Source organism: Athene cunicularia (genome assembly GCF_003259725.1).
Source record: "Athene cunicularia isolate RWA chromosome 1 unlocalized genomic scaffold, athCun1 chr1_part2, whole genome shotgun sequence".
NCBI classification, from domain to species: domain Eukaryota; kingdom Metazoa; phylum Chordata; class Aves; order Strigiformes; family Strigidae; genus Athene; species Athene cunicularia.
Window position 1 is genome coordinate 77,656,670 of NW_020799092.1, and position 54,881 is coordinate 77,711,550.

A 54,881-nucleotide genomic window follows, 5' to 3' on the forward strand; every position below is an offset into this window, starting at 1 on the left:
GAGACAGGGGGTGGGACTGAGCAAGAGGCTGTGTGGTGCTGAGCTGCTGGCTGTGGCTAAACCATGGAAATGATTGACTGGTCTTGGAGTCCGGGATTTGTGAAATGTCCTTCTAAGACTTCTCGACAAAGTCATTATGTGTGCCTCAGGCAGGCAAGATTACGATGGGAAAATATCATAAAAGAACAAGTAACGTTCAGATAGAGATTAAAAAAAAACCTTATTTGGTAAAACAGACAATTTTACCGGGTGGTGTTAGGGAAGAATCTTTCTCGATGAGAAGGTTATGCTGCAAACACTCCCTTGTTAGACTAAAATTTCTTTATACTTGCACTTGGCTGTCAACAGGATGCTGTTCTATCTTTTCATTACAGGACAGATGACACATTTCTGTGATATGTACAGAACGGACATTTGAGGAGTGTCAAAAGCCTACTTCAGGTAAGAGCTGGGGAATTTTAAAAAATTGACTCTATTTGCCTAAATCTCCCCAGCTGTAACATCAGAAGAACATGTCCTGGAGTGCCTCTACTAACAGCAAACTCTTTCCAGACTGGCAGCAAAAATCCACCTAATCAGAGAAAAGTACCAGATCAAACAATAAATGGCTAAATTAAATGGGGAAAAAAAAAAAAAAAAAAAAAAAAGTGAGCCATTTTACTATCTTAGAGATCCAAATTGCCTAGTGTGATGGTTATGATCAGTAGTTAAAAGAGAAACAAAACAAGAAATGGCTAAATTAAATGGGGAAAAAAAAAAAGAAAAAAAAAAAGGTTAAAAAAAAATCATTTATGAAGCAGACAGATAATTTCAAAAAGCTTTCATACCAGGAATAGGGCACCATTACAATGAGAAAACCTTTAATTATGTTGTAAAGGTCTGATATTCCACTGAAATGTCATTTCAAAATAAACTTCTAACAGTTAATTATCAGTGATATTTAACTTGTGGGAAAATTAAATATCACCACATACTCCTGTGATCATTTTATTGCTTTTGTAGACATTTTAATATTTTAATGGTTTCCAAGTAACAATGAAAAAGGCATGCCACCAAGTATGTTTTCTTGGCTTTCTGTGGATAACCATGTAACCTTTTCTTGTCTTCTTCATACAAAACAGACCTCTGAGTCACTGAGGGACAGGACTGAGAGGAAACCTTCTGGGAATAAATATGGGAATAAACACTGTTCTGATTCACTTGGCCAACATGATTCCTGGGAAAGAAGTTTTATTAGCTGTTATAACTAGAAATACAGTGCTGAATGAAAAAATACTGAAGCCCTACTAGCATCCAGCTAACAAATCTGATGCATGTGCAGTGTTCCAGTTAGTGACCTATGTATTATCCAAAGCTTATAAAAAGTGCAGTGCGATCGGACCGGAGGATGTATGCAGTGACCCTTATCATTCACAGACTGGAACAGGAAACTTCCTGTGCTCTTGTTGTGTAAATCAATACTATACAAGCTAAAGGACTGAGATTGCCAAGAAAGGTATGAATTTTAACTCCAGAAGAGACTATAATATGAATGCCTATTCAACCAGGTATTCCAATTGAATTTGCTCTAGAAATTGATAGGTCCAAGTAGCCACAACGGACTGGGTGTTATACCTCCTTCTCTAGGGTGAGCCAATGAAGACATGAAATCATTAAAGGGATTTGTCTTAAGAATGTTGATTTGTCCCTCACTTCAATGTTTAATTGCCTGCTTCTAGCAGTTGCTTTCAGTTCCCAACACTGTGCCACAAAAAGTTTCAAAATAATTAATACTATTATCTTAAAATATTCAAATCAGCATGAGATGAGCATTATAAAAAAGGATAGGAAACGGGTAGAAGGGTAACTGTAAGATCCACACAGGTCTTACTCCTGTGTTTAGCATTAGGTGAAATACTCAAACTCTGATCTCCAGGGGATTTACCTAAAGATAACATAATTTGTGAAATATGGTAAAAACCCTGGAAACTGAAGGTATTGGAAATTTTGGCAGAGTCAACAATCTCTTGCATGAAATCATGAAACTGATATTTTGTTTAGTCTTGTAAATTAACTTACGTGTTGGTTGATCTTCATAGATGCCGTCAGTCTGAATCTCTTCATTGTAGCAGGAAATCCATCCAACATTTCATCAGCATGAGAAGAAAGCAAAAATGCCTCTAAGTTAGAACTCACAGGACTGTGGTTGACTTTTTTAACGCGTAACATTCATCAAGTTTTGCAGTCTTTTATCACCGTATTGTTTACATGTTTAATTGTCCCCAAAATTTTGTGCCTTAGTGCCTACTGTGTAAGCTGACAAATGCCCCACAGGAGCACTGTTACTATAATGACAGGGAAAAAAAAAAAAAAAAATCATGATGCTATTAGACACAAAGTAGGTGGGGTTTGCTAGCCAGTTTGTTGGAAATAATGCTATCAATGGGATTTGTACATCTGCACCCATAAAATAAAGTTTTACAGAATACAAGAAAAATTGCTTTACTAAGTTAGTTTGTTTATTTATTTATTTATTTATTTATTTATTTATTTGTTTGTTTTCGTTGGTGCTTCCTGGTAGTAAATCTTCTTTATGTTCACATATTCATAGGTCTGTGTAAAATCTGCTCCCATCAAAGCAGTTGGAGGCACGTCAGGTAATTTCACTTGCAAGCAGGTAGCATCAGAAGTAGTGTCACTGGTATTTGAAAGGACCATTTGAGAATCCAGCTATTAAAATAAAGAGCTAACTCTGAAGGTCCAGGAGAAAGAAATTGCTGGAGCACTTTTTCTTCGGTAAAGAGCTCATGGTAAAGTCTGGAGGTCTGTTAGGATAATCACAGCATTTTCTCTTGCAGATACAGGTCCGCAGTGAGAGATTAAGGATCTGACAGCCTTAGGAGTTTGTTGGTCTGGACAATTTCCAGTGCCAACTCTGTCGTCCTTCCCTCCCCGGAGGCAGTCAGTAACATCTCTTTTCCTCAAAAAAAATCCTTTTTGTCCTTAATTCTAAATGGCAGGTCTTAGCACTAAGCCAGATATTGAGGTAGTGTAGACTGGAGTCAATTGATCTGTGTGGATTTATCTCTGCTAAAGATTTGTTTTACAGTTATTTAGCAAGCACAGTCACAGTACTTTGGTAGGGGGACACACACACAGTCTACCGTGGAGGTGAAGAACGTATTACTACCTAAACTGTCTCATCTTTGACACTGCACCGTGTTATTACTTCATCAGAAAATTGTATTTTACATCCACCTTTTCAAAGATATATGTGAATGTGCAAATTACTGATTGCAGAGAATTTTAAATTTCTTTCTGCAACCTCTTTTTTTTTTTTTTTTTTTTTTTTTTTTCCTCTTTTACCTCTGAAAAACGTTGTAGTCTATTATCAGTCCAAATTATTACAAATTCACATCTCACGCTTTTAGTTCTTCAGGTCCCCAGATAAAATTCTGTTGCAAATCTAATGAGCAGCACAATTAGATATGAAAGACTGGGGAGAACCAGGCACTTACTAATGCATGGAGATGTTTCTGAGCGTTCTGAACTAACTTGTTCCATCAAGGTCAACCAGCTTAAATTTACAGAGAATGTGGATTTCCAAAGCAAATCAACAACTACTTTCAATTCATTTTTAAATACTTTCTTCCCAATTCTTAAAATCCACAAAGAAATGTTTCTTGTTAATTTTAAAAATAATTAAACAAAGTTCAAACTAAAATAAATGATTGTCTGTTTCCTAAAGGTAATAATAAATTGTTGTATGAAGAAAATTTTTCTGGTATTTGTCAAATCCAAATATTTATTTATTTAGAAGTGGAAATAATATTGCTTGTGAATTGGTCACACAAACACTAACGCCAGAATATTGGATATGGTATGTTCACTAAAACTCTGACTCTGGAGGTAGTGAAAAAAGAAATAAAAATAAACCCAGCTTAAATTAAAATCATCTTCCCTGACCTTCTTGGAGTTTGAGCAAGTGGTAGTGAATGAGTCAAAGCATAATATCTGGTAATTGATGAGCAGTTATTATACTGGGAGTGATTCTCAGCTGGCTGAAGTGTTTGAAAGGCCCACTGTGTCACTGAGAACACTAATTCAGAGCAACAAGAAGCTTTATGTACACAATTACCAGCTCTTCTACAACTGTTGCCATCCCTCGAGTGAAGTTTGCAGGAAGTAGTGGAAAGAAAACATACACGGTGGCTCAGAACAGACATTATTAGGTGAAAAATTTTGGCATCAGTTAAGCAGAACAGACACAATGATCAAAATGATCCATTCTGTATTTAAAATCTTGGGCCTAAATCAAGATTTTATTATAGTTCCTTTATGTTCGCTGTATGAACATTTGTCTTCAAGCTTATACTTTTTTTTTCACATTTAATATGATACTGATGAGCACAATGGAAGTTATTCAGAGATTAATAGTGGTCAGCCAATTTATTCCACATCAGTAGAAGGAAGAATATTCAAATGTTTGGGTATAACAAACCTGGTCCCTCTTTTCCTTAATATCTCTTATCACGCCTTAGTTCCTTAAATTATTTGGAAATCCTGAAATAACAGGTGTAGTCAGAACAGCTGCTTGTAGACAATGTTTTAGAAACTCAAAATGAAGGAGAGAAATGGCTGCCACCACTGAAAAATCTGTGAGTAGTCCTTTTCTTACTAAAATTTACATGACATATCACTGGAGACAATAAACACACATGCACACATATATGCATGCCTGTGCATACACACACACACACTCACACACAGAACTGAGGTCAAAGGACCTTCCTCCATGTATATCATTTGTGGATCTCCTTATTTTATCAGAATAGAATAATTTTGCCTTAGTGCACCCTCATTAATTCTGCCAGTAACATAGAGCATGATTTTAACTTGAGATGTAACTCCCATTGATACCGAAAGAAATACTGAAAAGAATTCAGAACAAAATAGATTGATTGGATGCACTTTTTTTTTTTTTTTTTTTTTTTTTTTTTTTAAATGAAAGGCTGAAGTAAAAGAAGCAGTTGATTGCTCAACAAACTTGGGCAGCACTTTGGCCAGGCATGAATTATACTGAAGAAAAAAAAAAACAAAACTAGTTAACAGTGGAAAGAGCTAACACAAACAATATTGGAAAAGGGCTAGCAAGTGTTCAGAAGTAGAAAACATTGTGAGGTATAACTGCAAGACTCAAAGGACATGAAAGAACTGGTTTGACTTTCTGTCCTCCATCTGCCAGTATGAATTCATACATGCAATATAGGTTGCCATTTCCAGCACAGGTTTTGTGGTTCTAACCTTCTGGCAAACATATAAAAAATCCATTAAAGTGAGAGCCAAACTCCTGTCAACAGCCCAAGGAGAAGGATATAACTCTGGCTTCTATAATTTTGCATACAACCCAGATGGAAGTACAAGCACTTCTATGTTGAAGTGCCAAATAACTCTCCCAAGGCTTATATTATCTTTTCTTCGTCTTGCCTCAGAACAACTTCCATGCTTCTGGGGACTCCACAGCTGTGTGCACTCTAGCGAAAGACTATGCATGGCAATCCAAATCCTGTGTATTTGCTTTCCAGCTTCTGTAACGAGGCTTCCCCTCCCTCCCAGTCCCATCAGGGACTGTTCAACCAGGAAATGCAGCTGCAGAATCTTCACAGTTTCTTTAAAACAATTTTTAAAGGTAAAGTCCCTCATTTTCTTGAAGCAAGCTACATTACAAACAAAAGTACACCAAAGCAGTGGTGCAATAACTGCTGAGGAGAAAGGTGAAGAAAATAATATGGGGAGGTTGCAAGAGGGAAATTGGAATTTAGCAGAGTTGATAGCTTTTAAGCATAAATCTGTGCTTTAATTATGCTGGTTTAACCTTGCCATCGGCATCCTTTGTTCTGAAAAACATTCAGTTTGAGCTTCAAATACCCATAAATCAGAGGGCTGAGACACAGAAGTGGAATATAGAATGGTTACTACACCAAAATCATTAACATCAAATACAGTCATGCCTACAAATAGTGTTTCATTAAATAACCTTTAAGTAATATTGGCTAATATTATCCCTCACTTCTTCATAAAGCCAAATGTTGATTTGAGAAAAGAAGTGACCTCCAAGTAAGGTCTATATCAACTTAATCCATCTTACTCTAGTGCCAGGGTATGCCTTTTCCTCCTTCTGAATAAGAATATATGTATTCCTCCTAATTTGACAGCATGATGACTGAGCTACCATTATTCAAGGGACAGATAAAAGCAAGGAGGTAATACAGAGGCACAGTTTGACCAGGTAGGTAAAAGAGTAGTGATGTTTGTAGCTGAATATATAATAGGAATGAATTTTCTGCTGTATTAATTAATTCTGTGTATTAGACTGCATGGACGTTTCCCTTCCTGCATTCAAAATAAAATTCTGCAAATCTCGGTTTCCTTCAAATGGATGACTTGTGGATAAAAATTCCTTTACCTTCAAATATCACAGAATTGGATGTTGGGGGAGGAAAGGCTAATCAACGAGCTCTGTGGACTCTGTGGTATTGTACATGCTATAGGGAACTCTTCACACCTAGCGTGAATGAGCCTGGGATCTTTAGATATCTCTTTGTGTTATCATGTCAGAGAGAGACAATAACTTGGGTTCTTCCTTGCAGAGAAGACTGTAGTGCTTCCTAAAAGGCCTCTGACATCTTTTGTTCCACTGGGATTTATAGTCAGCCCTCAGCTCAGTCTGCACTTAAATTTTTGAAAAGAAGATGCTCTAGGTTACAGCTCAGGCTGTGGAGACTATTTGACTTCAGAGAACAGCTGGGATCATTTTCCCGTGTAACACTGTAGTTGTAGCAGTAGTGACCCTAAGCATAAAATCAATAACCTATCCTACCATGAATTTCATCCATTCCCCTACACAAGTTGCATAGTGTGTCTATATCTAGTGGAACATCTTAAGCTAGGAATATAAGAATACATCCTTTTTCTCTCAGAGAGTTAGTAGATGTGATGATCTAGGTTATTATCAAAACGGGCAACTATCTGTGCTTGTGTGGAGGAAAGGGCAGCTTGTTTTGATAATTCTTGATTGCATCGAATTGCATTGATGCACTCTTAGGCACATGAGGGATATAATTTTATATCATTCAAGGTAGGTTGAAATACCCTGAAGAGCAGCTAATTTGAAATGTGATACATAAATTTAAATAATGTTTTCTTAATGACATATGTAGTTTTTATAGTTAAATTGTTTAGTTAACAGGGGGAAAAAAAAAAATCAAGAATGACAGGAAAGTTTCTGCTTCATTCTAACCTGGCTGCAATATGCAAGAGTGTTATTCATACCTATCTCTAGCAGCTGTAGCATAATTTTCAAAGTCACTGGATGTGAGCAGTGGGGATGTTAGTTTAGCATCATTGTGCCTGTTCCTTCCCATTTCATGCATTGTTTTTTGAAAAGTAAACATTTTTTTTTTAAGAATTTAGTTTTAGCTTAGAATTTAGAATGACATCCTTACAGATTTCTGTGTGCAGCTATTTTTTCCTTACACATGGATTTTAGTATTTTAATCTTAATTCATATTTGGAGGTTTCTTATTCGACTCATACACCTGGTGATTACTCAGAGAGGTGTCTTCAATACAGCCCATCATTTAGGAAGAGCTGTCCTGAGAAACCTCTACTTATTCATTCTGTGCAAGCTAGCTGGCTACCATGACTTATTGCTTACTGAATACAGGGTTCATGACTAGCTGCTCTGGTGACCTGAAGGAATATATCTCAAACTTCCAAAAGAAATACAGTCTTTTACTATCTGACTGATGGATGACAATAATCACACACAGTCATGCAGTGCTATTATTTCAGCTTGTTAAGGTCACTAAGTATGTTAGATTGGACTGAAATTTCTGGCAGGAATCAAAAAATTGTTTTTATAGATAATGTCTAGGATAAGAAAGAAATCCAAAAGATAAAAGACATCATACAATATGAGTAACCAATATACACCATGTTTCAGATCCTAGTGACCATTAAATCATTGGATTCTTTTGGATAAATTTCAAAGAATATCTATGGGAATGATCAGAAAGCTAAAACCCCACAATCTACAATGAAAGACAGATTAAACTGGGTCTAAAAGAAGAGCAGAAGGAGGTGAGTACTTGATAATATTAAAAAAGATGTTACAAAGTTAAAGTGAAAAATTTGTTCTTCTTGACCATAGCAGTCAGGGCAATCGCAATGGACATTTAATTGAAACAACAAATATTAAAATTTAATGTCAATAGAAGCTTTCTGACAATGAGGTGAATGAAGCACAAGAGATGTTTTCTCATTTGCTTACAGATCTTCACCCTCCTCTGTAAGAGGTTTTTACATGCAGGTTACGAAAGCAACTGTCAGACATGATGTAAATATGGTTCCTTTTACCTCAGGAAAGTGAATTTTCTAAGTCTCTTGAGATCCTTCCAAGACTGAAGAATCCATGGTTGCATATGGAACAAAACCAGAACTCATGCCACACTACGTAACAGCACTAATTGCCGCAACAACCATGATTCCTCTGACAGTTTATCAGCTGAACTTCGCTAACCCAACATCTGTACTGCTCACATTGTTGGATCTTCTCCAGCTCCTCCCACCAAATGGTTTGGAAGACAAAAGCAAGGGACCTAAAGGAGACTAAGAAATAAAAATTAAATAATTTTCCTCTTTGTTATAGTGGTCTGGACGCAACATTGACAATCAAACGATATTAGAAAACTTATAGAAAGAATTAATCTAATTAGTCTATGTTGCAAAAGCTGAAGCTGTAAAAAAGGAGACAAAGATGTGGTCATGCAAGGATAGGAAGTAATACAAGCAAGGCACACATACTTTTTTCCAGTAAAACATTCGGTTTAGGTAAAAACATTTTTTCATGCAATAAAACTTTTCTCTTTGTTTACAAATATTTAAATCACATAGACATTGTAAAAAAAATTTGTATTGATATTTTTTAGGAGGTCACTGATTCACTTATGTTAAGCCTGTCTTAGCTGAGATGTTTGACTCCAGCATTAAGATGTAAGCCTAATCAACTTATACTTCTGTAAAATATTAATGATACACATTACACAAAAATGAATGAGGGTGGTCAAGCACTGGAGTAGGTTGCCCAGGGAGGTTGTGGGATCTCCACCCCTGAAGATATTAAAAATCCTACTGAGCACAAACTTGAGCAGGCTGCTGTAGGTTAACCAGCTTTGAACATGGGTGTTGGAGGAGACAGTCTCCAAAGGCGCCTCCTACCTTCAGCCATGTTGTGATTCTGTGATTAACAGAAAAATACAGGCAATCTCAGAGGAAGTCTGAGTTCTGTGCTGGTTTTTCACCATTAACTATCAAAGAAACTGAGGTAACTAGATTCCCAGAGTTGCTGTTTCAGTGAAGTATCCAAATTTAGTTTGTTAGTCCAAGGAATAAAACAACTTTAACATATGAGCTAATAATCTCGTTTCACAGCAACTGTCCATGTTTTATGTCCATAATCTTATCCCAGGGGCTTTTAAGACAAATGCCATGAGGAAAACTGTGTTCCTTTAAGCATTCAGGTGCCATTTCCAGTATCTGACATTTGCCACCCTTAGCACAGCCTCTGTCGAAAGCCAAGCAAGAAGCCAAGTAATGTGTTCAGTCTTTCACCTACTGTGATTTACCTAAGCCAGCACCAAGGTATCTCAGCAGCCAAAAAAGATGAGCCATTTGAAGGAAAACAGCTAGTAATATGAACAAGAGGGAGGCGGGATTCACGGAGACTACGGTTCACAAAGTTGTTAGACTCGTTATCTGTGACTGAATGTTCACAAAGCCCATAATCAGTCAGCACAGACTAAAATCTGGAACAATCCCTTTGTTTCACATTAGTCCCAATACAAACTAATTTTAAAGATAAGTGCTGTCTTCTCAAAGACCGTACATAATCACAGTTTTCCCAGTTTCTACTACGGCTTGTTTCGTGCATCAAAGCCACCTTTGTTATACTTTCTAACTACCAAGACTTGGTGCAAGAAGTGTCACGGGCTCAGCATGCAAATCAGAAACTAAGACTTGTTCCAAACACTTGATTGTGCATTGACTTGCCCTTCTCCAGGACAATCAACAAGTTCACTGGAATCTGACTGCCTGAGCAATAACAATTCAGTGTTCCTAACCACACCGAATACCTCCTGGTTCTCTCTCCCACACTGGTCACAAGCTGCCCAGTGCCTTTTTCCCATTTCTTTTCTCTTCATTTCCTTCATATCTGCCATGAACTCTGTTGGAAGCTTTGAATCACTCCCAGATGCTGCTCAGTATTGAAAGAGTAGATGAATGCTTTTTGTAAAGCACCATAAGAGACTCGTGGATATTTTGTGGCAATATACTGCGCTCTCAGAGGTGATAACTTCTTAAAGGAAAATAAATATCTGAATTCTCAGCATTGGTACAGATGACCAGCATAAACTTGTTTGTCTATCAAATGTCTTTAATATTCTTTTAATTTCAAAATTCGAGTAAAATTTCTAACCTAGAAAGGTTATGAATTTTTTGGAAATATGCACAACTCTTATCTAATCTTATATATTTGAACATGAGAGAAAGAGATGAGCAAAGGGAACAGATATCATGATGGAACGAGTTGTATTTTGTCTGGTTTAGATAAACCAGGCTTGGGAATGGATCCCTGTCTGCATAGAACCCACCAACTTCAGTGAAGCAAATCCTGATTTAGAACTGTGGCCAGCAGCTCTGTCACTAACTGAGCCAGGAGGAGGAAAGGGGTTACTGGGTATACTGGACTCTGTGGATTTTATGTCCTTGCACATGATGCCCACAGAAGTGTAAGGTTTTGTTCATGGAAGACTACAGGGGTGGCTTTTGTGAGAAGCTTCCCCCATGTCCAGTGCCAGCCAGCTCCAAAACAGACCCACTGCTGGACAAGGCTGAGCCCGTCAGCAATAGTGGTAACGGCTCTAGGATAACATATTTAAGAAGGGGGGAAAGTTACTGTACAACAGTAATTGCAGCCGGAGAGAGGAGTGAGAACATGTGAGCGAAACAACGCTGCAGCCCCTGGGTGAGTGAAGCAGGAGGGCAGGAGGTGCTCCAGGCCCGGAGCAGAGGTTCCCCCCAGCCCGTGGGCAGCCCGTGGGGAGGCAGCTGTGCCCTGCGCCCAGGGAGGGGAACGGAGGAGCAGATCTCCACCTGCAGCCCAGGGAGGGCCCCACGCTGGGGCAGGGGGTGCCCCAAGGAGGCTGTGGCTGTGGGAAGCCCACGCTGGAGCAGGCTCCTGGCAGCACCTGTGGCCCCGTGGGGAGAGCAGCCCACGCCGGAGCAGGTTTCTGGCAGGACTTGTGACCCCGCGGGGGACCCACGCTGGAGCAGGCTGTGCCCGAAGGGCTGCACCCCTGGGAGGGACCCACGCTGGGGCAGGAGAAGAGTGTGAGGAGTCCTCCTGCTGCGGGGGAGAGAGCATCAGAGACAACGTGTGATGAACTGACTGCAACCCCCTTTCCCTGTGCCACCGGGTGGGAGTGATAGAGTGGCTTTGGTGGGCACTTGGCATTCAGCCAGGCTCAACCCACCACAATAACAAGGCTTTAGTCTTTTCTGCAAAAGCACCCTGCAAAAAAATGCTCAGCATCATGTCTCCACACAGGAGATCAATTCTCAAATCAAGGTGGTGCTTGGTTTATGTTCTAAAGCAAGAAAACGGGAAGGTTTTGTAATCTCTGCCTAACCAACATAACACAACTATAAAATTGCTATTCTCGTCATACTTATCTAACCCCCTTTTGAAATCTTACTAAATGGTTCCTCAATTATTTCCTGCTGCAGTCGGCTCCTTCCTGGAGAGTTAATCATGCACGGTATAAATACATATACTCATTTAAAGTTTGTTGCTTTTAATTTCAACTATGGCGGAGGTGGAGGCAGTTGAGTTTCCCAAGACAGCTCATCAGTTATGAAGGTTTATTTTTTAAAAATAAATGGAAGCTTTATTTTTTTTCAAACCCTTTTCACTGTCGTAACTACAAAGAGAACTTGTTAGCAAAGCCTGTTGTGTGATTGCCTTCTGAAGGCGGACAGACTCCATCTACAGCAAATAAAATGTTGAATTTTGCATTTTCTCTTCTCAGGGTGGCTCTGTATCAACACTAGTACAATTATCTGAGTTCAAAACCTATAGCAGCAAAACCTGACATATACAACATTCGTTTTTGGAGGTGGGAGTATGACTGGCAAGGAAATAGCTGATATTGCTGACCTCTAGGTTTTCATCCTTAGCCATGAGAACATATGAGCCATTAAAAAAGAATAAAGCTGCAGTGCTGTCAGTGTTCAACAGTTTGTGTATCTACTTGCTCTAAAAAAAGTCCTGCCTTTGACACTAAAATCCACTTTCTCATCCTACACCGACACCAGATTTTCTTACTGAGAGATGCAGTACCAGTCTTCCACCCACTGACCACACTGACTTTTCACTTTTTTGACATTGTTGAGACCAGATTAATTTAGCTGATGGAGTTTTTTCCATACAGAGGGTTCAATCGAGAGTTTATGAACTTAATGAGCATCCTATTTATTTTACCAGTTGTTGTATCAGGTTAGCAAAGAACAAATGTTCCTACTTTAAGTTCAAGTTATTCCTCATTAAAAGAAAAAAAAAAAAAAAAACACAACAAAAAAAACCAACAACCAACCAATCAGTGAAAACAAATTGACAGTCTCTAAAAGAGAGGACAGTTGTTAGAGTACTCGTTTGATATGATTACATCATTTTTGTCTTAAAAAAATGGCATTCGGGCACACAAGTAGCAGTCTCTGACAGGTGTGGAAGCCACCTTTGGGAGCCAGACCCAGTACTTCGCAGCAGGGTTGAAAATATTGAATTTGATCATCTCAAGTCTCAGGACAGAGCTAGTCCACAAGAAGTGGAGAAGGAAGTGGTACAACTAAAGCAAGAATCTAAGGAAAAAAAAAAAAAAAAAAGGATATAGGTCTTTCTACCCCTCCTGTCACCAGAGCACGAGAAGGGTGGAAACAGCAACATTTCTTGGTGCACGTTCAACCCACTCAAGCCAAAAGCAATTATCGTCCTATGCTGATGAACCTACTCCTCCAGTACCATTGGTAGAAGCATCTAACCTGATTTTTCTTCAGTCTTGTAAAGAGAAGGAAAGAGATGAGTGAAGGAAGATTCACCACTTCCTCAGCAAGTCTGTTACACTGGACAACTTTTTTTGCTTATCCCTGGAGATGCCCCTGGTACCTGCCATATAAAATTACAGCAGTTTTAAGCCTGTGTAATACCAACTGGGTTTGGGTACCACTAGGAAGCTGGTTTAGTGCTAACATACAGAGGTCACGTAGGTGTCTCTAAAAATGCATATAAACTCTAGGGAATGTCACCCGAAACAAGACAGGATTTTGAGATAACTCATCGAGAACATAAATCTGGTATGCAGAAAACCACAGTGTTTTCTAAAAAAAATTGCTCAGTTTTTAATATTAAGAACATGTCTTAGCTTTTAAAATGGAATAAGGAAAAGCTTATTCATTTATTTGAAAGAAAGTTCTCAGGGAAAGATGTGGCTTGTGTGTCAAAATGACTGACTTTTACAGATCATCATCATTTTTCTTTTAACATTCAAATGTGTATGTCTCAGAAAATATCCTGGTACAAATTTGTATGCCAAAATACAACCCTCATCTCTGCCTACACCCACTGGCATTTCAGATTTCTGAAATGGCATAAGAATAAAAGCACTTAGAGAAGCTTCAGATTGATCTTCTTACCATGATTATACTTTTTATATTACTAACATCTTTACTATTGCCAACCTGTTTCCTATTACCTTTCTATCCAAACTTAATAAGCTGTGTTCTGCTAATTCTTTTTCACAGAAGCCCTTCTCCTTACCATCCAGGCTTCTTATCTTTTTTGTTGCAATTCTCAGGACCTTTTTAATTTCTTTCACTTACTGCTTTGGACAAAGTGATCAAATCTGAATTTCACTAAGTGTCCTTGCAGCTTTTCTTTTCTCTAAGACACTAGGTTTATACAGGGCTTGTCATGTTTCAGCAAAGTGTGGTTTTGTCAGAACTCCCTGATTCATTAAAAATATTTAGGGAAAACACGTCAGTTTTGACAAGAGTTAAACACAAATAGAACAAAGAGTGCCCTCCTTGTCAGGTCTGGAATGACCAAAAGTTTTACTGAGGAGAATTTTTGGCCATAGTAAATTGAGGAAAAAACCTAGCTGCCTAAAATCAGATTAGGGACTTGCATCACTGACATTAAGCTATTATCAGCCCTCAGTCACCAAACTGTCTGGCTGCTTGTCTATCTGTTCTGATAAAGAAAGCTTCCTAAATTGTTAATTAAGTTCAATGCAGACTGTAAAAGTATTAGTCTTTAAGATTTTCATGGAACAAGAAAACTATAATCTATTTCAGACCTAGCTTTAATAAAACTTTGCCACGGTTTCTGTGGAACTGCATCTCCATGAAATCCTTCCAAAGAAATGTAAGGACAAATTATAACAAAGCTATATTATAATTTATTTTCAGTATATTTTTGTATGTGGGTTAAACAGATATAATAGCACCAATCCTATCTGATTTCATGTAAATCTCATCTCCAGTAAACTGTATTTTCATATGTAGTTACATGTGAATAAAACATTCTCTATTTACAAGGAAAAGAAACAAAACAAAGTAAAAAATACTTTTACATTTCTTTCAGAGCTACAGGAACTCTCGAGAATCTTCTGTTTTCTGAAATACACAGTTTTCTTTCAACCTCCTAAAAGTATTGTACTTGGACATAAAGTGTTTGTGAATTTTTTTGAGCCTGTTAAGCCCACGTAAGAACACTGTGCCTGGCATACCTGACCTTCCATGAAGCAGACAATTTAGTAGACAACTTTTTCCTCTAACAGAAAAAGTGACTATGTAACATTTATCAACAGCCTTTCAATTTTTCTTTTCTTTTTTTTTTTTTTTTTTTTTTTTTTTTATGTTAAGCTTTATTCCAACAGAAGTGGATGATGCTCTTCATTTGGCTTTTTCTTGGAACTAATTTTGGAGAGGAAATTATAGTGAACAAAGATTTAGATTCCACAGCCCTCTGCTAGAGATGGCCTGTATTTATGTCTTTGGACAACACAATGTCTCACTTCCACCTACTTCATGGAGTTCCCACTGGAACAGGAATCCTCTCACTTATGCCTCCTTTATGGTTCACATGTATGTTCATCCTTGCCCTCAGTGGACATGAGACGGAAGAATAAGCTTAAAGACCATCCCTATATTCTGTCTTTCCATTAATTTCCAATGTAATGTAATGCTTTCCATTTTTCAAAAGTAAAATCCAATATTAAGTGGTGTACTGCTGTACTTCCAGCAGTTTGTTGGCTATTCGGAATAGCAGTGTCTTTGAAGACCCTGATAAGCTCTTCTTCATCCGATTATCCAATTACTTTTTTTTTTTTTTTTTTTTTTTTAGCTGAAATTAACAAATGAACCCACAAAAAAATAAGGAGATGTATAAGCAGTTAGGTTCCTGTATTGTTTTATCAAATTAGTCCCTTTGTCCACTGGAAGCTAAGATGAAAAAATGGGGGACATATTATTGTAAGTCTGCGTGGCTTCATTGACTTACATGTGCTGAGGAGAGCTAAGTACACAAACTCCTCCAATAAAAATCTATGCACCGTTTGTAAATTCAGGTAGTACTCTTTGCCTGTAGTCAGGGAAGGGAATATTGGCTCATGAAGCACAGCATATTAGCAAATAATAATGAATTGAAATATTGTCATTCACCTGGTTAAGTACAGGACAGAACAAAGTTAGGTGCTTTATGAAGTTTTTGGGGTTCAGATGCTCAACCAGAATAAATCAATTCCGCTCTAATTAGTCATTTTCAAGTTCATAATCTTAAAATCAGGTTCAGTGTTGGGATTTTTTGCCCCCCTATATCAAAACAAATTGCTCTTTACTCTGATCTAGTCCTGACTATTGAAGACAGAATAATTGTGAAATTTTTAAGTTTGATAAAAAAGTAAGTTCAAAGGTAGCACCTAGGTCCTTCACAGTTTGGAGAACTGATTGGTCGTACTTGTATGGCTCCTGAATTCGTCTCCATTTCATCCTGGTTCCCCTTAGAGGGATAACTTATTCTGCTTTATGTATACATAAATGTCCTTTAGGGCTCTGTTTACTTATTTCTCTAACCATATAGAAAATAATGAGGTCCCCAAAGAAAGCCTTAAGGGTCTCCTAAATAAGCTGGGAGGAACAACTGGCTGTCTTATGAGCCCTTGCGAAAATAGCTATTTGTTCATTAATCATGGAAGTAGAACTTCATCACTGGAGAATTAAGCTAATGTTACTTCATTGATAACAACAAAATCACCTTCCACATGAGCGAAATATTCATCAGATTTCATAGACAGACACATCTCTGATTATTCCAAACCCTTTTGTGTAGTTCGGAAAATCTGTTTTTTCACGAGAAGTAGAGCTCTCTCTTTGCCAATACTTGCCATCCATCCCTGGGAACAATGCGTGGCTGGTAAATCAACACAATTATTATTCTATTCCAGAGGACATACAGTGATTTACATTTATATGCCAACATTTTCTTCCTTGTTGCCCCACCAAGAGCTGGGAAATTATTTATAAGGATGCTAAGCCTGTAAATTCCATATAATAGCAGAGCATTAACCCTTTCCCTTTATATTTTGCAAAGTTCTTGCTTTGATGCAGTAATTACAACTAATCTCATAGCTTCCTTCCAAGCCCACAAAAAAGAGGTAAAGTAGCACCAAATGAATTTAATGACACTGCAAAATGTTTTTAATACATTCCTACTAATGTATATGGTGTATGTCTTTTTAAAGGGATTTTGAGCATTAAAGTTTCCTCTCGTTATTAGTAGCAGCTGAAATGATTCTGCAACGTTGAAGGTTCTGTAAAATATAATGATTTGTGAGACTGAGCCAAAACCTGGTATTTATTTAAGATACAGGTTTTTGGAACTTCAGCCCTAGTTAGAAAAAAAAAAGTCATTAATGGCCTCAGTTATCAGATGCTTATCCCCAGTCCCCAGCTAAACACTGGCCTTTTGCAGGATTCAGTTATTGCTAGGTTTGTTCCTTTAACAAGCTCACCAGCTGGTTACATGGACCCATATAGGAAGGAGGGTGAGTAGTTGACATTCAATTTACTTGGATTTAGGTTGCTGTAGGGTCATGACCTTAAAATAAATCATACAAGTCTGTGTAATATGTGACATATTCTTACATCACCAAGCTGGAAATTACCGTTTAATGTTTATGCTCTAGCATTTAAATACTACCCTCAGCATAACTATCTTGGATCTCATTACGATGGATAAAGATGAATCATGGGGCTAGATCTTGGAGTTTGCTCCAAGACTATTACTACTGTGATAGCTTTTATTTCATAGGAGAAAACAGAGACGTTCACAATAACATAGACTCTGTCTCCACATGCATGTATTATGTATAGTTTGAAAAAAAAAAAAAGCAAAACACGCTGTGAAGAAAAAAATATTTTAAAACCAACAGTATATATTGGTCCTTCTTTATCTTAAGGAGACATAAAGGGAGAACATGGATGGGATGGAGTCAAGCTTTTCACAAATGTGCACCACATAATCCAAAAAGAACGTCACAAGCTGTGAGAATGAAAATTCTCGCTGGATAAAGAAAAATGATTTTGCAAGGAGAGCAAGCTAGAACATGGCTCCTAAGAGGCTGTGGGATTTCTCTGAACAGTTTCTAAACTGCACTGGGCACTAAGCAACCTGTTTGAGATTTGAAGTTTGCCCATGTTCAAGTAGGAGATTCATTTAAAGACTTTCAGAAGTCCTGTCTAACCTGAATTACTCTATGATTCTATAACTCTGTTATTAAAAAAAAAAAAAAATAATAAAATCTGGATAAAATCTCCTGCTTCAATGAAAAAATGAGGGTAGCATGTCGAGCAATATTAAGAAAAGTAATATTTAGCAAATGGGAGAAAGTATAAATAATAATAAACAAGTAGTTATGTCTCAAGAAATATTTATAGAAGCTACAGATATTGTGGAAAAAAAGATTCAAGACACAATGAGAAAGAACATTAGGAATAAAAAAATAAGACAGTAATCTCATATAAGACTATTGGTAGATAAGAAAGCAAAGCAGAGACCATGATGCTGCAGAAAAAGGCAAAAATTTCCATTAAAAATTCTACAGTTTTTTTTATGATATCACACCATTTGTGACAAAGTAATTTCTGACCCAGTACAAACCAAGAAAATAAAATCAGCAAATGAGAACGTTTTAAATCCATGAGTTCTTTGAGACTTTCAGTCTCCCCATGGAGGCTGCTCAATGAATTTAGAAAATACTCAGGGAAGTCTAGAAGACTTCAAAAATACTTACACTACACTAATATGACTAAAGGTGTTCAGGGAAATTATAAGCATGCTACCATGACATCAGCACTCAAAAAAGACTTAAAAAGAGTACATGTCAATGAGGGTAGCAGTAGAAGAAATTGTACTCCACAGAAAACTGGTCAGCAATAAATGTTACCTTGTGCAAAGGCGAATCAGAGTACATCTGCCAAACAAGCTCGAGGAAAAAAGGTGGAAAAAAGGTGGGAAAAATGCAGTTTTGCTGCTAGTAGCAATATTTCTATACTCCCACTTTGAGCATCATAAATAAACATGCAGAGCCTTGTTTTTTTCCTTTCTATGAATACACAATTCAGATAGAAATGGATTTTTAAACAGGGAAATAGCAGCTCACTGGTCACGATGAGACATGTAGAGTGACTGTATTGATTGAGGCACTCTGTCCTGGAAAGCAGTAACTGTGAAAGGTCCTAGGGGTAGTGATTGCCCTGAACTCCCATGGAGATACTTTGGTAACGGGGCTAATACAACCTTTGAGTACAAATCCAGACCTACGAAGAAGTAAAAAGGAGATGAGCTTACCTCAGCATAGAACAGGGGAAGTTTATTCTGCAATATTGTTCCTAATTTAATGTTTACAGTTCAAAAAAACATGTTGAAAGCCTGGGGTGGGTGCAGAAAAGGAGTCACAGAAAGGATTTGAATGTTAGGGAAAATGTGCTACAGCTAGAGACTTCAGCAGCTCAAGAGGACGTGTTGAATTGATTTTGACCATAAATACCTCCTCAAAGAGAAAATACGGGATATGTAAATCTCCTGCATGTAGACATGGGACCAGGTAATGACCAGTTAACCTTTGGACTATACTGAAAAGAGAAATAGAGGGATTATGATGACTGAGAGAGGTGAAATCAGGACTGGATGACTTTTAAGGTTCTGGAAGGTGTCTTCCATCAAGCATAGCTCACGGAGCTTATTGTTCATTGAATGGAATTTAACTGTCTGCGGTGGTAAAGAAGTTAGAAAAGATGGTTTCCTGCCCTTTTATATTTGGTCTTAAATGCTCTGTTTATGCTCAAAGATACAAATATGTGAGTGAAATGATAAAACTGGTCTTACAGCTTTATGCTTACCCACTCAGCCTAACCATCAGTTGTTACATTTGTCCTTGTGTTAAGTTTTGAGAATCCTTTTGAACGGGCCTTGGAATTAAACATTTCATGTCCTTTCAGAACGTGTTATATCCATTTAGGGTCATGAAGAGCAGCACTGAATGTGACACTAGTGCAAAGGATGAAGAAGTCATACTCCTGGCGTACACATGCAACAACACACAGAGAGTAAATTGGCAAGCTTATCTGTATATGGGGACCATGACTCTTCTGGGACACTAATACATTCAGAGTGTAGGCTGAAGTATGCTAATGTGCATTTCTATTTTATTACCTCAACTGGAAAAAAATAAAGAATCTGAAGCAAGTCTTGCTCATGGTGAACATCCACATGGTGAAATATCTGTAAAGTGATACGTCCCTTACAATGCTACTAATAGTTTTAAAGGACAGACTGCACAAAGGTTGGCTAACTACATTCCCTTCTTACCCTGGTATGAATTATGTGAGTATACTGATAGTTTGGAGGAAAAGGAGATGTTAATATGCTACATAGACTCTGCCTTCTTTTGTACGCTCAGCCTTTCATGTTCCCTTCAGGTCCTTTTTTTTTTTTTTTTTTCCCCTTCTCTTCCATTCCTGGTGAAATGCTGAATAATGAGGCTTTGTGCTGGAAAAATGACACATATATCCCTGAAATTTTCATCTTGAATTATCTTCAGGGAACATAAGAAAGCAACTCTGAATAGTTGTTTTTAATTTGTAATCTCAGTTGCAATGGAAAGTTTTAGGGATGTTGCTGAATCCACTTATGAATAACAAATTCAACTCACAGTCAATTGTTCCCTTCCTCATGTGCTGAGAAAAAACAAGCAAACAAACCAACCAACCAAACATGTATACAGATTTTTTTATTTAATATATGGAAGTTTTATGCTACTGCAAGTTATATGCATTTTTCTAAACAAAAATACATCCAGGACATTGATTTAAATCAGTGTGTATAGAAGTAATCATTAACAACTAACCCCCTTTTTTTATTAGTGCTACACATAAAAATATTGTGGGTTTTTTTTTTCTTGATATGTTCAAATAAAGATGGTGTTGATTCTTTTAAATGATACTAGAAGAAGAAATTAAAAGAAAAAACAACAACAACAACAAAATTTTCCTCCATTGGTTAGTTGTTATACACAGAGACAACCCTGACCCAAAAGAGTTTATTTTCTCCATGAGTAACACTCAGAAAGGGATATGCTATATGAAATATTTAAACTGTTAATCAAAGTACAGACATTTTTAATGGAGTCACTCACAGAAAAAGATTGTCAGGTCTCGTTATGCAGTATCTCTTACATACACTGTCGCTTCTTCCAGAAAGAGTGAAACTTTTTCTAGCTCCTGATTGACATAATACAACACTTCCATAAAGTTCAGTGGAACTTGTGGGTTGTACGTAGATAATATTCCCAAAACACTACAAAATTCATATACCATTAAACTCTAAAGGAGCTTTAATTAAAAATTAACACCAGCAAATTTATTCCTTTGGCAAAGTGAAGTACCGAAAATGTACATGTTTCTGATACAGGGATAGAAACAAAAATCTGCAGGAAATACTGGCATTATAAAACTTGATTGATTTCCAGATCTAAACTAATCATCGCATTTCAATGATCTGTAGATTTATTTAAAAACAAACAAACAAACAAAAAAAAAACCAAAAAACCCAACAACTAAACATCCCTCCTCCCCCCCCCAACAAAAACAAAAACAAAAACAAAAACAAACCACAACAAGAATAATTTAAAGCTGTTTACTCCTGTTCTGGATTTTCATTTTGCACATTGAATTTATAATTTCAGAATAATAACTGAAAAAGTCAGCTGAAAATCACATACATAAAAATTCCAACAGATCTCTATCTAATCTGAAAAATATTTCACTTTCAACAAAGGCGGTTTCTACAAATTTTATTTATAAAAGGAAAATGTTTTCTTATCGGATGAAAACAGGATGTGAGAGACCAGAAAACACTGAGTTCATCCATCCGTCTGCCCTTTGATGGGATCATCTATACCATGTCACCGTAACTCCTGTTTTCCTCATAGAAGTCTTTCAGGACAGGTTAAATAAACTATTCTTGTAGTTCATCACCTGACAGAAATTTTTTACTATTGTCTGAACTAGATGTTTTTTTCCTGGCGAAGTTTAATTTTTATTTGTAAGTTGCATCCATCGTGAACATGGAAGACTGGTTTCTCCCCATCCTCTGCATAATTATTCTCCTTATATTTGAAATCAAGTATTTCCAGCTCTCATCTTAGTTTGTTCAGCTTAAAGAGCTGCAGTTTCTTTCATTCTTCCTACAGAGTTCATATTATCAAACAACACATTATTATTTATTATTATATATTTATTATTATTAAATAAATTCTTATTTAAAAACTTTACACCATTTCTATTATCATGTTTTTAACCCCTTCAAATATACTTGTAAAATACAGATAAATCAGAATTACCATCACCTAATTTATAGGATTTTTTTTTCCTGATTTGTTTTGAACACAAGAATGATGTTTCTTTTTAGGAAAATCCTTGAATTTTAGTCGCATGGAACATAATTTCTTCACTGCTGTGTCCTCCAGTGTGAGAATAGTTACTATCCTCAAACGGCTCTTTTTATGAAATATGAATTTGTATTTAAAATCAAAATATCAATTTAAAACCAGGCCTTAGTCCTAATTAAGTTGGTGCTAGAAACTCCACGAAAATTTGGTAGAAGGGGAAACAAGCCCTTACTGTGCATCAAATCCTGTTGACTACAATGGGTTCCAGGTAAAATCTGTAGGCAAAGAGTTAAAGAAGGTTTTGGAATATGTTAGGACACACTGTAATGTTAAATAATAATTAAAAAAAAAAAAAAAAAAAAAAAAGATAGGAAAATATAAATTAATTTCATAGGAAAATAAAAATTTCTGTCCCACACAAGATAAGAGTAGGAAGTTTGTTTCCTTGCTAAAAACACATATAAGGTGCATGCTACAAACACTTCATAGAGAGTCTTTTCCTACAGGTTATTCCAATCTCTTTTGGTTACAATTCATTGTTATATGCCTGTCCTCTTCCTGACTCCAATCCTTAGCTATCCAAGCTTAGTAGCAGGTGCTTTCTCTCATGAATTACAGTGAATCTTGCAGAGAATCTTACAGGGAAAACCTGCTGTTTTACTCGCAGCCCTGACTGCAAAAGACAAGCAATCTCAGATTTGATATGCAGATATATAATACAGGAAAACTACTTGAAAGATCTGTCTCAGATGATCCCTAAAGTCTTAAAAGGAAAGTAAAAATAATGGCTTAGATCATGGTTATAAAGTAATTATGTAAGATATTGCAGCTTCTGGGGAAGAGTGTGTGTGTGTTTGGTTGTTTGGGTTGTTTTTTTTTTTTTAATTAACATTTTGAATTTGCAGTATTGAATGATGCATGATGTGAGAAAAGGATTGCTTATATTCCTAGTTCCTATAAAGACCTAAATGAAGTCCTGGCCTAGTGAAAGAGATTACAACCTTGCCGTTGATTTATACAAGAGCTAGTTTTCACTCTGGTATGTTCTACTGTGAGCAGTTAGTCTGAAGTATTATTACACCCGTAACCTCAATTTTTGCATTTTCTGAGGTTTGATGGATTTATTGCAGTATATTATACAACAGGAAAGTGAAATATTCAGCAAGATACGTAGAATGAGACAATAAAGGAAAAGCAGACTTTTGTTCCTCTGTACAAAGAACTCATTTCTTACTTACTTGTGCATTTCTTCTAAGTGACAAACAGGAAAGACTGTCGGATTCAAATTAGAGGTTAAGCAAAGGGTAGCCAAGAAGATCAAGAACCAACTATCTTTGTTTAAAAATAGAATTAGAATGAAGCTAGCAACCCGAGGGAATTGGCATGAAGCAGGTTATAAGGAAAGTGGGAAGGTTCACTTATTACAGTTAAAACACAGAATAAATGAAAAAAAAAAAAAAACTATCTGCTTTATAAGGTTCCAGTTCTGCCTTCAGCCAAGGACTAAAGCTAGTGGTATCAAACCAATTAATATTAAGATGAAACTTGAAGGCAGAGATCTTCCATTCCATGATATCCTTTTTGTGTGCATCTTATTGCAAATGTACAAAGCTTCATGGGATTTATTTCTTCCTTACAAGATGGCCAATTAAAAGGTTAATGTGCACTAAAATTTTAGAATTAAAGCAAAACTAAGTAGCCTTTCATTACAATTAAACTCAAGGGTTTGATTATTATTCAAATTAGACTTTCTGATTTTTTTTTTTCATTTGCAAACTACTTTTGATTGACTGGTGACATCAGAGGAGGAGAATGTATTTCAAGGGTAGATACTGCAGTAGGAGACAGGGAAATGTCACGGAGCACCGTATGCAGTTACAAGATGCTAAGGTCTGTTGGACTTGTTCACTTTACGGCTTGCATGTACTCATCAGTTCTGCTTTTAGTAAAGACTGCTCGCATTCCAGTGAGGACTACTGTTGATTGTAAATAATCATATTCGTTGTGATTCAGTTTAGCAAATTATCTTCTGAATTTGGTAATTCTATATACAGTCAAACAAAAGAATTCTTTCCTGTGGAAAATTGCTTTTTTGATTAAAATCCTGAAGCTTTTGTTATCTGAAAAAAAAAATAAAATGGAAAGTTTGAGGAGATCAGACACTGCAGGCATATGTTTAAAGAAAACACATTTTTCTGTCCAAAAAAGTTCACAGAAAATATTTGGCAGACCCTAATAATTTCTTTCTAGCTTTATACCTAGCTTTTCCTTCCTGTGACTCATTATTGAGAAAGTTGTAAACGGAATCTGGAGTATTCAGGTGCCCTTTGTCTGTCGTGATGCAGTTCAGGATGAGGTATAGAACACAGCTTTCGGTAGTTCACAGCTTCTGAAAATATATAACAGCCCCAAATAATTTATTTCTTCTCTTAAAGAAGTATGGGGCCTCCTTTAACACTGATGACTTTTGGGGACATGAGAGACATAATAGGTCTGAAATGGTTTCCCATGTTCTGAAATGTTAAATGATGACATGTGTTCCTCATGTGGTACATGTGGGTTTGGTAAAGATCTCCTGCAGCATTACTTGCTACGGATGGGCAGGTCAGCAGGTAAAGGGGTTTGAGCTGTCAGTCATCAGTGCACTAATGACACAAAGCAACTCATTTTCCCTGTGCGTGGCCGCAATTGATATATAAAAATCAGATGGTTGAAAATGTCATTAGAAAAAGCAGTCTGATCCGTGTGCTTGATTCCTACTATTAAAAGCTTTGTTACTCATCAGTTTGAAAGTATTTGTTCTTGATCTGCTCCAAGTCCAGAAACTGCTGTTTCTCACTTACCTATAACCATTTGTTCTTGAGCTGGACCTTGGAATTTTATTTATCATGACCTTTGGTATGGAAGACCTTCATGCATTAGGTCTTGAAAATCACTCAAAGATATCAGAGCTCTGTGCCCTGACTGAAACAATGATTTATTTCTTATCTGCTGACTTTTTGTTTTCCCCCTGTTTTCTTCTACATGTAGATCAGGGCACTATTATTGACCAATTAAAAAAAAAAAAAAAAAAATCACATTATGTTTAAGGGTACTGCCATTTTTCATATAAACCCTTAGTTACTTTAGCAGGTAGCAAGCATGATCTCAAAGCCAACCATACAAGCAATAGACAAGATGATCTGTTGACAGCATATCACGGGGACACATTAGCCACAGTTAGAAACAAGGTGGAAGCTTGGTTAATGGCTACATATGTTATTTACGTCAATCTGAATGAATTTAATTTTAAAAGAATCCAGTGCATTCCCCTCAATGGCCTTCTGCAGCAGTAGATCCCATAGTTTTCCTGGTGACTTCAGAAAAAACAACTCCTTGTACTCTAAATTTAAGCTAAATATAGAGGCAAAATACTTTTTTAGGAGCTGAGGTCAAGATGACCTTTACTGGAAGGACTCAGGATGCAGTTATATGCCTTATCTCTCTTCTCCTAATCTAAAAACAAAGTCAGAGATGTTATCCATCAAATGAACCAAAATCCACTCTTTCACGCTAGGACACTACTTGCAGTGATATCGATGTGAAGTATATGATCATACCTAACAAGAAGATAAGGAATGTTTTATCCTTGTACACAACGGGCCCATTCTGCCAGAGGAACCAAGATAGAACCTGAAGGCAAAGATGAACACACTAAAATATATGAAAACCCTTCATATCCACCTTCACTATATTAAAAGTCTATGAAAGTGGTTGAGGTTAGTTTCTGACAAGGGGTGCTGCATCAACATTTGGTTTTCTCTTAAGAAAGAGACTAACTTTTACTCAATAATGCTATTAATTTTAGGACGATCATCCAAACATTCCTTGTAGTTCTTTCTTTATATACCATTACTCAATGCAAGTAATTATATGGTACACTAAAAGTCAGAATGCCCTATGTATGGTAGTAGAGTCTAAGTGACAATAACTCTGTATGTAAAATAAGTGTAAATCTGATAATGTATGGAGTAGATAAAGTCCAGTATAAGTCTCCCAGCAGCCATTTCTTTCTTCTACAGTGGAATCTCAACACTAAATCAATTCCTAATGTATGAAATGCACCATAGTTTAGTTTCCCTGACTGCTGTTTTAATTGCTGACATTCTTGGGGGAAAGAAAGAACAAAACAAACAAACAAACAATCAAACAAATGACAAAACAACAAAAAACCAACAAACAAAACAAAACCTAAATAACCAACAAAAATCAGTATTAAAGAAAGAATAGACAGACAGAACTCACGTCTTAACTATAGATGCTGCTAAAGCCCAAAACCTGACTTGAATTGTACACCTAAAATCAAGGGCTAGCACTTTTCTACGCTCCTACTTCACATATAGAGAGGAATGAATACAGACTAATCTAAATTGTAATTTCATAGGTTGTTTATACTGCATAAATAAGGTACAGCAGCTGTTTGAAAGGCAATTTGAACTAAAAGGTCTCTGCATTGAATCCTAAAGTATTTATATTCGTTTTTTTTTACATTGTGTTCTGTTTTCAGAATCACTGGGAAATTTGTTAAATCACTGGTGTACTTGTTAAAGTTTAAAGAAAATGTAATATTGCATGAATACTGGCTACCCTTAGACTTCCTTGAGTCTAAACGTTTGTAGCTAAATACAAAACCTTTGACATATCTATCTTTACTGAACCAAAACAAACTGCAGCGAATTCTTGTTTAAACTCCATCAGCCATGATGATTATACCATATTTGTAATGAAGCAAGGCCACTTAATAACACTGCAAGGAGACATTTCATAGAGTGTAACAGTTTTTACTGTATATATGGTTTCACATGTCATTAGCCAGACTTTTCAAACATGTTCCAAGTAGCTTACAGAAAAAACACTAACATGCTGAAACAAGATTTTTAGCAGAATCAATATCACTGAATGGGTAATTATTTTTTTTTCCAACTTGCTATTGGTAGATACTCTAGCAAGATCAGAACAATATAATCTTAATATACTGCTCTGCATGTCTCTAGTGCTGAACCTAAAATCCCAGTCCTCCCCAGGAGTATTGCCTATAATATGTTGGGGTTTAATTGAAGTTTTATTTAAGTTTTTTCCTCTTTCAGGTAAGAAATTGAACATAAAAAAGGTTCTTGTTCTTATTCTTATCAACACCTGATCCCCTTTAAGCAAGGAAGCTAATTAGTTAAGCTTGTGCAAGGTTCTTCTTATCCTGGCTTTCTACCCCATGATATCCCTGGCTTCCTAGTGAATTCAAATAGACAAGATATATCTATAATATCTTGTGAGCAAATCAATTTTTTGACCTATCTTCTTCCCACACCCTAAATGTTACATTCCTTATTGCTCAACACCATTATTTGAACAAGATAGTGTCCAATTCTTCTGACTTTCCTGCTACTCTAGTTCACCAGTTAAGAACCTTGACTGGGAGTAGGCTGAATATCCAAAGTGTGAGGGTGACTTAACACTGCTCATACGGGCATGAGGGTTTTATCCATCAGAGTATGAGCTAATATGAGGATTGGGGTCCTTCAGAAAAAAGAGTGAGTGTGTTCTGGAATAAGATATTATGGTCTGGGGGTGGATGTGCAGCTTCTCATTCTCATGACAGAGGACATATAGGAAGGAAATAAAACCAGGTGGAATTCTGAGAAATTTTTTTGTAAGAATTGTCTGCCCTAAGGAAACACTTCTAGTTAGTATTTTCATCTGTCTGTCTTTGAGGAAAGCAGAACTGAATTCTGAGAGGTCAGCTGAGGAGGTGGGAACTGGTAGGGAGAATGTAGGTAGGTAAGTAACTCTTCTGATAGCTAGCAATCGGGTTAACATGATTTGGGAGATCTATGACAAAGAGGGAAAGCAAAGCTATGTTTATGCTTTTTAATAAATATTGTAATAACACAAAGATAAGTGATAAAAAGTAAGGAATTTGACTGCAAATTCTCATATCTATTTATCTGATTATATTACTTATTAGAAATGCTGACTTTAAATTCTTCTGATAATGTTCTTCGAGCAAGGATTCAATTTTGTGATTGTATATACAATACGATACAGTGCTAATATATTTTGCCCCTGGGTGACTGAAATACTATTATTTAACCATTGTTTATGATTATTCACTCCTTACAGGTTTAGATATGTTGTTAAGTCACTTAAATAATATAATTCTTTCTTTGATTTCAGGAGATTTGGAACCCAGGTGGTTTTCCTCCCCTCTCTGTTTAGATATTAGTAATTTACTTAAGCAGTACAGGAAGGGGGGGAAAAAAAAAAAAAAAAAGATAAAACCTTTGATTGAAAGGCACACTTGTGTGGTTATATCCTGTATTTGCAAACAGTTTTGTTCTTGCTTCATTCATCTGAACAATCTTTTATATTCACAGACAGGAAATAAGGTTAAGATAATGTGTTATTATTTGCAAATTAAGGACTTGAAGGTGTTGAAAAAAAGTTTTCTTTGTATGTGTGTGTGTATGAGTAGAAACTTATCTAGAAATATGAAAAAAGAAAAATGCAGGTGGGAGCTTTTCTACTTTTCATGCACTTCATCTGGATGATTTGATTCAAAAATTGAAAAGTTTAACAAAAAGCAAATAAATTGCTTTTGCAGTTTTCCACAAGAATAATGCCATGGACCTCACTTGAGATAAAAACACTATCTCACCAAGCAAAACTTGACCAGGTTTGCTCTGAGACATTTCCTATACTTTTCTCTTTATCAGAATGATGACAAAAAGCAGAAGACATACTGGTTTGAATTTGGATTTTTTTTTTTTTTTTTTTTTTTAAATAGAATAGTTACATAAGATAAATTTAATTGCAGACATGTATTACCCTTTTAGACTTTTGGGGGTCAATATGGAAACGTGCTGAAATATGGTTTCTTTAGGAGCGGTCCAGCTTGCTCAGGGTAGGCATCTGCTCTGCTCTAATCGCTCTGTCCTTTTTTAATATGGAGAGAAATAAACCTTGCTAACATCTAATTTTATCTATTCTGAAAAATCTAGACTAGCTGTGGTGAATTGCTCCCTGAGCTTTTGTATTTCTTTCTGATGATCACAGAGAAAGTCCAGAAAGGGACTGTGAATGGCCATGCTGTACTTGTCCTGATTTACTCTTTGGATCTTGAAGGGTCAGATAATGTAGCTCATGTTTCTATAACCGGAAAGACAGAGATCTTTTACTGGGCTTGTCTGTGAGCTCGACACTTATAACACCAGAGATTTTGACTTGACACACCTAAAATGTTCCATTTCTCTTGTTAGTACTAGAAATATGATGAACTGTGTGATGTTTGTTAAGTGTTTCACTTTGCTTTTTTAACAGTGGTATTAATAGCAGACATTTTTCACACATTCTATCCTGTACGCTACTTGCATCTCTTTGACATGATTAAAAGAATAAATGGAGTCTCTCTGGTCTGTAGCTGCCCACACAAAGGTCCACTTCTTGACTCCATTTCCAAATCGGTTATGACATTTGAAATGTCCTAGGATATTCTGCTTTTCCTCCAGGTGTTACTGCAGAAGACCAACATTTCTTGCATAACCTGTTTTATTTGTCATCTCTATGTCAATATCTCAGGTACCCCAAGGTGCCTCAAATAGTTCTCGTTATAGTTTTCAGTTTTATACACTGCATCAAGCCAGGCTGAGAGTTATATTTATAAGTGTCTAGATGTAGGCTCCTCACTCTTTTGATTAGATCTTCATTACATAGCTTGAATCTTCATTATGAACATGAACACATGGTAGCTGATATATCCCTGCAGAACCGCAGGTTGCTTTTGGGACTGGCAAACATGAAACAAGACCGACAGGAAAACTGCATCACTCCATCTTGGAAAATATTGTTTTCTTAAACTGCATAAGAAACCTTTGTATAGGCAGCTGAATTAAACCTCTATCTGACAGGCAAATCCCTAAATTCCAGCCCAATTTTTTTTTTTTTTTTTTTTTTTTTTTCGGTTTGCTGTATTTCAAGAAGACTCCATAAGAAGAAACTTTAGGGGGGAAAGGCAACTTATTGGGTTTTATGGAGCCTGCTATAGTCCTGTCCAGTATGATCCAAGAAGCTGTATCTTGCCATTACTAGGAAGTTTAACATTAAGGAAATCTTCAGTCATCTTGTTGACAGGAATCAAGGATCTTTTGAAAAATAAATGGTCAGCCTTTGGTGTAATTCAGTCACCTAGACATAGGTGTGTAGATGCACCTAAGGGATCCACATGTTCCCAAATATATACCCTTTTACTGTGGCAGCTGGGTACCAGGTGGGTACCCCTAGGGCATCTCAAGTGTGCCTACACTCAGGAAAATGCATCGCCTCCTCGTAAGTTTTCAGGTAAATAAAATTAACATTAAAAGCACTTAGAGACAGAAGGATTTTTAATTCATTCTGTTTATCACTTATTATTTAAATATAGCTTAACAAGGCAAACAAAGCCGAGTGCCTGTATCCCATTATCTTTTTATATTCTGGAAAAAAAAGAGACAATGCACAAAAGTGTCTAAAATTGAGCAGCTTGTGGTTATGTTGCTATAGTTACAGGATGATCAGAGGCTTTGCTAAGCCAGAAAAAGAAATGAGCAGTTTCAGATAGTTTTGCACCTAGTCACTGCAGATAGTGCTATGTTTCCAAGTATGTGGATTTGGTCTGCTTTGCATTGGTGAAATGCAAAGAAGCCATTTGTCTCCCGAAATTTCTTATGAATAAAAACAACCTTTGCACTTTACATCTGAGAATTTCCATGTAGATTTCAAAGAAGAAAAACAGCTGCTTTAAATAGACGTGGTCAGAAAATGGTGGTGGGTTTTTTTTGTTTGTTTGTTTTTGTTTTTGTTTTTGTTTTCTCAAAATAAGTCTCTTTTTTTGATTTTTCATTACAAAATGCAACACATAACATTTTTCTGGCCACAGATCAAAAACTTCTGCTTTTCGGCTAAAACCTGTTACTTATAATTATATATATATATAAAAATCTATAATATGTTTCAATTATTGTTTCATAACAATATTATTGTTTCATAACAACAAATAGAGTCATGTGAAGTGGTCAGTTTGAAAAAAAAACATAAAACAAACAAAAACTCAACACATTCGTCACTAGAAAAAAAATCTCTTTAAAAATACCAATAAACATTCTACCTTTTGAAAATTAATTTCAGTATAGATTATGCTCACTCGGAGATGTCAGTGCTGGGGACTACGACTGAACTTGGAAAGTCCTGATGGGAATTGGTATGGAGAAACTGAGACAAGGAGTTGCATTTGCCCCAGCTGACAGTCTGTGACTGAACTTTTATCCCTTTGTATATAAAAAGTCTTTAGCTTACTTTTGCATTATGTTTTGCTGAATAAATGGAAAGCTTTTGTACCTAAATGTGAAGATTACAGAAGACTAAATAGTAACAAACGATATTCCTAATTCTTTCTGCTCCTCTAGTGAATTCTCATGCAGGGAATGAAGAACCTGCTGCTTCTAAACATGTCCGTCTAAAAAGACTTCACTGTCAATCAAAATATGTACTCTTATATAAAAAAGTCTTTATAGAGAATGGTTACCACCTATTGATAGCAGTAAGATAGCAAAGGGAGTTCATTCAGGCTTGGAAGAGCTTCATTTTACAGTGAAGAAAGAAAATAATTGAGATGAAATAAGACAATGAGATTAACTACAGTTTATCTATCAGGATCTGTCCATTTAAAGCACCCCAGAAAGGTGTGAAAATAATTAAACTTCAGTCCACTAGCCCTTTCCACCTATCTCTTGTCCATGTAGGCTTCTGCAGGCTGATGGGCTGCTTTGAGCAGGAAGTTGGACCCAATGGCCTCCAGTGAATTATTTTATGACATATGCTGTCTTTTGAGATCCTAATTCTAGAAAACTCTTTTCTATGTCCTTTGATACTTTAAGTTTTGCTGACCTTTGCTGTGGAAAAGGAAGAGCAATTGAAATCCCTAGATGCTAAATCAGGTGTAGCCTCCCAATGTCTCAGACCACATCCAACAAGTCCAAATTGCCTTCTATCAGACCTAGGCCTGTCAAGATCTTTGGGGGGAAACCAGGCTTCTGCTGACACTTAAAGCAGATACAGTGGTGCATCTGTTTGTCTCTTTATAATTTCTGCTATTATGGAAACATGAGAGAAACATATTTCTTCTACAGTCCCCCAAAATCTACAGCAAGGGCAAATGGCCCCTGATCTCAAGCTGCTGTCAGTTATGGTAATCAGGATTCTTGGTTTTGGTTCAGTAGAGCATCCTTGAATGTCTAATACCATGTGAGATACAACAGTACTTGTAAGATGTACATAAAATGTAGCAGTTATAACACAGAACAAATAGCAAACCCGCACCCTTCTGCACAGATACAGGGAGCTTAAAGTAGTCTCTGGATACCTATGCTTGAGTAGCTGAATTGAGCCAGGTGGCAGAAGACAGAATTCAGTTGTCTGTATATAGGTGTCCAGTGTCATATTAGGTACTCTGTAATCTCCTATCTGGCCTCCATCTGCTGGTTCAGAAACTGCAGATTATTTTTGGGTCCCATGTCCTACCCGCCAATCATGTATGGACTTGTGGGAAATCTTTGATGGTCTGGAACAGAACTAGATACTTCTGAGGGAACTGAATTTGGCCTCAGACTTTCATTGACTAAAGATAGTCAAATTCTCATAAAGAGAATTTAGACACATTAATCACTTGTGAAAACCTAATTTATATACCTACCTGTAGATATCTGTAGACTGAAACCCACAGTTACTTTCAATGTCAGTAGGAAGTTAATTACTCTATCTTTCTTTAATTCTTGATAAAGATCTAAGATGAGATTTATTTCACCTCGGTATAGATATCTAAAGTAGATCAGAAGAATCATTACCTGGAAGTGATTCAGTTACTGTCATGAGGGCACCTGGTTCCTTCTGAGATGTCTTAGGGAAACCCATGTGGTGTCCTGTCACTGGTCCAGAAGGCCACTGCTCTCCCATGGGTCTGATGTCATATATACCAGCCATATATGTGATGTCTTAGATGTCTAGGATGTCAGAATGACATTTGGTACAATTTGTGGCATAAATATAAGTTCCTTCCTCTCCTAATTATGAGTCCCACAAGAAACAGTGTAGATATGCAAAACTAGGGCAAGACATGTTCAGTTTCAGCCTACTGTATATCTCAAACTGCTAAATACAGTGACGGAGACCAAGATGAGAAGACTAGATGATGAATTTTCAGAGAAAATGCACAATAGTTTGCAGGTGAGATAATCACTTATCCCATAGTGTTCTCAGAGTTTCTAAAGAATGAATGAAAAATTGATGTTATTCATTATGCGTGCATTGCAGTTTTACTATTAGGTCAGTAATTTTTCTATCATAGAAAAATATCACCAAGGTAATTCATACAAGATATAAGAAACCTTGTAAGAGTCATCAGTGGGATAATGTGTCTTTGGGGTGAAAGGAGGGAAATTATCTGTCATCTTATGGGTAGATGTTAGTTGTTCAATGCAACTTAGATGTTTTAAGATATTTATACTGAGCTCTTAGCACAAAGTGAGTTAACTTTGATATTCGGAAAAAAAAAAAAAAAGTGATTTTGTCATACAAATATTTTTCTGCTTGAAAACTAATTCAATTTCTTTTGTGTACGTTTGTTTTTTTATTAATCTGGGAAAAAAACTAGAGGAGTTAAAACATAACTATATAGGGTTACACACTGCTGATACTAAATCAGTTTGTACAGAACTAGGTTATATTTACCGTACTTCTTCTGAAGCTAACTTCTCAATTTAATGAAAGATTATATGAAAATGCAACAATAATAATTTTGAAATAAAAGATGCGTGTGTGTCACCCAAAGTAATGCCCAAATTGTTCTGTTGGGCTATAATTTCTTAACAACATTTCTCACATTCTGAAAACCTGTTATTTATAAAAGAATTAAACAGCATCATCAGATGACTTAACTGACTCTGAAATTGTAGTATGAGGAAAAAAGTGGGAGTGAAGTGCCAGACTATCAATTGAAACATTATTCTAACAATGTCCGAGGCGATCAGAGAAGAAAAAAAGTCCATACTTCACCCCAAACTACCAATTAGGGAAAAAACACTTATGCATTTTCATGAGCAAATTAGGCTAGAAATCTCCACTGGAGATTGTTTGAAATTGGACTTTTTGTTTGTTTATTCGTTTTGGCTGGTGCATTACTAGATTGACAGAGATATTTTTTTCTTTCATAAATTCTTCTTGTTCTGTGCCCTTCATAATACTGGAGTAACAAGGAACAAGATTACAAAGGAGTTTAGGCTCCTAGTTTCAGTTAGATAATTGTCTACCTAAGACATATAATGTCCTGTAAACACCAAGATTTCTGATAGTTCTGCATAACGTTAATTGTCGTGCAGAAGAACAGACCAAGGCCAAAAATAAGACTAAAAAAAAAAAAAAAAAAAAAAAAAAAAGAACAAGATTACATGCAAGATTACACTTCATAATTAAGAGCAGATAACAATAGTGGACATATATAATACTTGCTCTACAGGTGTATTTTGAATTTATTTCAGATAAATACTAGAAACATGAGAACAAGGCTCTGATGCGATAATCTAATCGCTAGTACCCTGGGTTATTCAAGACACTTCAAGGTAGCTGATCTTCAGCTGCCTCTCCAAGGAGACAACAGGTCTCTTACAGGTCTTGTGTCATGTATGTCAGGTTGGGGTGAATGTCTCAGATAACCTGAGGATGCCTTTGCTTAGAAAATTAAATTGACCCTCAAGTGCCTGAGCATAATGCTGCCCTTATTACAAAGATGGGCTTAGAAATATCAAAATAGCTGTGTTGAGCAACAGACAGCAGGGCTATTAGGATGATGTCTGCCAGAAACTGAAGTCGTTGCCTTCATTCCTTCCAACACCTTGGTAGCAGCAGGCAGCACACCCTGACTGATTGTTTCACCTCCCACCCAGGTTCTTCCCCTCATCCTCTCCTAATTTTGCCAGAAGTTACTCAGCCCTGTCCCACCCTCATCCCTGTGATAAAACAAACACACGAAACAAAACAAAAGTCCACAAAACCCAAATCCGTATTTCTGCAAAATTGTGAGCTGACTCTGCTCTGTTATGAAGTATAATGACAAAATAACTGTTGGATTCTCTAACAAAATGTACCCTCACCAGCATAAAATTGACAGCCTAAGATACATTTATGGCAAATAATACTATAAAATCTGGACACTTCACATGCTTTATGATATCCCACAGAGGTAAAGAAGGGAGAATTATTTGACAACTGGGAGCAAGAGGCACAGAAAGGCAAAATGACTTATCTAGGCTAACATAAAACATCTGTGACAGAGAAGGAAGCTAAACCTGGGTCCTCTAATTTCTAGGTTTATGTTCTAGGCACTTGTTAATCCTTCCTGCTCCAAACCTGAAATCTTGGTGTTCTCCTTGATTCTGCATGTTTTTAAAGCAAGATTTTCAGAAATGCACCATTTTAGATGTTGGCTGAAGTCTCTCTCCACTGAACTGAAACAAAAAATGCTTTATCAAAGAAGCCATCTCTACAGGAATTAAACCAAGATTTTCTTCACTAGTTCATCCTGATCTAAGTAAAAGCTCAAACTCACATTTTTTTGCACACTGCACACAATTACATAAGAAATTCAGGATTATAACAAAGTCAACTAAGATGTTTATGTTGTTCAATACATTTTACAAGGCATCAGCATTTTTAAGCAGTACTGCTGTAGGTGTCAATTAGTAGCACACTGCCTTTCATACCAGTTGCTTCTCAAAAGAAAGCACCAGGAGCCTGATCTGCCTTTGCAGAAGCATAGAGTATCTTCTAACTTTTACCTGCTAAGCCAGCAATTCAAGACTCTCCATCTCCCAGCCCTGTATGGCTATCTAGGCGACACTGGATCATCCCAAACTGCAGTAGATACCTGTGTCTGGGCTTCTGAATGAAGCCCTAGGTCCATTCTCAGGATTCACTGGCCAGTAAGATCAACATTCTCTAGCCAGTAAAACAGTGGGCTCCAAGTAGTACTTCTGAGTGAGAAGCCCAGACTGAGGTTGTTTGCAAAATAAAACTTCTGATTTGAGAGGAGGCTGAGATTGCAGCCTCTGGGATTTTTCTGCTGCATCAGAAATTTATATCTTTAGTCTTTTTAGAAAGAGAGGGAGAGAGTAGGCTTTTAATTAAGGTTTGCAACACCCGGGTTACAAATATCAAGAAGCTATGTCATCTTTACAGCATCACTGAGTTTGGAAAGGGCCTCTGGAGATCACTGAGTACAACCTCCTCTGCTTGAGCATGGTTATAACAGGCTGTTCAGAGTGATGTCCAGTCCAGTTTTCATTATCTCCAAGGACAAAAACTCTACAACCTCTCTGGGCATTCTTTTCCAGTGTTTGATCAATAAAAAACAGGTGGGTTTTTTTATATTTGAGTGGATTTTCGTGTATTCTAGTTTGTGCCCATTACCTCATAGCCTGTCTCTGGGCACCACTGAAAAGCCTCTGCCTCCATCTTCTTTACTTTGATATGGATTAAGGAAAATGAGGCATTTCCACACAATAGTAAGAGCCCCTAGCATGTACTGATGTATGGGATTGTTCCTCCGCATGTGCTGCACTTTACATTTCCCATTCCTGAACTTCATAAATTTCCTGTTGGCCCATTCTTGCAGCCTATCAAGGTTCCTTTAAAAGTAATACAGTCATCTGGTCTGTCAACCACTCCTCCCGGCTTGGTATCTTCTGCAAGATGGCTGAGGATGAATTCTCCTCCATCATCTAGGTCATAAATGAAGAAGTTAAACAGTATTGGCTCTAATATTGACCTTAGGAGCACACCACTAGTGGCTGGCTCCCCAGGCACTAGTTAATTTAACTTTTTTTTTTTTTTTTTTTTAAGTCTAACCATCTAAAATTTACCTGTTTTATCAAGAAAGTGTTCCAAGATTCCTTTTAAGTCATAGGAGAGGCAGTGTCAAAGATTTGTGTTATCATAAAAGACAGGTACCTTAGACAGCAGGTTAGGTGAATATCACAATTCTTTAAAAATTAAATTGAGTTCTCACTAAAAGAATAGATTGAGAATGGGTCCACATCAAGATACTTTAGGGGCATAAGCATTCATCAACATTTTACTCTGATTTCAACTGTGTTGTAATCAGTGTCCACTCTGACTGGATTTCCACATGGACGTTGGAAAGACTTCCTCGAAAGAATTCTTTTGAATGGAACACATTTATCTGAAAATTTGGGGAAAAACAAACAAACAAACAAAAAACCCCCCAAAAAACCCACCCAAAACCAAACAACTAAAAACCTCACCTGTTGTCAAAAAGTGTCCATCTCCTAGGAAAATTCATCCCAATGTATTCTGCTAGTCAAGTCAGTGTATTCTGCAGAAAATATATATTAACTGTTCTGGGTAACTTGATCTTTGGTTGTGCACTGGCTGTATCATAGGTTAAGAGTAAGAATTGCAAGTGTAGCTAAATCCTTATGAGCTGTCACTTGATGGGTGCTAATAAGAATTGTGACCAGCAGCTCAAAGAAAGAACTGTCTTTTTTGTTCTAAAACACACTGCTTGACAGATTACAACAGAAGGGAAAAGTACAGCAAAACCCATGTGTGCCTTGCACTATGCACAATTTGAGCACTAAATAAATAAGCCAAACATAAAACAAAATTAAAACCAAAGTCCAACCAAAGTGGAATTTGAGAATATCCTAAAGAAATACGATATAAAATGTTGGATATATTTGAGATAAACAGCAGATGGCATTCTCAGGTGGTGGGAAAGATAAAAATGTGAATTTAGAAATGTTAGGAGTTTTGTAACTGCAGAAAAAGTCTGTTTGTTGGAATTCAGCAACAGATAGTCTAAAAACCTGTCTGCAGCTTTGCGGAGCACAGTTGCTTTACTTCTCCTCATATTGTCTCAGTGGAAATCTAAAACCATATCTGAATCTTTAAACTAAATGCAAGCCTCTGCCGATCAAAATAGCCACAAACACCCCCAGCCACACGCCATTAAAGCACCGGTAAGGGATATATGGTTTCCATGCAAAACAGTAGGATTACATTGGGTTACCTTCACTTGGAAATATTGTAGTATAAACCAACAGAAGTTAAGGTGTCCTTTAAAAGACCTGTGTTGTGTCTGTCTCTGTGAGTACTTATTTTTCTCAACAGGAAGGTCTTGGAAGTTTAGAGGTATGGTATAAATAAAAATAAAAAAAAAAAAAAAAAAAAAAAAAAAAAAAAAAAAAAAAAAGCTGTATGAGTTTCACAGCAGGAACTCAGTTTTGTTTCTAGCTTTAACTCTCTTGTGCTACCAAACTGCATTCAGTAAGTGTGTGATAACCTTATACAGAGTTTAGGAATTTCAGTTTCATTTTTGGAACAGTATGTAACCCGATGCTTTCTGGATATCTTCTGCTATTACTTCATCATGGTCAGAGAGAGGAGAAAAAAAGATTGAATCTGATAGAGTTATCTATGGACAGGATTACACTGAGGATCAAAATCACCTGAATCCCTCTCTCTTCTGAAGAGCAAAAATCTGGAAATATATCTAATTTTTAATACATAACTACATCTGTTTTCTACCATCCCTTTCCTTTGAAAATGCCCTAAAAAAAGATTAAAGTAATCAATGTTTATGATTAATCAAGAAGAGCAGAGCTTGATGCTCAGAGATAAGGAAAGAGATGAATGACAAAAGAATCTTTTTGTCTAATTTCTCGACCATCTCAGGAAGAAGGAAAATGTCTATGGAGGGAAGAATATGACTTCAGCTCATCTTCATAATTAGAAAGAATAACCATGTGCAGTAGATCAATAAGATTCTTGATGAAATTTTAAAAATAATATGAGCCTGGAAGAAAAGATTTAAGTGGTTTTTTGTTATGTTTTTCCTCATCTAATTTTGTATAGGTCTATAGCTAGCTAAAGTAAGCATCAGGTTTTTGGAACTCTTTGTGAAGACTAAAGGGTGTGATTGACATTCCCACCTTAGCTGGTAAACTAGAATCACTACAGAATCAAAGGGGAGAAATAGGTATTTTAGGGCCCAATTCACCTACTCACATTGAATGTGTTTTTGGGGTTTTTTTATGATGAGATAAATAATATTCCAGAAATATTTTTTTCCCCCTTGACTGTAAAAGAAACCCAAATACTCAACTCAGATAAGGGTGCAGACTTCCATGTTTAGTCAGAAGAATCTCAAAGAAGTTTATCCGCTTGGCATACTTGGGCAGTGGTAGCCTAAGTGAGATCTGTTCCTGCGAAAGATGAGAAACAGAAGGGCCGTGCCTCTGGAATAAAGAACAAAAGAGCTAGTAATAAATAAATTTTAAAAAATCTAATCTTTTATGCAGGCAAACTGAAGATAACCTTGATGTAATGAGGGGGGAGTTCAGACAAAGAGAAGAGGGAGTATTGGAACAATGTTGAGAATTTTACACTTAGAAATATTTTTTTCATTATTTTTAGTATCATTTGGTCTATATTTCAAAGAAAATACCTTTCTCAGAGTGGCAGCATTAAGGGAAAAATCTGGACAGAACCTTTAGTGTCCAAGTATTAAAGAAGCTTGATAACTCTCAAGTGTCTTTCAGGAAAAACAAATACACAAAAGAAAGTCACAGAGGATTCATCTGTCTATGTGTCCTAATGTTTAACAGATGCTAATAACTACAGGAGTGTTATGAGAATTCATTAATGAGTCCTGGTAAAAGTAATACAAGGAAGCAGTTTTTCCGTACAATGAGCTTACTAGGAATGCTGCACTTTTGCCTCTGTTAACTTTATAGTAGATAAGTAAAACATTTTCCTGGGCATGAAGAGACAAAAAGTCTTTTAAATACATTTACAATAAAACCTGCATATAAATTAGTCATAATTGTGAATTTCAATGTGTATGTGATACATAAAATATAAAATAGATGATGGGTTGTTTGTTTTTTTTTTTTTTTTCTGATTTCCAGATGTGTATAGCAAAATTAAGGGATTGTCTGCCACTTTAATGCAAATAGCGAAATAAAATTGTCCCACATGTTTATAAAGCATATATCATATAATACCAGCATTACTACATGTTTGAGGGCACTGCGAATCTTCTGTTCTCTGCCTGAAGAACTCCTGTCTCATTGGGTCTCCTGCTTGACAAGGGTCACTCTTTTCTACTATAATATGAATAGTGATTGACAATTAGTCTAATTTCACTGCTTCAGTTCTACTTAGAAAATTTTGAAAGGTAAGATTCCCCTTAAAACAAACAAAAAAAAAGTCGATTGTAGGGATACAGTGATAATTTAAGGTCTATGTGTACATTCTTATTTATATTGTCTCTGCACACGTTACTCCCTGTTTTGGCTATCACTGAGCCCAAACCCTACTGTGGGTAATAGGAGGAATATTGCCATTTTTATCTCTCCTTGTCACTTTCTGTCTACTCTAAAGGCAGTGTGACATACTATGAAGAGCTATCAATAATATTCATTCTGTGTTTGTTCAGCGCGTAATACTTGCTTCCCGATCTTCTGAAGTACCAGGCCCCAGTGGAAACCAAGGGATCAAGAGGAAGATGAAACATCAGCGTTGATGTGTGAAGTTGTATCCAAGCGGATGACTGGATCACTTTGCAGCAGAGCAGACAGCCGAGCTTTGGACAGACTCCAAATTTGGAACGTCTGTTTTGCGGAGCAATTGGCGTTAACTTTATTTGTTGCATAAATGGATGTTCAGGCTCCGGAGAACAATCGATGTAATTGTTTCTGAACATTCTCAACTTCCCATTTTTATTCCCCCGGTAATTCTCTGTGAAGTCCCAGGGATGATACACTGATCTAAGGCAACTAACAAAGTTTGGAATTCAGTCAAAGCTTTTGCTAATTGTTACCATTGCAGAGAGATTTCTTTTGAGATGAAATGTGATATATTTATAAATACATAAAATTATTTTTCCCGGTAGTGTTATTGCATGACCTTTTAACCATCTTTGCATGGGATAAATATTCTCTTTATTATTAATTAATAAAAAGAGTTGCTAAAAACTTTCGTGCAGTGACTTTTAATTCTCTTGCTGGCAAGAAAGTCTCCTTGGGAAACCTCCGTTTATTTAGCTGCATATAACCTTTTGACCCTTCTTTCTGTCTTTAGATCCCTAACAGCACCATTAGAAGCGGTTCAAAATTGAACCTTCTGTTACAGAGGAAATTCTGATATTTTAAACAAAATCAAAAGAACTGCAGTGGCTTGTGATAAATGGTCACTGTTTTATATGAATGTAATAAGAAGCAAATATTACAAAAAATCATAGAAAATGGATCAAAAACAGGCCTAGGACAAGTCATTATTCCTTATTTCTAATGCAAGCTTAGTATAATCTGTTTTTTCTCACATTCTGTTTTTCTGATCAAATTTTTAAGGCCACCTACAATTGAGTTTCCACACCTTTCCGAGTAATCTATTTCAATGCTTTATTAGCCTTTTTAATCTTGCTTCCTTCACATTTAATTTGAATCCCTCTTCCATTATAGTAAACTTTGTACTTTTTGTGGTGTCTATGATGGAGTATCCATTAAAATTCAAAACAGAAAGCTCTCTAAACTCTTTCCCCCTTTCAGCAATCTTTTTACATATCTGAAGGCACCAACCTAAATACATTCAGTTTCTTCAGTCCTTCCTCATATGTCCGGATTTCTAGATTATTAATTTTGTTCTTTTTCACGTGAATACCTCCAGTAGATTTCTTCCTTGAAATCTAGTGTTCCAGACTGTACAAAACATTCCAACTGAAAAGCCCCAGGAATGTCATTTCCTTTCTGTATTACATGTATTTTTTAAAAATTGATATTATAATTGGTGATTGAGTTAAGCAAAAATCCAATGTTAAGGAAAAAATCAAATGTTTCATTTTGATGAGACTGAAAAACTCTGTTTCAGCTTTTTGCCTAAATACCATTCCTTTTGAAGAAGGCTTGTGTGGACGATTGTGGTGATTCTGACAACTCAGCATTTTTCAGGCAACAACAAAAAAAAAAAGTCAGAAAATTTAGACTGGCTCTGAAAAATTTTGGGAACTCAATGGAATAAACTGATTAAATATATTAAAAAAAAAAAAAAAAAAAAAAGAGGGAAAACACTCCGGAGAAATATCACAAAGGAATTTTGACACTAAAATGACCTTTTCTTTATTCTAGTGGTGTCCATTATGAGTTTTCTACTGATTTTGAATTTACAAGAACAAAGTTCAGAAGCTGAGTTGCCGGGCAGCAATATAAAACACCGAGAGAAAACAAAAGTTTCTCACTGCAGTTGTCCCGCACCTCCACTGAGCTTATTCCTATTTTACATCCCCACTTTCATAGGAAAACATTACAAGTTACAGAGATTTACCATTATTTCCTGCCATACTCAGAACCTATTGTTCAAATTGCCTACTGTCTTGATGGTGCACTTTTATTTATCTAAAAGCACTATCCAGGGGCCCTAATAACAATTAAGTTGCTTGAACATAAATAGAAATGCGGTGCTAGCTCAGAAGAGTTTACAATATGCTAGTCAATACTATTTTCAGTTGAGCTGAGGTAGTTTAATAGCAATGTTACATCAGATAAAACATCCCCAAGGACAAAAATAAATAAATAAAAAAAGCATAAAGCGCTTTGGATTTTGAAGAGATGTCCATATAATTGATTTTTCCTTCCATTAGTCAGTCAGCTGAATATTTCCTTTAACCTCTGCTAATGTTGCATCTTTCGTTTTTGTTCTTTAAGGAGAATATTTCTGCAGAGGTTTTGCAGGCAATAAATACAGGAAAGTTAAAGAATATTTGTAAACCTGCAGGACCCAATAAAATGCTAAGGAACAATGAAGAATACTGTTATCATTGGTGATAATACTGAGTTCCTGCTTCAGTGAAAGGACTGATTCTGTGATGGTCAATGAAACAATTAGTAACATTAGCTGTTTTGGTAAATTACTTCTAAAGAATGAAATCCTGTGCTCAGCATAAAATTAAAGAACCAGGTAATAAAAGACTTTGAAGAAAGTACAAGGATGCAGAACATCACTTCTCTATAGGATGCTGCTTGTTTTTTATATGCTTTCTCCCTACATTATTCAATCTTTAGTGGATGTCTACTGTGTTTAAATAGCACCCACAGAGGCTTTGCCTTTCAGTTCATAGTTGTCACTAAATAAGATGTCTGAAAATAGAAGAGGGTGCTCAGGTTAGTGGTTGGATAAGGCAGACATAAAAGAGAAAAGAAATGAAGAAAACAAGATTTTTTTCGGAATAAGGAAAAACTCATTTTGTATCAATGCACAGCATTGTATTTGATGCAAAATGACTTGTGTAGGTGTGTCCGAGTTCTTAGTCTCCTTTCTGCACAAATTTTATTTGATAGAAATTTATTTGGATCCTATACCCATGCATTCTTTTCCAGTTGCAGCTATACCCTGATTTTAACTACACAGGCCGATGTTTTCAGTCCTCTTAAAACTCGGTTTTCCACTGAATTTCTTATTAGTTGAAAAATGTTTGGGGTTTTGGGTTTTTTTTTTGGTTGTTGTTGGTTTTGTTTGTTTGTTTGTTTGTTTTTTAATTTAAATAATGACTAATAATAATAATTTCTAACTTTATTAACTGTCATGCTCATAGTCTCAGAATCTTGATCTCAGGTTCCTTGAGGCCCATGGTCTCAATGGGCTTGAAAATTGATGTACTCAATGGGAATTCCCCCTACACCTTCTGCATATAGAAATGTGAGAAGTGCTTGTGTGTTTACTGCCTCATGCCAGTGGATATCTCTTGCCTAATGGCTTCTTCAGTGTACAAAATCACTCAAAATCTGAGATTTCTCTTAATCCTCTTCTGCCACCCCAAATATCCAAAGACGACTACTCCAAATAAAACAACTGTGTCCACAGCTTGAATTAAACCCTTGTATGAGTCTGTAGTCAGTCCTTGCCTGCAGTGACACAAGAAAGTAATTCCAATTCAGTAAAATTAATTCAGTTTACACTTCCTATTGATCTTTTCGATTATTTTTTTCTTTTAGCTAAAGGAAAAAGGCTTGCCAAACTGCCAGCAAATGGGTTGTTTCTGGGGTGTGGAGGAGCTCTCTAGAATATAGGGCAGGCTGACAGTTATTTCCTTTCCCTGAAGACAGACTGATAATATTTCCCATCATTTCTTGGTGCTAGAGTGATAAGAAAAAAATCAGAGCAGACAATTGATAGTGACAAAAAGTTATAAGATTTAAGGAAGCCCCTGTGAGTTATGATAATTTAAGCAGAGAATGTAGAAAACTGACAGATTATCTTCAAAGAGCCAGTAACATGCACAGATATGATGAAGGACTCTAACTCCCTTGAAAGGGTGAATGTGGAATGATCAGCAAATGAAGGCAATGAAATCTAGAATTCATTGTAAGCTGCCTTATCTAGATGCCACCGAGGAAAATAATAGCCTTCCTGTTGCTTTGTACTGACTGATCACTAATAATTGTCAAACACCACTACTAGACTGATTTCTGGACTTATCCTCTTTTTTTTTTTTTTTTTTTTTTTTCCTTTCCAGCGTGTCACCTTTAATCTCGTGTCTGTTCTGAGACGTACTGTATCACCTACTTTTGGAGATTAGTTCTATTAAAAGGGGACTTAATTTGTCCGTTAGCTCTATCAGCAGTAGCTTTTGGCACCTATTTCTAGCACAAGGCACGTGAAAACAGAAGTAAAATTTCCTTTTTCCAGTTCTGGAAAAAATTGATATCATATAATATTATATGACTGTAATTCATATTTAAACCAACTTTCACCGGCCAACTCCTGCCATCCTGGCAGAATAACAAAATCTGGAAGTGACTGCAGTTGTTAGTTTGCTCTGTGATCCTCTTCAAATGAACTTCAGAGCCATTTCTGAATTATCTTGTGTTTATTGTGCAGAATGGGGAGTATTACAGAACAGCTACTTTCACTCCCCATCTGGTAACTAATCTATATCTGCATTTTGACAACCGAGTCCCCGAGGGCCATTTCACAGCAGAAGTGAATGCACGTTGCAAATAACTCCTGCTCATGGCCCAGGATTTACACAGAAGTCATTGTGTTATACTTTCTCCCTGCTGTTCCTCCTAATTTCACCCAGATGGGAGACTCCAAGGTTTAACCTATAAGGCTGAGACCGTTAAACTCACATATCCAATCTTTCAGGGAGTTTCCTAACCAAAGGGCACTAGGAGTGTTGTCTGACTTCTGCTGGCTCACAGGTGCAATCAGTGCAGTTCCCACACTAGGTTTTATCTCCAGACTGGGAGAGGTTTGTGCTGAAGGGTTGCCTGAACCCAGGGGAGGAACTATCTCAGCCTGTGCTGTTCAGACTAATGAGTTTCCCACAACTCCACTGCAACCCCAGAAGTTGCGCTGATACTTTCTCAAAGCTGTAGACTGGCTGCATAAGTGTGAGAAATTCATCCTGGTAGGAACATCAATTCAGGTGTTCTGCAGGACTATGCGTTCCCAGTTCCATCACATTTGGCGTATATAGTAAAATATGGGCAAGAGTTTAACGCAATGAACCTAAAAAAAATTCAGTGTCTTCAAGCAGACTGCTTTTGCAGCCTGTTCATGATTTACCCCAGGAAAGGGTGGCAGGAGGAGACGGCTGTGATCTGGGTTAATTTTCCTGCTGGGCTGCCTGCAGTCTGTATAACAGAGGTTAAACACCCATAGCCGGTGAGAAAATGTTTTCAGGAGTCAATACAGCAGGACTTCGATGGCGTAAAGCAAACTGTAACACACATCAACGTCATCAAGGGGCAGTGTTTGCTGCAATCAGTAGGTAGCCTTATTTTAATACAAGATATATCCCTCTTGGGAGACTATTATCTTTTCCATGGAGGGAAAATGGACTTGCTGATCTAATAGATCTTCTCAATTTCAAAATATTACTCTTCTATAATAACACCGGCAGCACTTACTGCCAACAACATAATGTATCTCAGAACAGCATTTATGGTTCAGCACAGAGTAGAAGGGAGGAAAAACACACCAGAAAAGGGCAGCCCAGTGTATTTGGGGGTGTGTGTTTGATAAGCTTTGCAATCATAAATCATGATGGGTACAAATTAGTTATATTTGATTAATATTTATTATCATTTTGTCTGCCTGTACTTGAAAGAAATGAGCAGTTGAATAGACTTTGCTTAGAAGGATGCCCAGTTAGTTGTTCTGGAGTTTCCTTTAAGTACTGCTTTATTCTTTGCAAATCCTGTTTCGGGTAATTTCCTCTCAGCAACAGCACAGCAGTGAGTCATAAAAAAATTAAGAAATGACAGCTGATGCAGTATTAAAGTTGAACCTTGATTTCCAGCTTGTTCTGGTTTAGATACTTCGCTCCATCAGGAGGCTCTGTTGTCTACTTTTAGGCAATTTATTTCATGTCTCTCTGTTCCTTTTGTTCTACATTGGCCAGGCTTGAATTTTCAGCAGTTGATCAACATGTGTCAATGGACCAGCATGAGATATTTTCTGCCATACTGGGTGGACTCTATCAAATAACTTTGTGCTAAGCCTGAGCCTAGTTATCCTATTCAGTGTTGATCTGAATGATGGAATTGTAAATTCTGGTTTAACTGGCGGGAAGAGAAATGCAGAAGTTATGAGCCCTGGGGAGACCAGAGTGGAAAGTTGCGCAAAAAATTTGAAGAAATTGTTTGAATACCAATTCATGGGCTGTTTCTATACTAATAAAACCAGGTATAAGGTGCTACACTTCTGAGAACAAAATCAAATCCATATAACAGAGAAATAACTTGCTAGATAGAAGTGTGAGAAATAAACCACTGCAGTTGAAATTTTACTAGGATGAGGGTGAACTGTGTAATCCTGAAACAAAAAGAGCACATTCCCTTCTGGGCTGTTTTGATGGGATTTCTGTCTGTAAGCCTCAGGTGACAATTATGTTAATATACTCAGCTGGATCCTTGTTTATAGGGCATTGCATATAAAAGGAGATGAAAATCAAGAGAAGGACAAAGGAAGATCTAGAAAGCAACATTACTGTGGATTTGCTTTATCTAGAAAAGGGAATCTTGATTCAGCTGGCAAAACATGGCCGCCTAGGAAAACTGGAGATGCCTCATGTCATCATTTGCAAAGAACAAGGTGATGTGAGGGAGGTGGAGGCCAGGCAGGTTTGCTAAGACATTTGAAATAGTGCCAGGCGTCTGTCTTTGGGAAACTGAATCACTGGCCAGAGGACAGAAAGGAAATATCATCATCTTTTAATATCTAGAAGATAGCTATTATTATTATTAGTGAGATATTAGCAAATACAATACCCTAGATTTCAGGAGAGCAGATTTTGGCCTCATCAGGGATCTGCTTGATAGAGCTCTGGAGAGAAGAGGGCCCCAAAAATGAAATAGTAATCTGTTGCCAGCAACACCAGTCTGTGTAGTGCGGTGACACGCTGGAGGGAAGGGATGTGCCATGCAGAGACACCTGGACAGGCTGGAGAGGGAGACCTGTGCAAATCACATGAGGTTCAACAAGGCCAAGTGCAAGGTCCTACACATGGGTCGAGTCAATCCCAAGAGCAAATACAGGCTGGGCAACGGGCAGATTGCGAGCAGCACTGTGGAGTAGGACTTGGGGGTACTTGTGGATGAAAAACTGACTATGAGACAACACTGTGCACTCAGAACCCAGAAGGTCAACCATTTCCTGGGCTGCATCAAGTGTGGCCAGCAGGTTAAGGGAAAGGATCCTCCCCCTCTACTCCACTCTGGTGAGACCCCCCTTGCAGTGCTGGGTCCAGCTCTGGAGGCACCAAGATCAGAAGGACATAGACCTGCTGGAGTGAGTCCAGAGGAGGCCACGAAGATGATCAGGGCTCTGGAGCACCCCCCTGTGAGGACAGGCTGAGAGAATTGGGGGTGTTCAGCCCAGATAAGAAAAGGCTGCAGGGAGACATAGTGGCCCTCCAGTACTTAAAGGGGCTACAGGAAGGATGGGGAGGGACTCTTGATCAGGGGCGTAGGGATAGGAAAAGAGGTAAGGGCTTTAAGCTGAGATAGGGTAGATTTATATTAGCTGTAAGGAAGAAATTTTTTACTGTGAGGGTGGTGAGACACTGGCTCAGGCTGCCCAGAGAAGCTGTGGCTGCCCCCTCCCTGGAAGGGTTCAAGGCCAGGTTGGACAGGGCTTTGGGCAACCTCGTTTTAGGGTAAGGTGTCCCTGCCTGTGGTGGGGGGGTTGGAACTAGATGATCCTTAAGGTCCCTTCCAACCCAAACCATCCTGTGATTCTATGAAAATCACAAAGATTTAGGTTTTCATCACACAAGCCTCTATACCTAGGAAGATGTGCTCAAAGCTTCTGAAGGTGCTTTGAAGAGGAAACATCAGATTCTGGTAGAATTTGGGCAACATGAAAGTGGGTCCATGTTGTTTCTAGGAGCATGGAGTGGTCTTCACATTACACTGCTTTTCAGAAATGTTATTAGAAATTATATTCTCAAACTCTTGCTAATCTTCATCAGAACAATAAGAAAATGAATCTAAATTTCTTCATACTAAGACCACTGATCTTTTACACAGCCACAATACCCAGGATCAAATTTGGTGTGTTGTAGAGCCACAACTTCTTGGAAGAAACAATTTTCAGGAGCTTTCCCTGAAAGTGTACTCCTCTTTCCTCACCTGCATTTTAAACTGTGGATAGAGTTTAAAATAATTGTGGCAGCAGAATATTATAACATCCATCTGGTCTCAGTTACATGCTACAATTCTTCTCCTAGTTTGTTTGACTCATCCCCTTGGAAATACTGCCTGAACTACTCATGTCATCTTCAAACCCATTTAGCCAAAATGACCCAGACTTGGGAACAGATGTAAGCCTAACACATCTGCAGTTTTAAAAACCTACACCAGCAGCAAATAAATAAGTGCCTGAATAGGGCAGTGTTAGCAACACTGTCAGTTTAAGGTGAGAAAGGAGATACGGTGACTGTCTATAAAAATGAAAAATAGCTTATGAAACAGGGACATGTCCTACAACCTGTTTTTGAAGCCACTGTTTTCACACCTATATCCTTTAATACATCCATATAAACCTATAATAATAATAATAATAATAATAATAATAATAATAATAATAATAATAATAAAAAAATAGAGGGCATAAACCAACATGAAGAAGAACAACAAAACCACCCCAGAGAGAAGTTCCTGCTGTGATTCAGTTGGCTGGGCTGGGAGCTGCATGGCCAAGATGCTCCTGGAGCATCTTAGTCTTGTCTATACTTTTTCCGTACATCTTCCAGAAATGTTGGTACTTGATAGCTGAGTAAAAGGTGACCATATCAGTATTAATTAGAGTAGTTCTTTCATTGGTGAAGCTTCTTCTCCAATTTTGGTTTGTTTGTTTTTTTTTTAAGGAAAGTGTTAGAGGATTACAGAAGCTGGAAAAATAGATATGAAACATTCGCTTTCCTATAAGCTGTTAAAAGGGCAAATCTAGTAGAGGAAAAGAAGCAAAAAGAAAGCAAAAAGAAGAATGCAAGTGAAGAGAAGTTTCTGAGGTGTTACTTCTTGTGTCTGTTGATACACAGGGGATTCAAGATGTGGCCAGTTCTTCCTGTTGGGTTCAAGGTTGAGGTTAGCACTCTAAAACTACAGTGATTGTGAAGGACAAGAAGGGACTTAAAGACACAGTATGTGGGGGTGAGCTTCTTGAGACTACAATAACCAGATATTTGTGAATCTCATTCTTGGTATGTTTTTCAATCAGAGAACTTGAAAAGCTGTGCTTTTATCCATTTCAGGAGGAGTTCAAAAAGAGGCAAAAGATAAAACGTTCCTCAAATTCCTCACCTAAAATCAATCCACCTTAATCCACCAATACCACCAAACCACCAATACCACCTAAAATCAATCGTCCTTAGAGTTTGACCTCGGCCATGGTTGGTTTCCAGCTTATGTACTTCAAAAAAAAAAAGAATGATTATGCCACTGAAAATGCATGAGAACTAGCCTTATTTGAGGGACAGATCACAAAAAGGGCCTGGAGCTATTGTGGTGTTGGAATTGGATCTGTCTTATGATGTCCAGGTGCTGCTGCCATTGAGGTCATGGATTGAGGACTGGTATCAGTTGTCTGCATAGGGTATCTATAGGATATTGTGGGTAAGAAAAGGTGCTCAGTCAAGTTTTAAAAGATGAGAGAGAGGTCAGGGAAGATAGCGGGGTCAAAATAATGAGCATGGGGTTGAGATCATGGATTCAGGAAACAGAGAGTGAGGAAGAAACTAAATTCTTGTTTGGGGAGGTGGAAAGGTGCCATGAGAAAACAGGAAATACTCTGAAAGATTACCTGTTTGGTCACTTGATTCAAAGAGCCAGAAATCTGTGAGGGCATAGAAACAAAAATGAGTGAAATGACACTGCAACCTCTCCCAGGGTATTGCTTTTGCAATGAATGACAGACAACATGCACCTAAATCTGGAATTATTTTACTATTCACAAGATTTTCATGACTGACTGAAACTCACTTTCCTTTTCCAATATTTATGACTCTGTAAGGCATCCGGTAGTGCAAATTAAGACCTGTGTCTTAAGCTCAGAATGCAAACTGTGTTCACTGTAACCCAATAAGGATGGCATTCTGCTTCAGGCACTTACATTTAATTACCATCCCTCCATTACCCTTCCTCTCGGCTTCCAGCTGCTACTCCGAGATGGTGTACCGTGGGTCCTGTGTTGTCTAGGACACTGTAAAGTGTCTCAAATAGCACTACAAGTCAACTGAATCCAGCCCTACATGTCCATCTTAGAATGAGATGAATAGTTCCCTAGGATTTGTTCACTACCTTGACTTGAGCTCTTCTACCTAAAAGGAGACCTCTAGGTACCTGCACACAGACACCAAAGCATGGGGCTCTTGATCTCCCACTGATCTCCACACCAAGGTCTCACTTCAGTTGCCTGAACATTAGATATTTAGTAACCGCTCATTGTTCTGGTAGGGTTTGAGTCTCTCAGATGTCCTGTGTTGTTTCTGCCAGCCTTATGAAGTGGTTCTGGCTACCTCAAAGTACTTCGCATGACACTGAATGAGTGTGTAGATGACATTTCCATAGAGAAACTAATGGCTGGAGACTGGTTTGAATGTTTCTGTTCCTGCTAGGAGTACAAATGCTGATTTTGTACTTCAGCAGGAGCGTGACAATTCTCGAAACACAGAACCCCAAGCAGCTCACTGAATAGCTCTTTAGATAAGCAGATCTCCAGCAGATATGTAAAAGTCACTGAATATGTCAATTTATTGTTTTAAGGTAAAAGGAGATTCCTTAGGAGGGTAGCTTAAGACAGACGTGTGACTATCAGCTGTTGTGGATTTCTTTGCAAAAAGTGAAGGAACATTTCTTTAAAGGACACTTTTCCCAGGAAGAGTGTTTGTGCTAAAGTCATGATGAAAGCTGAGAATGATTTCTCTACCCAAAGTGAAAAAGGGAGCCAATCTGTCACATCAGACATTCACCTGTCTTCAAATTATGGGCTTTTTGAATGACTAATAATGAATCAAATCCACTTGATAATGAACAATTCATTTACTCTTCACCAAGCCTGTTTCTTCACCCCAGTACCAGTGATCGGGTTTCCACAGTTACAGCTCACACAGAGAATATCTTTCAATCACAACTGGAGTCGAAGGCAGATTTTCATTGATCCAGGAGTTGCACGTGAGACTGTATGTCATGTAAGAGGTTTGATGAAAATATCAGAACTGCTGTCATTCTGAACAGCACCAAAGGTTGGTTTGCTGGTCTCTAACCAAAATTCTGGGGTATGCTTCAAAGACAAAGCCAGTAATTTAAAGTGAAAGTTATCCACAGGGGCCAATGTCAGAACAATCTTATTTAACATCTACTTAAATGTTAGTCCCTCTATCTACAATCAGTGCACAAGTTCAGCTATGCAGACTACATCTTGCGCCTCTTAACTCCTTGATCATGTCTGTGAATTATTACTGTCATTTCCATCCACCTTTTTTCTTTGCCCTTACTCTTGTCTGTCTTTAGACAAATACTGTGTCACATTGAATTTAGTTTGAATTCTAGCTAAAAACAAAAATGCAAGTTTGGTTTGTGAAATGCCTAATACAATTTCAGGGCGTCAAAAGAGATGGGTGTTTGTTTGCTGAGAAGGATATGTCTGCATGAAGACAACCCATCATTTTTGCATTGTCTCCCCATCCTTCTCCTTATGCTTCTCAAGAAAAGTGAGACTTCATGATAAATTTTGTCACCAGGGAGTTGACTCGATAAATTCATTTTTGGAGGATGTTTTTTCCAAGTACAAAGATTAATATGGAATGAAGCATTGAGTTGTTTATAAAAGAGATTTGTTTGTTAGCAATGCAAAGTGGAATGGGAAAATTATGGGAATTATGGTCTTCCTGCACAATCAAAGTCAAGAAATTTGTTAGTGTGTGGCACAAGAGAACCTTCAAAGTATCTCGGATGGAGTGATTTTAAAATGACTTGATTATCTGCACCTGTGGCTTTAACACAGGAGTAGGCTTTATAAAACTGATTTTAAAATTTGAACTATTGACTAGATTAAGATGGGTAAAAAGAACCAATTCATTACATTAAACATTCTGTTAAATGTCACAACTGCACTGGTGTCTTATTCAGTGTGTACCAGACTAATATAAGGAAAGAATTTTAAGTAAATATTGAAAGCTAAATCTTGACCCCAGAGATAACACAGCCTAATCCACTACTTCAGGGCAAATAATTCCTCCATCCTTTTTTTTCCAGGAAGAATGTTAGTATTAAAGAAACATATTTAACTTTTTTTTTTTTGACCCCCATGTTTTCAGTGCTTGTAAAGCAATTGTATTACCTGCCAAAAAATGAATCAAATGTGATAATAAAATCAAGAAAATAACAACTTATGTTTTACAATGACTGTATGTAATCGCTAATCAGCACTGTAAATTCTCTCAACTTTGTTATTCTAGGTTACTGTCAGGTTTTGCATAGGATGTAATGATCCTTATCAAGAGTGTGAATTCAAGTGAATAACTTTATTATTACCAGAAGTGTTGATTTTATTAAAACTTTGCAGTAACAAGTTTGCAGAGAATTTGTTAAAGCTGTGTTTATATTAAAAACTTTTCTTTTTAGAATTCTGTCAATCAAAAAAAAAAAAATGCTGTACCATTTACCATGTTAGTCATTTAATGTGCACTTCATCTCACCTAATTTTGGAAATTTAAATAGCTACGTCTGAGCAGGTCACTCTGATCTCTCCTGATAGTGGTGGGAAACAGGCATTTTCAGAGGGTGATTCACAAAATCTGTCTCATCACTAGTTTTAGAATACAAGAATACCCTTTATTATTCCCTTTATCTCTCCATTACAACCTTTCCTTTTAGGAACAAACTCAGGTTTTGAACATATTCTTAAGATGTCTCAGCTGTGGCAGATTCTCAATTATTTGTGAAAGTTACTGGAAAGTTTTAAACATATAATACTAAAACTTTAATCAACAAGAATTTCAAGGGCTCCCAAACCTGTATTTAGATAGCAAAACCCAAAAATGTGCCCAAGAAATAATGTAACTTCATTCAGCTTAGACTTCTGATGGATTAATAAAACGTAGTGGAAGGGTTTTGGTTTTCTTGGCTGTAGAAACATCCTGGCATAGAAAATAAGGGTGATTCCATAGATGGAATCTGTGGGTTCTGCATTATGTCCGTGTTTGAATGTGATGTAGTTTGCACACTGCTGATATTAACAAGAATCAGAATTTAAATTATATTAATTAACATATATATTTCAAGAGTAAATATTTCATAGCAAATTTGAAAAAGAAAAAGAAAAGATGAGTAAAGGGAAACGGAAAAAAGAACCCCCACACACACCCCCCACCCTGTGTATTAAAGGAAAGGCCAAGAAAATTAGGAAACCAAGACATAACTATCTACTGTAGCAGCATAAGACTGAGATGGAAGTAAAACTTAGCTGATGGCTTATTTAAATTAGAGCAGTCAAAACTAGAAGTATGGTTTATTTTTAAATGGTGATGTTTTCCTTAAAAACAGCTCCATTTCAAGTGCCCAATTAATTTCAACTGTTCACAGATATGAATCTTCAGACTGAGCCTTAAAAATGTAGTAGAGTTCATTAAAAATTCCCCCAGGAGTGCTATCAACCAACAATGGAGGAGAGCTCTGGTTGTGAAAACAGTACCTGTCACAGTTCTAGAAAGATGCTCTTGCCCCAGTGAGCTAAAAATCTCAATCTAAAAGGTAAGGTAGAGGTAAAAGAGATATGGGAAAATATAAGGCAGCGATAGCTGGAATGGTAATAGCATTCCCACAGCAGCACAAGAGTTGTTAAGCTTTTTTAGGCACTCAGGAAGTGAGGGAGCTTTGTGGATTATATTGGTAGTCTCTGTCAAATGTGAAGAGTGGCATGGAAGAGGGGACAAAGACATCAGGGATGTAATAGGGGAGTAAAAGAGCAGCTCTGATGGCAAAGTCTTGAAACATTTTGGAGCACATGAAAGGTGAGAGGTGGCACATCAATGTAGAAATTAGTAGTAGGAATATTAAGACTGATCTGGATGATGTATGAATAGAAATGTGCACGCGTGTGAAAGCACCAACAGTAACGGCTGTCTCTTATACACAT

The 54,881-nt window shown here is 37.1% G+C and overlaps 1 long non-coding RNA gene across 1 annotated transcript; it reads right to left on the bottom strand.

The window, feature by feature from the left end:
* Positions 1-27,668: 27,668 nt before the first annotated feature.
* On the bottom strand, positions 27,669-49,260 carry LOC113491450. The gene is made up of 3 exons (XR_003400405.1): positions 48,771-49,260; positions 46,985-46,987; positions 27,669-27,774 (listed from the first exon to the last, which is right to left on the bottom strand). It is a non-coding gene; the product is annotated as an uncharacterized LOC113491450 (long non-coding RNA).
* Between the last annotated feature and the right edge of the window lie 5,621 nt (positions 49,261-54,881).